This window comes from Pleurodeles waltl, chromosome 4_1, assembly GCF_031143425.1.
Source record: "Pleurodeles waltl isolate 20211129_DDA chromosome 4_1, aPleWal1.hap1.20221129, whole genome shotgun sequence".
Lineage (NCBI taxonomy): Eukaryota > Metazoa > Chordata > Amphibia > Caudata > Salamandridae > Pleurodeles > Pleurodeles waltl.
This window is the reverse complement of record NC_090442.1, coordinates 423493333-423565421: the sequence shown is the minus strand read 5'-3', so window position 1 is coordinate 423565421 and position 72089 is coordinate 423493333.

The following is a 72089-nucleotide window of genomic DNA, read 5'->3' as shown; positions in this document are numbered from 1 at the left end:
ACGTGATTCAGTGGGTGGTGTTCTGTTGACGTGGCGGTGGAGGTTGAGCAACCTCCACTTTCCCACCATCCGCCTGTTTGGCTGCTGGCGGCTTTCCGTACGAAAAAGGACGGTGGGCTGCCAGCGGTCATAATACGCGGCGCGGAAGACCACCACCACTGGCGGTCTTCAGCACGGCCGTACCTCGGCGGTCTTGCGAAAAGACCGCCGAGGTCGTAATGACCCCCTATATGTTATTCTCTCATTTTGTAATCTTTTGATTTAGACAGCAAGTTTCTCTTTAACAGAAATCTTTGAGCTACGCGAGCTCCAGGATGCTCCCTAGGGAGTGACAGTTGCACTATACAAATACAATTAGACATAGACATAAATTCATTTTTCGCTATTGCAAGAACTATCTTTTCCATAGGGTAACATGGGGTCTGCCTTGAGATATCTTTTAAATGTAATTTCCCATTGGGAGCAAATAGAGGTAAGGAATTTGGAGTCTCTGAACTCCCAATTTAAAAATACATCTTTTGGTGAAGTTGGTTTTTGAATTGTAAGTTTGAAAATGCCACTTTTAGAAAGTGTGTCTTTTCTTACTTAACCATTCGGTGCCTCTGCCTGTCTGCTGAATACATGTCTGGATCAGTATGACAGTTGGGCTGTTTGTGCATTCACTCTAGACAATCATACAGAGGGAGCTGAGGTGTGCCCTGCATATCCTTATGGCTCATCACCAGGCTGATGGGTCTACCTGAGCTAGAGTGGTGGGAGGAGCTGACACTTTCACCTTAATATGGCTGTACCTGTCCTTACACAAAGCAGTCACCAACCCCATGGAGTGTGCCTGGGGCCGGGACAGGGAAAAGCAGGGTCTTGTGCGCTACAAAGACTTCTCTTTGAAGTTTGCCTACTTCAAGGACAGAAATGGGTCTAAGTACTGGACCTCTGACAACACAGTTATCACACTTCCAGACTGAGGATATTCTGCCAAGAAGAAGAGCTGGATGTTGTAGGAGGGACTGCCTCTCTGCCTGTTGCTTTGTTGAGCTGGCCTGCTGCTTGTTGCTTCTGTCCTGGGAGTGAAAGGACTGGACTTTGCTTTCTACATCCTGCTTCCCAAGGTTCTCCAAGGGCTTGAACTGAGCTTGCATCCTGTTAAGAAGTCTCAGGGCCATCAAGGAATTCACCTACCAGTGCCTGGGGTCTCTTGCTGGGAGTCCTGACTCGTCAAGTGGTGCTGTAAGGAAATGCCTCCTTGGCATGGTTACCCCCTAACTTTTTGCCTTTGCTGATGCTAAGTTATAATTTGAAAGTGTGCTGGGACCCTGCTAATCATGCCCCAGCACCAGTGTTCTTTACCTAACCTGTGCCTTTGTCTCCACAATTGGCACAACTCTGGCACTCAGGTAAGTCCCTTGTAATTGGTATCCTTGGTACTAAGGGCCCTGATGCCAGGGAAGGTCTCTAAGGGCTGCAGCGTGTCTTATGCCACCCTAGGGACCCCTCACTCAGCACATGCACACTGCTTCACAGCTTGTGTGTGCTGGTGGGGAGAAAATGACTAAGTCGACATGGCACTCCCCTCAGAGTGTCAACCTCACACTGCCTGTGGCATAGGTAAGTCACCCCTCTAGCAGGCCTTACAGCCCTAAGGCAGGGTGCACTATACCACAGGTGAGGGCATTTGTGCATGAGCACTATGCCCCTACAGTGTCTAAGCAAAACCTTAGACATTGTAAGTGCAGGGTAGCCATAAGAGTATATGGTCTGGGAGTTTTTCAAACACGAACTCCACAGTTCCATAATGGCTACACTGAAAACTGGGAAGTTTGGTATCAAACTTCTCAGCACAATAAATGCACACTGATACCAGTGTGCAATTTATTGTAACATACACCCAGAGGGCATCTTAGAGATGCCCCCTGAAAACATACCCGACTTCTAGTGTAGGCTGACCAGTTCCTGCCAGCCTGCCACACACCAGACATGTTGCTGGCCACATGGGGAGAGTGCCTTTGTCACTCTGTGGCCAGGAACAAAGCCTTTACTGGGTGGAGGTGCTTCTCACCTCTACCTGCAGGAACTGTAACACCTGGCGGTGAGCCTCAAAGGCTCACCCCTTTTGTTACAGCGCCCCAGGGCATCCCAGCTAGTGGAGATGCCTGCCCCTCTGGCCACTGCCCCCACTTTTGGCGGCAAGGCTGGAGGAGATAATGAGAAAAACAAGGAGGAGTCACCAACCAGTCAGGACAGCCCCTAAGGTGTCCTGAGCTGAGGTGACCCCTGCCTTGAGAAATCCTCCATCTTGTGTTTGGAGGATTCCCCCAATAGGATTAGGGATGTGCCCCCCTCCCCACAGGGAGGAGGCACAAAGAGGGTGTAGCCACCCTCAAGGACAGTAGCCATTGGCTACTGCCCTCCCAGACCTAAACACACCCCTAAATTCAGTATTTAGGGGCTCCCCAGATCCCAGGAAATCAGATTCCTGCAACCTGAAGAATCAAGAAGGACTGCTGACCTACAAGCCTGCAGAGAAGGAGGAAGACGACAACTGCTTTGGCCCCAGCCCTACCGGCCTGTCTCCAGCTTCGAAAACCTGCAACCAGCGACGCATCCGACAGGGACCAGTGACCTCTGAAGCCTTAGAGGACTGCCCTGGACTAAAGGACCAAGAAACTCCTGTGAACAGCGGCCCTGTTCAAAACCTGCAACTTCTTTGCAACAAAGAAGCAACTTCCAAAGACTTCACGTTTCCCGCCAGAAGCGTGAGACTTCACACTCTGCACCCGACGCTCCCGGCTCGACCTGCAGAAAACCAACACCTCAGGGAGGATTCCCCGGCGACTGCAAGCCCGTGAGTAACCAGAGACGACCCCCTTGAGCCCCCACAGCGACGCCTGCAGAGAGAATCCAGAGGCTCCCCTGACCGCGACTGCCTGCAACAAGGGACCCGACGCCTGGAACCAACCCTGCACCCACAGCCCCCAGGACCTGAAGGAACCGAACTTCCGTGCAAGAGCGACCCCCAGGCGACCCTCTGCTTAGCCCAGGTGGTGGCTGTCCCGAGAAGCCCCCCCATGCCTGCCTGCAACGCTAGAGTGACCCCCGGGTCCCTCCATTGTTTCAATCTAAAACCCGACGCCTGCTTTGCACACTGCACCCGGCCGCCCCTGTGCCACCGAGGGTGTACTTTGTGTGCCTTCTTGTGTCCCCCCTGGTGCTCTACAAAACCCCCCTGGTCTGCCCCCGAGGACCCAAGAACTTACCTGCTGGCAGACTGGAACCAGAGCACCCTTGTTCCCCATAGGCACCTATGTGTTTTGGGCACCTCTTTGACCTCTGCACCTGACCGTCCCTGAGCTGTTGGTGTGGTAACTTTGGGGTTGCCTTGAACCCCCAACAGTGGGCTGCCTATGCCCCAAACTTGAGACTTGTAAGTGTTTTACTTACCTTCAAAACTAACCTTTACTTACCTCCCCCAGGAACTGTTGCTTTTTGCACGGTGCCCACTTGGAAAATAGCTTATTGCCATTTTTACAAAGACTGCACATGATATTGTTTTCATTCAAAGTTCCTAAATTATCTAAGTGAAGTGCCCTACATTTAAAGTATTAATTGTAAATCTTGAATCTCTGCTTCTTAAAATAAACTAAGAAAACTTATTTTTCAATATAAAAACCTATTGGCCTGGAGTAAGTCTTTGAGTGTGTGTTCCTCATTTATTGCCTGTGTGTGTACAACAAATGCTTAACACTACCCTCTGATTAGCCTACTGCTCGACCACACTACCACAAAACAGAGCATTAGAATTATCTGCTTTTGCCACTTACCTCAAAGGGGAACCCTTGGACTCTGTGCACACTATTTCTTACTTTGAAATATAACATACAAAGCCAACTTCCTACAGGTGCAAAATCCAGTTCCTGGGCCCTTGGAAGTGAGCTCTGGTACAACCAAGAAGAAACTAAGCACCTCGACTCCAGAGCGACTTCAGAACCGGCTGTTCTCTCTGACTCCGTGTCGTTGCCTGCACCAGTGCCGTAATCCCCACTGAGTGCAGCGACTGCGACCTGCAACACAGGCCCAACACTGCTGCAGTGCCACTGCAGTCCTGCCACAGAGTGAGTCCCGAGCAGCATGTCACAATTGTCAGTGACACCCAACTCTGACTTTACCGCAGCACCTGGGGGCCTGTGGTGTAATCGGGACACCAAGTTGATGCCTCGCATCTTGACCTGCTGGATTCATAGACCCTATCTTGTTGTAAGGAACCAACACCTCACCACCGATGCCACATCACCTTCCTTGCAACCGTAAGGAACCAACACCTGTCCTTCCCTGCCAAACAGTAAGGAATCAAAGCCTCACCTCCCTGGTAGCAGTAAGAAACTGACGCCGCACTGGCTCCAGCGATGCCTTACCGCCTCGACTCCGTGCAACATCTTGCATCCTGGGATCCATGCGACTCCGTGACCAGCCAGCACTCCCTCGTCAAGAGTGGCGTCAGTCTGTTGGAAGTGATACCATCAAGACGCTGTGATAGCCCCAAAGGGAGCTATTGTATTTCTAAGTGCTATACTAGGATTAAATCTTTGAAAATGTGTAGCTTTACTTGTGTATGTTGGATTTTTGTAGTTTTGGTCTTCTTTTACTCAGATAATTATTGTCTATTTTTCTAAACTGGGGTACTTTTGTGGTGTTTTCACTGTGTTGTTGTGTGTGTGTACAAATATTTTATACATTGCCTCTAAGATAAGCCTGACTGCTCTGTGCCAAGCAGAGGCTTACTTACAAGGAAGTGAGCAGAGATTATCTTAGCTGTGTGGCTCCCCTACCCTGACTAGAGTAAGGGTCCCTACTTGGACAGGGTGTAAACCACTGCCAACTAGAGACCCCGTCTCTCACAGAATGTTATTCCTTTCTAAAGGCTAGGTACCAGATTAGGTACTATTTATCAAAACTGATAAATTACAAAACCTTGTGTATCAGATTGTACCAGGTACATTAAATACCAACTGCTCCTCCAGATCACTAGTAATCAAACTCAAAACATCTAAAGAGAAATATCTGCAGTATTCAATTTTTAGAAGGTTACATCAAAGTGGAGGGATGGGGAGGGGCAGGTCAATTTTCTTTAAGCAAGAGTGCTCAGCTTGGCACTGCCCATCAGCTACACATAATCTAAATTCTGGCCTCTCATGTGTTCCTCCTAACATTGGTATACTTCACTCTGTAACCACTGCTAAAAATGGAGTTTGGGAGGGAGGTCTGAGATTCTGGGAGGACAGAGGGCATACAGGCTGGAGATTTCACGTGGTTACAATTGTTTAAATGATGGGATGTATAAGGTTCTGATGCAGGAAAGGCAGTGCACACTACTTCTGTTTATCAACCATTTTTTGTTCAATTGTTCTAATTTAGCCCCCATAATTGGCAAGATGTTCATTATTTGAGGAAATACAATGCTATGCCAGTATTGAGCAGCTCCTGAAGCAGTTGTATGTCGTGATTCGTGTGACTCACATAAGCATTCCTAATAAACATACTCACCGTGACATCTGCAAAAGAAAGTTATGTGTGCATTCCACAGGCTTAACATGTACCATTTATTCTCAATTCATTGCTGCTAAATATTTTCAGGAATTGGCTATTCAGAGGAAAGGAGTGTGAACCTAATTAAGAAAGCAAGACTTTTAATGTCTTTCCTGTCACTACCAAGAGGCACCCCAAGACCAGGGGTAGCACGTACAGTGACAGGTTTAGCAAATGGCATGCAGCTGTAGAATCTTATATTCCTGGTTAAGTCCAATGTGTGCGTTGTGGGGCTTCTAATGATCACGCGGATGCTCAGTGGGAAACAACCATTACGTAACACATAATATTACATAACAGAGGAAGGATTTTTTTTTGACAATGTGATGACACTGGTGCATTATGAAACACACTGCATCAATAAAAATGGTGCACGGATAGAAAGAGGAAGCAGCGAGGAGTTATAAAGATATTTCTCCTCGTTATGCCTCACTTTGACGCATTCCCAGGTTTAGCACTGATGGTAAATCTGGGAATGCGCCAAAATCCATGGGTGGATGCATGGGAACACCCACACTCCACCCATGGAACGCCTCCCTGGGGCAAAGAAACCAATGCAATAATTTGCACTTTGTTGCATTACTCTAGATTTATCAAGCCAGGCAAGGCCATGCAAGGTCGCTTTGCTTGGCTTGTGTTGCTCCTGTGCCCAATTGAGTGGAGCAAGGGCGACACAACTCCTACATAAATATGCCCTTCGTTTTTTATGCAAAGCCTGGTCTGGCTATCTTAGCAGACTGGGTTTTGTGTCAAAACGTGTGTGTGTGTACTGATCTCCCCCATAGTAATCCCTTGACGCAAAGTGAGTTTGGCGCTGTAAGCAAGATCACCTTTCCAGCACAAAACACCTTTTGCGCTGGATAGGATACAGCATGCATCACTTTGTGCCACCTTGTGTTGGTTTGCGATGAACCAGCGCTATAGCTAGGAAATCTGGACCTTGGTGGCGAGCTGCTTAATATATATGAAGCTAAGCTCTGCAGTTCATTTCCTATTGATCTTCAACAAGATCAGTGCTTTCCACTGGTTTAAATATAAACTGTCATCGTAATTATTGCGGTTGGCTGTCCGACTGATTCTCTGTATTTTATAATTCGTCTCACCGACACTTCAGCACTGGTTGCCACGCTGTCAAACACCAGTACAAAAAGCAACAAGAGGCATTTTGAGGGAACGATGCAATGGGGCAGCGGGGGAGTGCGCCCTACGTGGAAAGTGGGGTTTCCATGGGAGCGAGCGGGGCATGGACAGAGGTTCGCCAGCTTTCACTCTTTGCCTTCCCCCATTTTGGAAGCTCACCCGTTACAGCCAGTTGACCATGCCGTTCATGGTACAAATATGACCGTGTCACTTCAGTTATGTTATGCCTGACAAATCATGGATAATGTAAGCTTCCAATATTAATTGTCGTCAAAATTTCGCGTTCCGGCAATTTACGTTGATTTAGCCTAACGGTGTACAATAAATGTAACTACTTTATTGGCTAGTAAAACACCAAGTGAAGCGCTCGTTTGCCCTCTTGTGGTCATTGGAATACATACATGCAAGCCTTCAGGTGCACACAAGTGCGGAAATTAAACTTTAAAATAAATAAGAAAATTCCAAGATTGCGACACGACAGAGGGCAAAATAAAGCACAAAATTTAACTATGTAACCAACAGACCCCTTTAGCGGCAACAGGGGAATGTGGCGTAAGAACTGCTGACTTAGGAACTGGACACCCCAGTTGAAGTCTCAGCTTCAGCTCAAAGTCATGCGATTCTGAGCAAATCACTTAGGGGGTCATTCCAACCCTGGCGGTCGGTGTTAAAGTGGCGGCCAACCCGCCAACAGGCAGGCGGTGTAAAAAATGGAATTCTGACCCTGGCGGAAACCGCCAACAGAGACCGCCACTTTAACACTCCGACCGCCACGGCGGGACAAACAAACAGCGCGGCGGTCACCGCCAACAGACAGGCGGGAGCCAATGTACCGCCCACCCTATCACAACCCACCAATCCGCCACCTTTTCCGGGGCGGTAGCCCCGCCGATAAAAACACGGCAGAAACAGACATTACGAACGGAAAACGCTCACCTCTACACACTCCATGAGGAATCTGGACAGCATGGAACCCGAACTACACATCCTACCAGCTATTGTCTTCCTGCTCCTCTACCAGGAGCACGAACGCCGGCGCAGAAGACACCGGTGAGTACTGCACCTACGACACAGGGGAGGGGGGAGGCAAAAAATTACGGGCACACACATACGCGACACCCTCACCCTCACCCTCACCCACAACCACATACACATCAATGCAGAGCAACAACTCAGAGTGACACCCTCCAAACCCCCCGGAAGAATGCAAAGACAAAATAAAATGTTCATGAATCTTGAAGTATATTGAACGGCTAAGTTAAAAAATATATCCAACATCCATAACTAAATATACAAATGTAAATTGTCCTGTGCAAATTGGGTATCAGCCATTGTTTGTGGGCCAATGGGCCTAAACACATGGGCAAAGCCCACACACGATACCCGAATCCATTGGAGAGAACACTGCAGGGGCATCAGATAGCAAAACTACAGGCACCTCAGGGGGAAGGGAAGGGGGGGCACCTCAGCCAGATGAGTCCACGACGCCAGATCCACGAGGGGCCTCCGTGCCCACTGTTCAATCCTGGGGAGTGCAAAGCCACAGTCTCACAAGTCTCTACAGTGGGTGGATTGCCCACTGTGCCATCTTGGGGAGTGCAAAGCCACAGTCAATCAAGTGGATTACAGACTCCACTGGTTCTGGAGGAGGCATGGTGCCCAGAGTGCTTCGTGCAGCCCTGGCCGACACAGATCCTGCCCTGCCCCTTCTGCCAATGGGCCAGCGGTGCATGAGACTGCGGTGCCCTATCCAGCGGCGCTTGACTTGAAGGGCCCAGCGGAGCGGTGCAGAGACAGCGGGGCCCAGCGGAGCAGTGCTTGACTTGAAGGGCCCAGCGGAGCGGTGCTTGACTTGAAGGGCCCAGCGGAGCGGTGCAGAGACGGCGGTGCCCAGAGGAGCGGTGCTTGACTTGAAGGGCCCAGCGGAGCGGTGCAGAGATGGCGGTGCCCAGCGGAGCGGTGCTTGACTTGAAGAGCCCAGCGGAGAGGTGCAGAGACGGCGGTGCCCAGCGGAGCGGTGCTTGACTTGAAGGGCCCAGCGGAGCGGTGCAGAGACGGCGGGGCCCAGCGGAGCGGTGCTTGACTTGAAGGGCCCAGCGGAGTGGTGCTTGACTTGAAGGGCCCAGCGGAGCGGTGCAGAGACGGCGGGGCCCAGCGGAGCGGTGCTTGACTTGAAGGGCCCAGCGGAGCGGTGCTTGACTTGAAGGGCCCAGCGGAGCGGTGCTTGACTTGAAGGGCCCAGCGGAGCGGTGCAGAGACGGCGGGGCCCAGCGGAGCGGTGCTTGACTTGAAGGGCCCAGCGGAGCGGTGCTTGACTTGAAGGGCCCAGCGGAGCGGTGCAGAGACGGCGGTGCCCAGCGGAGCGGTGCTTGACTTGAAGGGCCCAGTGGAGCGGTGCAGAGACGGCGGTGCCCAGCGGAGCGGTGCTTGACTTGAAGGGCCCAGCGGAGCGGTGCTTGACTTGAAGGGCCCAGCGGAGCGGTGCTCGTCTTGAAGGGCCCTGTTCAGCGGTTCTTGAGATGGCGGTGCCCTGTTCAGCAGTGCTTGTCTTGAAGGGCCCTGTTCAGCGGTGCTTGTCTTGAAGGGCCCTGTTCAGCGGTTCTTGAGACGGCGGTGCCCTGTTCAGCGGTGCTTGACATGTGTCTCCAGGGCACCAGATCCGGCCATGACATGGATCTTACTCGCCTCCCGACATGTGGCTGCCGTGCCCTTCGTGCACATCCGTCTTCTCGCTTGCGGGGCCCTCCTGTGCTGCCGTCCCGGGCCCGTGGGTGTCCTCCTTCACCCCTGGAATGGGGCTGGTGGGGCCCTCCTGGGCAGCTCACCTGCTGCCGGACTTGTCGGGCGTGCTGCCCTTGCCACCCTTCTCTGCTCCTCTGTGGCCCTTTCCTCCCTTTGTCGGTGTTCCAGGTGGCACCCCACTTCCTGACGGTGCCAGGGTAGTGCCCTTGGAGACTGCTGTCTATGGCCTCTCGCGCCGGGCACTGGCTTTTTTGGTTTTCTTTCCAGGGGGTGGGCTGGCTGTATCTTTACTGCTAGCCGAAGTACCTGGCCTTGAAGGTGTTGGACTCCAAAATCCTTGGACTATTGTCCTTGTAGGTCCAGGTTTTGTGGTGGCTGAGGTGCTGGTTCGAGTCTTATGAGATGGAGGGGGTAGGTCAGGTGATGGAAAGAGGTTAATTTTGGACAGGAAAAACTTTTTAGGAGCAGTGGGAAGGATAGGTGTAGTGGGTATGGGAGTGGAGGAAGAGGATGTGGTTGTAGGTGAGTCAAGTCTGGTGTCTTTGGGTGCAGGTGCTTGTGCTGGAGGCTGTCGTGAGGTGGATGGCTGTTGGGTGGGTGGCTGCCTGAGTTTGTGTGGTTTGGAAGAGGGGGTGACAGACACACTGGGAGAGGACACAGGGGACGTGTAAATGGTAGTGGGGGTGGTGACTGCACGTGTGCGGAGTGTTCTGGTGGGTGTGCTGGTGATGGACGTAGTGGCTGATGATGTTGTGCATGCAAGTGTGACTGGAGACATCACAAGGAGGGAGGAGGGAGAAGAGGAGGAGGGGGACACAGAGGAGGCCGTGGCTGTTGGCATGTCTGCATGTGGCTGTTGCTTGGGTGAATGCTTGTGTGATGTGTGGTGCTTATGTCTGGATGAGCTTCCCTTGGGTGTTGAGGTGTGTGCAGGCTGGTCTGTAGGTGTGTCTGGGATAAGCAGAGGTACAGGGGAGTGGGAATGGGTTGAGGAAGTTGGAGGAGGGAGGCAGGAGACAGGCACAATGGCTGCCGTCAGTGCTGAGGCCAGAGCGTTGAACGATCGCTGATGGGCAGCCTGACCCGAATGAATGCCCTCCAGGTATGCATTACTCCGGTGCACCTCCCTTTCTACACCCTGGATGGCATTCAAACGGGTAGACTGCCCAACAATGAGCGTCCACAGGAGGTCAATGACCTCCTCACTGAGGGCAGCAGGGGTAACTGGGGCAGGGCCTGAGGTGCCTGGGGCGAAGGAGATGCCCACCTTCCTGGGTGAGCGGGCACGGGGCGAAGGCTGAGGGGCTGCTGGGAGGGCAGAGCTGGTGCGATGGGTGGCGGCTGTACCTGTTGTTGTGGTGGGCACGGATGTTGCCGCCACCACAAGGGAGCTCCCTTCCGAGGACGTGTCTGTGTCGCTGGTGTCACCACGTGTCCCCGCTGTGGAGCTCCCCTCACCCTCCGTCTCACTGGTGAACTCCGAGTCGGTTGCATGGCCCTCCATGGCTATGTGAGATGCAGCTCCCTCGTGCTCCGATGCCACTTCTCCTCCGCCTGATGATGCTAATGCACACATGAACAGGAAGACCACAAAAAAAAGGGGGGGTGAGAAATAAAGACATGTTGAGTGCATGCATTGGCGACACAGTTGGCGGAGAGGACAGACACAGAAGCCCCCTGCACTACGCCGCGCACTTGGGGTACACTACTCAATCCGTGGGACATGGCCTACAAGCCTATGGACGACAAATCCACACATAGGTGACACAGGGCCATGATTAGCTGTACTAGGCAACCTAGAGAGGTGGGGGACGGGGGCACAGGGCCATGCCTAACGGAGGGGCCTAGCCTACGGAAATCGCCCTGGCCTAGGGTTAGCCACAGCCCTCCTCCCCCACCCAGACACCTCCACTGCGCGCAAAGTCAGCAGAATGTATTTGTACTCACCCCCTTGTGTCTGCTGTGATGTCCTCACGCGCCCATCCAAATCGGGGTAGGCCACCACCAGGATCCGGGACATCAGGGGGGTCAATTGACGAGTGCCACCCCTCCTATGTTGGGAGGCCATCCCCAGCAGAGCCTCCGCGGTCTTCCTGCTCCCGCGGCAGATGTCCTCCCACCTCTTGCGGCAGTGGGTGCCCCGTCTGTTGTGGACCCCCAGGGTCCGGACGTCCTTGGCGATGGCACGCCAAATGTCGATTTTCTGATGGGCGCTGACCTATGTGACATGTACAGGGGGAGAAAAATAAACAATCATTTTCTGCATGCTCGATGTGAGTGGCCCCCCATCCCTATCCTTGCCATGTGGCACATGCTCTCATCTGTCGTTTGATGCATGCCTCATTCGCTCCCCTCCCCACCATCGTTCATTCACCCCACTCAACCCAGGCATTGGCCACAAAGCATGCTCCCAGTGTACTTACCTGTTGGTCTGGAGGACCGTAGAGTAGCGCATACTGGGGGAGGACCCCATCCACGAGTTTCTCCAATTCTTCAGAAGTGAAGGCAGGGGCCCTTTCCCCAGTCGCAGCAGCCATTGTCTCTTCCAGACCGAGGTCACAGCAGCACTTGCAGTATAGGTCCTCTCCTGTGGATGATCAGGTATCGAGTGATTAAGCAGTTAGAAAATGGCGGTCACGCCCGCGGCGGTGCGTACCGCAGCCGCCGGCGCACATCGTCATTGGCTCCTGAAACCCATAGGGTTCAATGTTAACCAATGCGGCTTTGCGCCACGGTCTTCGACCGCCTCCTCCCACGGTGTGCTACGCCAGCGCATTGACCTCACATCCCACTGTCGCACTTCACAGGTCAGGCAGCCGCCATTTCAAGGGCCCACATGGCTTAAAATCTACTGCGTCACACATACCTAGGCCTTGAATCAACACTCATACAAGCCATTCAATGCATTGAGAATCGTGTACTGTGCAAGCTGTGGGAACGTACCTGTGGGTAGATTGACTCTGTGCTCCATGTTGTCCTTCCTAGGCACCGTCCGCTGGGACTTGCGAGGAGATGGAGAAATCTTCCCGTGTACAGACCGCTGGTGGACCTGTCGACAATGGAAGAAAGACATGTCATACTGACATACAGGCTTGACAGAGCCACTATACAGGAACTGTGTGCCCAACTGGAGCCAGACCTGATGTCACCCATCCACCAACCCACAGGGATTCGCCCTCTAGTGCAGGTTCTGTCAGTACTCCATTTCTTGGCAAGTGGGTCATTCCAAACTACAGTGGCCATTTCATCAGGGATGTCACAGCCTATGTTTTCCAAGGTGTTGTCCAGAGTGTTGTCTGCCCTGTTGAAATACATGAGGAGCTACATTGTTTTCCCTGAGGTGGGCGATTTGGCTACGGTGAAGGGTGATTTCTATGCGCTTGGACATATTCCCAACATCATTGGTGCAATTGATGGTACACATGTTGCTTTGGTCCCCCCCAGCACGAGTGAACAGGTGTACAGGAACAGAAAAAGTTATCATTCCATGAATGTCCAGGTGGTCTGTTTGGCTGACCAGTACATCTCCCATGTAAATGCCAAGTTCCCTGGGTCAGTGCATGACGCGTACATCATGCGAAATAGCAGCATCCCTTACCTGATGGAACTACTTCAGAGACACCGTATGTGGCTAATTGGTGACTCTGGTTACCCTAACCTGTCATGGCTACTGACCCCAGTGAGGAATCCCAGGACAAGGGCAGAGGAACGGTAAAATGAGGCCCATGGGCGTACTAGGAGGGTGATCGAGCGGACCTTCGGCCTCCTGAAGGCCAGGTTTAGGTGCCTCCATATGACAGGTGGATCCCTAATGTACTCACCAAAGAAGGTGTGCCATATCATCGTGGCCTGCTGTATGCTTCACAACCTGGATTTGCGCCACCAGGTGCCTTTCCTGCAGGAGGATGGTCCAGATGGTGGTGTTGTGGCAGCTGTGGAGCCTGCGGAGAGTGAAGAGGAGGAAGACAAAGAGGACGACACAGACAACAGGGACAGAGTAATACAGCAGTATTTTCAATAACATACAGGTAAGAATCAACACCGGAATTGAATTTACATTTACTTAAAGTCTCCTGCCTCTCTACTGTCTGAGTTTCCACCCAGTGTATGTTCACTGAGTTGTGTCTTTCCCTTCCAATTTCAGAGATGTGGGCCCCACTGCGTGACCTCTGCTTTGTTTCCCCATGGACTACAGCTGTGTGACAGTGGTATGTTGTCATCACAATGTAACTGGACATTTTGGCACGGTTCTGTGTAATACATTTGCTCAAAAATACAGGCAGACTCCAGATTATTTTTGTGCAATAAGTGTGTTTATTAAAGTGTAAAATTTAGGGAAATGGTTGCAATTCGGTGATGGGTGATGGTGGAGGAATGTCCATGGCAGAGTCTAGATTTTCAGTCTCACAGGTGCATTGTCCATATGCCTGTGGAAGGTGGAGCAGGGGTAGTTTAAGGTTGGACAGGGTGACAATGTGGGACAGTGGGACGACAATCAGGGGGTATCCTTTCCTGGCGGGGGTCTTGGCATCCTACTCTGCCTTCTTCCTAGATCTCAGGCACCGCTTGCGGGGTGGTTCTCCTTCTGCAGGGGGTGGGGTTCTGGTGGCCTGTTCTTGTGTCGGGGCCTCCTGTCCACTAGCGCCGGCAGAGGTGGTAGCCTGTTCTTGGTCCATGCTAGTGACAGGGGCCCTTTGTGGTGCCACATGGTCCCGCAATGTGCTGGCAATCTGATTGAGAGCCAGAACGATGGTGCCCATTGCGGAACTGATGCTTCTGAGTTCTTCCCGGAACCCCATAAACTGTTCCTCCTGCAGTACCTGAAGCTCCTGGAACCTGGCCAGGACCGTTGCCATCATCTCCTGGGAGCGGTGGTATGCTCCCATGATGGAGGAGAGGGCCTCGTGGAGAGTGGGTTCCCTGGGCCTGTCCCCACCGTCGCACAGCAGCCCTCCCAGTTCCCCTGTTTCCCTGGGCCTCTGTCCCCTGGACCGTGTGCCCACTACCACTGCCCCCAGGTCCCTGTTGTTGTTGGGGTGGTGGATTAACCTGGGTGCCCTGTAGTGGTGGACACACCGCTGATTGACGTGTCCTGGAGACAGAGGTATGGGCCCGCTGGGTGGGGGCTGTGCTGGTGTTCCCAGAGGGGGGTAGGTCTGCTGTGGCCTGTGGCTGTCTGAGGGGAACCGACTGTCCCGAGGTCCCCGATGGGCCGGGCTGGTCATCTGGGTCCAGGGAGACAGAGCTGCTGTCATCACTGTGGGCCTCTTCTGGGGGTGGAATGGACATTTCTGGACCCTCCTGGGCGGTGTCGTGGCATTCGGGTCCTGCAGGGGTATAAGAGTATGGTTATTGCTTCTGTGTATGCCATAGCGTGCAATGGGTGGGTGCCCGTGTACCCCAGTGCTGGCATTCCCTTGTGGGGGCTGATGTGACGGTGGTTTGGGGGGGGGGGTATGTGCAGTGGGCATGCTTAGGTGATGGGTGTCCATGGTTTGTGGTCGCATGCAGGGCTTGGTGTTGGGATGGGTGGGTTGTGATGGTGAGACATTAGCAAGGAGGATGTGTGATGGGGGTGGGGGGAGGGCGGGGGTATGATTTGGCATGCCGGTGGGTGGGGGGGGATGAAGTAGTTGAGATTCAACTTACCAGAGTCCATTCCTCCGCCTACTCCTACGAGGCCCTCAGGATGCAGGATCGCCAAGACCTGTTCCTCCCATGTTGTAAATTCTGGGGGTTGAGGTGGGGGTCCGCCGCCAGTCCGCTGCACCGCGATGTTGTGCCTTGATACCATGGAACGCACCTTCCCCCGTAGGTCGTTCCACCGCTTCCTGATGTCGTCCTGATTTCGTGGATGCTGTCCCACAGCGTTGACCCTGTCCACCATTCTTTGCCATAGCTCCATCTTCCTGGCAATGGTGGTGTGCTGCACCGGTGCCCCGAAGAGCAGTGGCTCTACCCGAACTATTTCCTCCACCATGACCCTGAGTTCAGCGTCTGAAAACCTGGGGTGTCTTTGGGGTGCCTTGGGGTGGTGTGGATGAGGTGTGGGGTGGCGTTTGTGGTGATGAGTGTGGTGCGTGTGGTGGTGTGTGGTGTTTTGTGCGTGGATGTTGTGTGGGTGATGGTGTTGTGTGCCTCTGTGTTGTGGGATTGTCTATTCTGTGCTCTCTCTCTAGCCTTCGTCAATAATTTTGGGTCGTAGGGGTTTGTGGGTGATGTGGGTGTGTGTTTTATATTGTGTTGGGTGTCTGGGAGTGGTGTTAGTATGTGTATCAGGTGTGTGTGTTTCAAAATGACCAACGTGGCAGTGTTTTGGAGCTGTGTGTGTATTTTGACCGCGGCGGTGTGTACCGCCAATGGAATACCGCGGTTGAAAGACCGCCGCGTGGATTCGTGCGTCGGAATGGCATGGGCGTATTTCTGTTGGCGTGACGGTGGAGGTTTGGTCATCGCCAGTTTTTCGCTGCCCGTTGGTGTGGCAGACTTTTGTGGATGTCGGGTTTTTGGCGGTTTGCCTGTTGCGGGTCAGAATGGAAGTGGCGGTTTCCCGCGGCAGCGGCGGTGTTATGGCGGTCTTCTGACCGACAGTAAGCGCCTTTTACCGCCGAGGTCAGAATGACCACCTTAATCTCCCCGTGCCTAGGAATAAATTAATGTGACCTTCTGCAGTGTAACTGGTGATCATGTAAGGCGATTCGAAACCCTCTTTCGAGTTTGCGCTATAGAAAACTGCCAATAAAAAAAAAGTTTGACAAAGAAAACCAGCCAATCTAGCCATTGAAAAGATTGCCTATTGGTTTTAAAATTCTAGGCTTTCTGAGGAACTGTTCGCTGAACACGCTCCCCGATGATCGCAAATTAACAAACACGATTAGTAAACAATACACTGTGATATTGCAATTCGTTAATACGTTTTGGGTTTTAGTGCAGGATTTATCAAGCATACCTGAGTTCTTCAATTTAATTCTTATTGCTACTGTTCTTTGGGAGAGACAACATAATATTTTTGCAACATCTACTGCAATTAAAATGACGCTTTTCAAGACATGCCTCACTTTGCATTTACCTGTCACTTGCTCGGGATACTATGTTTGCATAAATGAGTTCACAATTATTTTATAGAGCAGTACACTTTCTAATAATGCACAGTCAAGAAATGGCAACTGTCGTGAGAAGCAAAGGAAAACTGTTTCAACTCTGTGGGAACTCTGGCCTGTCTCCAGTAGTCCCCATAGCGAGGAACCTGTTCTGGGTAAGAAAGAAGGAAACTTCCCTCTGCCACTTAAGCAGAACAAAGCGATGGAAGATATTGAGCCATAGCGTTGAGCTTGAGGGCCATAGTTATCATTTTTTTCACGCAACACAATGCAGCAAATTTTGCAAGCAAGAAAAAGTAATCAGTGGTATATACAATTAAACAAAAACTGGAAGATATCACATACTCCTATTGATAGAATGAAAAAAAAAATCCCCTGAGTTCAGAGGTGTTGTCACCAGACCAAGCTGAGCACTGCCTTGATATTACAGATTCCACATGACGATCAGGCTGTATGTTTTGCATGCTTTGCAGCAGGTCAACATTTAACAACTGGCATGCAATACAATACATTATGAGTTAGATAATACACGCCCTACATAATATGTAATTGTTTCCTTACAGAAAATGGAACATGTGCACTGGAGAGTAACCGAAATCCCAATCGTGGAGTGAGCACTTTGGATGTAGAATCTCCTACTGAATAGAGCTTCAAGGGGTCTCACCACTGTTAAGGTTGCACGCAACGACTAAGGCAAGAAGGAGGCAGGATCACATATATAGATAAACACAAAGTACGTCCATACAAATGCAGGGCATTTGCGGAGGGTGGCTCCAAGTCATCCTTGCACCGACCCATGGTGGAAGTGCTGGGGCTTCCCCTGTGGCCCAGCCTACAATAAGGCCCCCCCCACAGGGATGGTAGCAGAAGCCCTTCCGCAGCCACACCTGCCCCTCCCCTAGCGTACTGATGATGTCAGCACGCACACCACACATCAGCATCAGCAGAGCAGGCCAGAGTTGCTGGAAGTGATGACGCAGAAAAAGAGGGTCCAACATATATTCACATATTGTATAATCAAAATCATATAATGTAGTGTGATTTTAGTAAAGAAAATAATGTACAAGGGAAATTGTGCCCTCGGGGTAGTTCGCCATCATTGTAAACGAGCTTTATTAATCATGAAGAATTGAAAATTGTAGTAATCTGTCATAATTGCAAATGTATGCCATGATTTCTTATTTGAAACTGTTTTGCTTAGCTTAAATTTAGTAGAGGCTTTGGCCTAGTTGCCTGGTTTCAAATTCTAACTGCGTGGCTTTTCCTTGAACTAATGAAACATATATTCTTGCTTGAAGTTGTATTTTTCCAGCAGAGATGACTAATACACTTATCTCCAAGGTTTCGTACTAGGCCGGTTTCATCACCTTTGATACAAGGTCAGTCTCTGCAGGTGCGGACAATGAAGGTACAGATAGTAAAAATAATTGGCAAACCATGTTACAACTTGTGTTCCAAGGCTCCAAGGACAATGTATGCATAAATGAGCGCTAGTAAAAAGACAATTTTCATTGGACAATTTGAAGCCAACCTATGAACCATCCAATGGAAGACCCTGCAGAATTTGGAATGTTTCTTACTTAAACCCACTGGACAAAGAGAAGTCAGCCATTTTCCTTGATGCCAATTTGAAGCCAGATGCCAGACTCCATTTTGGACGACACCCTGATGCCCTTTTCTCTATCTGAGAGAAAGAGACTTTAAGAATTCTCACCCTAGAGACTTTAACTTTGATTTGCCCCGTCTTGCCCATGAAGTAACTTTGCCCCATTCTCCTTGCCGCTGCAAGGAAGCTTGCCCTTAACTTTGCCCCTTTGAAACTTGCCCCATGCTGATCGAACCGGTACCTGAGGGACGAAGACTTTTCTTAAATGCTGATTGAATTTGGTAAATATGAAAGGATAATTGTATTATGCATTGTGTTTTTCCTTTTAGGTACCAACTGCTATTTTGATAGTGCCCAAGCTAGAAGTTTTCCAAATTTGTGTTTACTAAATTTGTTTTGCATGAAGCCCCACATGCCAATGCTAATTAGAGGTTAGTTGAGGTATTCATTCGATGTACCATGCTAATTTGAAATCTTGTTATGCTGACCAATGTATGAAATTAGTCAAATACAGTTAGTCATATTAGTGATTTGTATTGCCATAACTGAGTGTATCATTATCCAGATTTTGCGTAGATTGCGTTTCTTCCGCCGCTATGGACAGCTAGTAATGTTCATATACATATATCATTTGGTTTTGAGACTCATACACATTGTGCTAGCTTTGTTAATATAGGGAAATAAATTCACTAACTTTTAATAAACTGGTGTGGTTATTCATGGATGAAAGGTCATGGTGCGCCGAAATATCAACTATTGATCTATTAATTGAGTATTGATTACCGATTACAATAGTTATTGATTATTGATCTAAGTGACCCGACTATTCTAGGATGAAGAGAGCCCGACTCGGCTAAAAGATTCACCGACCTCCATCGTGTCCAGGTACAGGTAATTTATAAGGGCTGGACGCGTTATCAGAAGCCATTAGCTTCCAGCACCGGCCAGGGAAGGATGTAAGTGTTCCTCCTGGGAGAGTAGGGGGCTGCAAAGAAGCACCGTCGGGAAAGGAAAGAGTTTTTCCTTTCCCCTGGTGCCTCTTTGAGATGTATTCCTGCTGCACGATCTAGCATGGGATTGCTATTGTGCATCAGGAATACACACTAGGCCACCAGGGATTTTTCTTTGTGTTGTTTGTTTGCTTTGGGTAGTGGCCCCTTGGATAAGGGTTACTCCCCTTTAGAGGATATATATTTTGGCCATTTCTGCCCCCCCCTTGGGGGCAGATCAGACATATTTTTATACTGATCTGCCCCCAAGGTGGGGGGGCAGAAGCCACTAGGGAGGTATTCATTTGGCCATGTTGGGGAGTGGCCCTTGGGCAAGGGTCGCTCCCCCTGAGGGGGCACATATTTTGTCAGTTTCTGCCCAGCTTGGGTGAAAATCTGCAAAGATTTTTAGGGTCCTCTGCCCCCAAGGGGGGCACAAAGCCACTAGAAGCCAAGGTTATTTTTATTTATATATCTGGTATCGGCCTCTTAGGCAAGGGTCGCTCCCTTTTATTGAGGCATGTGTTTTAGCCACCAAAAATGGTGTCCTTTAATGAAACACCCACTAAGAGGTCCGCTCTGTAATCAGATACCAATTGTGAAATATTTTCAAGCCCATTGGCCCCAAAGGGGGCAGGAAATCATTAGACTCCAGGGTAAGTTTGTGTGTGTGCGTGAACTGGAGTTAGGCTGATGGTTTGCTTGTACTGGCGTTTGGCTGGCTGTGTGTGTACTGGCATTTTCCCAGAGGCGTGTATGACTTGTGCTTGGCTGGCAGTGTATGTTGGCTAGCGCTTGGCTGGCGGCGTGTGTAGACTTCTGCTTGCCTTGCGTTGTGTGTAGACTGGTGCTTTGCTGGTGGTGTGTGTAGACTAGCACTTGGATGGCGATGCATAGACTTCATAGTACTTCATAATGTTAAGTGTTGTATTTCTTGTAATCATTTGCATTTGATATTGTAATCTTTTATTTCTCCTTTTTATTCTAGTGTAAAGCTTTTGTTTTCCTTTGCTGTGACTCATGCTTGCAGTTTCAACACTGGTAGATCTGCAGTTTGTGTAGTTGCAAGTGTTTGGTAAGAAAAACATTTTTGCACTGCTTACTCCAAACCATCATTGCCCTGCATGACTGTGTATTTTGTAAATGGTGTAATAATGCAGTATATTTAGCCTCTGTTTTATTGTGTTTGAAATTCTCCTTGGATTGTGCATGATGTGTATTGTGTTGTTTTGTGTGTAATTTTCTTTTTTCCACTGGGATATCGGTGCTTGCTGTGTCTGTGCAGAGTAGGTGCAGGTGATCCTGAGTCTAGCTGTCTTTGGCACGGGAGTGGTTTCATAATCGAGTATATAGGTTTTTGTGTGCTTTGTACTGGTTGGCTTTTCCTTCCAGGTTAGTATAAGCAAGTACTTTTACTTTCTGTTGATAAAGCCACACTTTGTTTATTACTTATTTTACACAGTGCTGGTTATTGCTGCCATATGTCAAGTTACTTTTATCAGTAAGGAATATGGCTAGCTGCAAGTTTAGCTCTCAGCAGGTTGTTGGTATGCTTTTCGAATCGTCCTCTGACTCCGAATCTGAAACAGGGGAGGAAGTGCAAGATTCTGGAAGTTAATTTTCTGTCCAAGAGCAATCATCTGCTCTCAGTGCAGAGTGTTAGAAATGGGGTCTCTAGTTGGCAGAGGTAAACACCCTTGTCCAAGTAGGGACCACAATCCTAGAAATGGGGTCTTTGGTTGGCAGTCAGGTTACCCCCTGTCCAAGCAAGGACCCTCACTCTAGTCAGGGTAAGTCACAAACAATGCAAATTCTCCTGTGCACACCCTCTGGTAGCTTGGCACTGAGAAGTCAGGCTTAACTTAGAAGGCAATGTGTACAGTATTTGTACAATAAATCACACAGTAACACAGTGAAAACACCACAAAAATATACCACACAGGTTTAGAAAAATTAATGATGTTTATCTGAGTAAAAGAAGGTAAAAAACGATCAAGATTTAATAAACACCAGTTGAAATGTCACTCTTGCAAGCTTAAAAAGAGCCTTAAATCTTAGATATCAACAGTTATCTCTTGATTGCACATAATACCAGGTTTGCGTAAAAAATAACACCGCACAGAGACTGCAGAGGAGGAGATGCGTGGAAAAATATGGTGTGCGTCACATTTTCAGACACGACACAGACGATGCGTTGTTTCTTTCCACGTTGCGAGGCATTTGCGTGGTTTTCGGCGTGCAGTCTAAGTTCCTCACTGCGATGCAGGGATCTTTTTGATGCCCAGGGACGAGGCGGGGAAATCCTGGGTGCACTGGAAGAAGGCACAGGGGTTGTATTGATCCGGGAGGGCGATGCATCGAATTTTCTGTTGCACGGCAGGTGCTGCATCAATTTTCCACTTGGGGAATCTTCTGTATCGTTCCAGTTCGGTAAGGCTGTGCGTCGACTTTCGGTGCACTAGGAGTTTCCTGAAGAGATGAAGTCTTTTTGACCCTGAGACTTCGGAAAACAGGAGACAAGCTCAATCCAAGCCCTTGGAGAGCACTTCTCAGCAAAGTCAGAGGGCAGCAGGGCAACAGCAGGGCAGTAGTCCTTCACAGAAAAGCAGTCCAAATAAATCCTTTAGGCAGCCAGGCAGTTCCTCTTGGCAGGTTGCAGGATCCAGGTACAGAAGTGTCTGAGTTGGTGGGGGTCAGCGACCCAGTTTATTCACCCAAAAATGCCTTTGAAGTGGGGCAGACTTCAAAGAGTGGTTCGAAGTGCACACGTTTCCCTTTCACTACGGGTCTGTCTGCCAGGGTCCCAGTAGGGGGTTTGACAGTCCATTGTGTGAGGGCAGGCCACTAGCCTTTGAAATGTAAGTGTCAGGCCATCCATCATTCCAGCCTAGGAAGACCCATTCAGAATGCATATGAGTACAGATGTGACTGAGATCCTGTGTTTGTGATTGTCTGGGTGAAATGAACAAGGAAGCTGACAACCAGCCCAGCCCAGACATTAATTGGAGACAGACTGTAAGGCACAGATGGTTTTTAAGTGCCAAGAAATGCTAACTTTCTATAACTGGCATTTCTAAAATTGTAATATAAAATCCAACCTCACCAATAAACAGGATTTTCTATTACCATTCTGGCCATACTTAATACAATCTGGTTACCCCTTTCTGATCATAAGCTACCATTCAACAGTACACAAGGGCAGTACTCATGCTAGCCTATGAAAGGAGCTGGTCTCACAGTAGTGGAAAATGAATTTAGGAGTTTTCCACTACCAGGACATATAAAACACATGTACATGTACTGCCTTTTACCTACATAGCACCCTGCCCTATGAGTTACCTTGGGCCTACCTTAGGGGTGACTTATATGTAGAAAAAGGGGAGTTTAAGACTTGGCAAGTACTTTTAAATGCCAATTCAAAGTGGCAGTGAAACTGCACACACAGGCCTTGCAATGGCAGGCCTGAGACATGGTTAGGGTGTTGCTTATGTGGGTGCCACAGTCAGTGCTGCAGGCCCACTAGTAGTATTTTTTATTTACAGGCTCTGGACACGTAGTACACTTTACTACGGACTTCCAAGTAAATCAAATATGCTAATTCGGAATGAACCAATGTTGCCATGTTTAAGGGAGAGAGCATGTGCACTTTAACACTGTTTAACAGTGGGAACGTGTGCAGAGTCCTAAAGCCAGCAAAAATGAGGTCAGAAAAAGAAGAGCAGGAAGGCAAAATGTTTTGGGGTGACCCTTCAGAGAGGCCATTTCCAACACAGAGGAAGTGCCTGTTTTAGAGGATTACACTGATGTGCTGATAGTGCAGCAAGAGGCATCTGGATTGCAGCCTGAGGCTGAAAGACTTCCTACTAGAAGAGCTGAACTCTGGGTTGCCCAAATATGGTACAGCTGGTATTGCCTGCCTTAACTGGTATCACAGGGTGTAGAGTGAATACTGAAAATATGTTGCCTATATTTTTCTTTCAGTTGTTCAAGGATGATGTACTTTTGGATGAGATTGTTAACCAGACTTATTTGTATTCTGAACCGATTTGAGGGACAAAAGTGCCCTGATCTAGAACTATCCGGTGGACTCCCACAAATCTGAATGAGTTGAAGATGTTCTTGAATGTACTTTTGGGTTTACCTTTGTTGATGGGCTGTAGGAAAGTGCCCCTTTTTGACATGGTCACCCAATGCCAGATCTCTTTCCCTAAAACTTGGCAATTGTTCCCCAATTGGCAATAACCTTGGTCTCCCTATAAATCCCCAGTAAATGGTACCCCTGGTACCTAGGGTCTGGGGACCAAAGGAGGGTCCCAAAGGGTTGCAGCATGTATTGTGCCAGCCTCAGGGACCCCTCACCTAGCAGATGTAGACTACCACTGCAGGCAGCATGTTTTGGTGCAGTAAAAAGTGAAAACATAACATGTCCCCTAAACACTGCATGCAATATATGTAAGTCACCCCTACAGCAGGCCTTACATCCCTACACAGGGTGCATTACATTGCATGTGGGGACATATCTGCATAAGCAGATGTGTTCCTGCTATGTCTTAGTTGATTCTTAGACATTGTGAGTGAACATGGAAGCCATTTGCAGTACATGTGCTGGACACTGGTCACTACGAGTTCCCCAGCTACATTATGGCTCCATTGAACGTAGGGATGTTTGGTTTCAAACATTTCATATTAATAAACCATCACTGATGCCTATGATGGATTTACTAATACATGTACCCAGAGGGCACCTAACAGGTACCCTCTAAAAACCTACCAACTACCCCTGTGTAGACTGACTAGTTTTAGCCAGCCTGCCACGACCAGACACAAGTGTGACCTCCTAGGGTGAGAGCCTTGCTCTTGGGTGGTCAACCACAAATCCTGCTCTGGGAAAGGTGTCTACACACCCTACCCAACAGGATGACATGTGAATATGCTTTCCAATGCAGGGGGCTTCAAAGAAGCCCACCTCCCTTCATATGCCAATCTGGTTTTACTCACAGGAGAGGTGCCGACCCTCCTGTCCCAGGGCCCATTTGGCACATAGACAGGAGGGAAGTTTAGTATTCATGAAAGTGAATCCACCCCTCAGATCAGTCCCACCCCTAAGGTGAGCTGCCTGATGTGGACACAACTTTTAGAAGTCTGCCATCTTGGTGATGCAGATTTAGGGATTGTGGAATAGGGTTCTGCCAACTTCGCGCAGGAAGTGATCAGATAAGGGGGTGTAGATACCCCAGGGGTAAATAGAACATTGACCACTACCCTCCACTTCCTAAAATGCCCCTATATGCAATATTTAGGGGAGGCCATGGCACCAGAAAATCTGATTCCTGCTGAGCTAAGAAGAAGGACACTGAAAAGCCATGAAAGCAAAGGAAGAAGCATCTGACCTAGACCCAGCCCTTCAGGCCTTTCTGTTGCTCCTGCCTAATTGTGCCAATATAGGCTTGTCCTGCAGCTGTTGTGCCAACAGAGCCTGGGAGAACGGCCTGTCTTCAACAAAGACCCAGGATCTCCTGTGTGAGCAGCAGAGCTGCTTCCCTGCATCTTGCAGGCACCACAAGACAAACTGAACTGCGAGGACTCCTGATCGCCTAAAACCCGACACCTGAAAGCACCACTGCACTCGTGCCTCACAGCCTGAGTTGAAGTGGACCAATGGTGCCAAGATGGTTCCCCAGTCCTCCAGAGATGAAGCCTACCTTGGACTTGCTCACTGTGGACCCCCAGCCATCGCCTGCAGCCGCTGCACGCTGGCCCCTCAACCACGAGTGCTCCAGTGGAGAAAACCTGATACCTCAAGAGACCTCTGCACCAGTTGCCTGTGGAGAAGAGGACCCAAGGTGTCCCCATATTCCTGGACATCCAAAAATTGGAACCCACTTGTTGGTTCCCCCTGACTGGATCCCCAATCCTCACCTACAGCACCTTTTCGACTGGACCGATCTGTCTTGACTAATATTGGGCACCCAATGCTGTACTACACCTCTGCACCCGGCTGCCCAGTTCTGCCCAGTGTGACCTGTTGGTGTCGCCATGACCCTTATCCAATACACACTTTAAGTCCAAGAGGTTGTTCCTGTAAGTACTGTACTTCACCGGTTTTGCTGTCTTTGTTTTTCCTCCATAGAATAACACTGCAGCTTCCAGAAATTGCACTGTCGACTTTTCAAAAGTATAAATAATTTTTTTTTGCAAAATGTACTTACCTGGACAAACTGCTTCTAGTGCCAAAATATTTATAAAGAAACTTGTTATTTTGTAAATTGGTGTGGATCTCCTTCTTGAGCTGTGTGTCTCATTTATTGACTATGTGTGTATTTACAGATGTGTCACACTCCTCTCTGATAAGCCTAAGGTTGCTTGACCACCCTACCCCCTAAAACAGCACATTGGGATTGCTAGAGCAAGGCCCTGTCCACTAGTGAGGGAACCCCTGGACTCTGCACAATATATCTCATTTTGATATATCATATAAAGAGCCAGCTTCCGACATGGGCTTGATAAGGAAGTCGCTGCTATCTTCATATAGGTCTACCAGTTCCTTGATTGCGATACCTACATTTCCTGCAAACATTAGTCGCGATTGGTATTTGCTTCTGCTTCAGATACTACATTTTGTCGATAATGCTTCAGCGTTGCCAAAAGATCACCCTGATTGAGACCATCTTTTTAAGACTCACCCTGTCCTTGATCACTTTGTAGATCGATTTTCAGAGATCTATGTCCCAGGGAAATAAATAGCGGTGGATGAGTTTTGGTCCTTTTCAAGGGCTGTTTGGGTTTTAGGCAGTACATTCCTAGCAAGAGGGCACGTTATTGAATTAAGATGTATATGCTGCCTGAGAGTGGTACTGGATTTGTCAATAATTTCAGGGTGTACACTGCTAGGGATCCCACTATTGACCCCATGGATGTCCGTCTACTTTTGGAGCTAGTGAGAAAATTGTGTGGGAACTTGGTACAGGACTTTTTAACAAAGGTCAACATTTTTACACGTAGATAAATTCTACAGTGGTGTGCAATTGTACAGGGCATTGTTTAAGTGGACACTGTTGCTTGTGGCATAATCCGCTCTAACCGCAAAGGTTACCCAAAAGACCTTGTTTGTAAAAAAAAACTTGAAAGGGGACAGTGATGTGCCTTGTATAGTGATAAACCTCTAGCTGTGATATTTGCAGACAGGAGTGATGTCTACATGCTGACTACCATCCATGATGAAAATACTTTACCTGTGTCTGTTTGGGGTCAGGTTACTGAACTGCGCAAACCTGTGTGTATTGTAGACTACAATAAGCATATGGGTGGTGTAGATAAAGTAGATCAGAGGTTGGGACTTTACACTGTGGTTCGTAGGGCTTACATTTGGTATAAGAAGATAGTTATCCATTTGTTCCATTCAACAACATTCATTGATTTTGTCATATTCAAGGATTGTTCTCTTGACTCAAAGATGACATTTGTTCAGTTTCAACAGTCTGTGATAGGCAGGAAAGTGTTCCTAGAGTTGGAGTGATGGAGGATGTGGCTAGATTAAAAGATCGCCACTTTCCTGATTACATTCCTCCCACGCACAAGAAAACCTGTCCCTGTAGGAGATGAGGAATCTGTATCCAAAGAGGCGGGTGGAAGGAGAATCGTACGTACTACCTCCAGTGTCCTTCTAATCCTGGGCTATGTGTGCCCACATGTTCTAAATTATACCACATGCAACAGAGTTATTAGGAGCAACCATTAGCATAAAAGTGGACTGGTCTGTATTGTTTTATATTTTTTGCTCATATTTCATGATTGGCATTAGTGTGATGCATTTACTTAGAGCTGTTGTGTTTATAGTTATAGTTTTGTATCTACTTCCAATTGGTTTCTGTTTTCTTTTTTGTTAAAAAATTTGATGGCTGTGTGCATGGGCAGGCCCTTGGCTGGGGGTGTGTGTGGACTAGCACTTGGCTGGAGGTGTACATGGACTGATGCTTGGCTGGCGGTGTGTTTGGACTGGTGAGTGGATGACAGTGTGCAGGCAATGACACTTGGCTGGAAGTGTTTGTGGACTGGCACTTGGCTGGCGGTGTGCCTGAGCAGGCGCTTGGCTGGTAGTGTGTGTGAGCTGGCACTTGGCTTGTGGTGTGTGTGAGCTGGCATTTGGCTGGTGGTGTGTGAGTAGTAACTTGCTGCTGGTCATTACACAAACTGCTAGCCACACGCCAGTCCACACACTCTGTCAGCCTCCAGCCGGTGTGATTGCTGTGTCAATCATGTGGGAGTATAGGAGTGATGGGCCCTTGAACGGTGCTGTCTGTTGAAGTGAGTGGTGTTATGTGCTGAGCGCGTGGCTGGCAGTGCGAATGGTATTGTGTGTGTCATGTATGAAAGCTGTGTGAATGGCCTGTAAAATGGTTGATGCTTTGACGCAGCTTTACAGATCACAAGCTGTCATTGGATCAATTTTGTAGCCTTTCAATAATTAACAGTGCATTTTATTTTTGTGAAATTGTTTGTTAATAAAATTTTACATTTTGAATCTTCACTAATCCTTGTGCCAAAACCAACCATTATGTGTATGTACTTGAGGAATAGATGGTTGTGCAATAATATTTGCCTTTTCTGTCTTTCTCGGCCAGCGTGTATATTGTCTCTACGTTGTCTGCTGATGTGAGTGCTGTAATGTTCTGGGCTTGCAGATGGTGGTTTGAATAGTCTTATGTGTGTCATGTATGAAAGGTGTGTGAATAGACTGTAAAGCAGTTGTTCCCTTGACGTGGCCTTACAGCTCAAGTGTTGTGAGTCATTGGTTCAGTCTTTTAACCTTTCAATTATTAACAGTGCATTTCATTTTTGTGAAATTTCTTGTTAATAAAATTTTACATTTTGAACCTTCACCCTCTGCCAAATCCAACCAGTATGTGTGTGTGCTTAAACAATAGATGTTTGTGAAGCAATATTTGTCTTTTCTGTTTTTCTCTGTTAGGATGTACATTGTCTCTACATCACCTGTTGATGTGAGCTTCATAATTTGCTGGGCCCGCAACTGTCAGTGTGAATGGTCTTGTGTGCGTCACGTCTGGAAGGTGTGTGAATGGCCTGTAAAGCAGTTGGTGCTTTCACGTGGCTTTACAGCTCTTGAGTTGTGAGTCATTGGTTCAGTTTTTTATCCTTTTAATTATTAACAGTGTATTTTTGTGAAATCTCTTGCTAATAAAATAAAAAAAATTTAACTTTCACTCAGCCCCGTGCCAAATCCAACCAATGTGTGTGTACTTGAGGAAAAGATGGTTGTGAAGTAATGTTTCTCTTTTCTGTTTTTCTCTGCCAGGGTGTACATTGTCTCTAAGAAAAGTCTACCAACTCTAGATATTTTCGTAAACTAGACACCCAGGGGAGTACAGGGTGATGTGCCTCTCGTGCATCCTAACAAGTTTCTTATCCACAATGCACTGCAACCTCAAGTTGTGACTAAAATCACACATTTTACTTGCATTTCTGTGCCATCTTCTACCAGAATCAGAAGGAAACCATAAAATTCCTACCACCTAGCACTTTCCTACTTGTCCCAATAAAAATGCTTCCCGATTTGTGTAGCTGGGTCTAATGCCCAGGACAGGAACTGAACAAACTGTCATTAATGGAAGCCCTCACAAAGGGACCCTTCCTCACTTTGGTTTGATTTGTTCTGTGAAGGCACTAGGCCCAGCCACACAAGTGAGGTATCATTTTTATTGAGAGACTTGGGCAAATGCCTGATGGAAGGACGTTTGTAGCTCCCCGTGGATTCTAGAACGTTCCATGACAGAAATGTGAGGAAAATTTGTTTTTTGTCAAAGTTTGAGGTTTGCAAGGGATTCTGGGTAACAAAACTTTTTCAGAGCCATGCAAGTCAGCCCACCCTTGATAACCCTAGGTGTCTAGTTTTCATAAATGTACATGTTGGCTAGGTTTCTAGGTGACAGCTGAGCTAGGGTCAAACATTTAGAGCTATCCCCATGGAAAAAGAGGGTCAGTTTTGGGTGGAAAAATGTGCTGCGTCCATGTTGTGTTATTGGGCCGTTTCCTGTTGCGGACACTAAGCCTAACCACACAAGTGAGGTACCATTTTTATTGGGAGGCTTGGGAAAATTCTGGATGAAAGGAAGTTTGTGGCTCCCCTCAGATTCTAAACTTTCCATCACAGAAATATGAGGAAAATGTATATTTTTTGTCAAAGTTTGAGGTTTGCAAGAGAATCTGTGTAACAAAACATGGTGAAAGCCACGCACGTCATCCCACCCTGGATACCCCTAGGTGTCTAGTTTAAAAAAAATGTACAGGATGACTAGGTTTCCCTAGGTGGCAGCTGAGCTAGGGCCTAAAATCTAGAGATACCCATATTGGAAAAAGAGGGTCAGTTTTGGGTGGAAATTGTGCTGCGTCCATGTTGTGTTTTGTGCCATTTCCTGTCGTGGATACTAGGTCTACCTACACAAGTCAGGTACTATTTCTATCAGGCGACTTGGGAGAATGTGAGATGCAAGGAAATTTGTGGCTCCCCATGGGTTCTAGAACTTTACATCAAAGACATGTGAGGAAAATGTATTTTTTTGTCAAACTTCGAGGTTTGCAAGGGATTCTGGGTAACAAAACGTGGTGAAAGCCAGGCAAGTCTGTCCACCCTGGACACCCCTGGGTGTCTAGTTTTCAAATATGTACAGGTTAGCTAGGTTTTCCTAGGTGGCAGCTGAGCTAGGTTTCCCTATGTGCCAGCTGAGCTAGGGGGCAAATCTAGAGCTGCCCATTTTAGAAAAAGAGGGTCAGTTTTGGGTGGAAAAATGGGCTGCATCCATGTTGCATTTTGGGCCATTTCCTATTGCAGGGACTATGTCTAACCACACAAGTTAGGTACTGTTTTTATCGAGACTTGGGCGAATGGCATGTAGAAGGAAGTTTATGGCTTCCTATGGATTTTAGAACTTTCCATCACAGAAATATGAGGAAAATGTGTTTTTTAGTCAAAGACTGAGGTTTACAAGGGATTCTGGGTAACCAAAAATTGTGACAGCCACACATGTCAGCCCACTCTCAATACCTCTAGGTTTCTGATTTACAAAAATGTACAGGTTCGCTAGGTTTCCCTAGGTGGCAGCCGAGCTAGGGTGCAAAATCTAGAGCTATCCACATTGGAAAACAAGGGTCAGTTTTGGGTGGAAAAATGCACTGCACCCAAGTTGCATTTTGGGCCATTTCCTGTCACAGGCACTAGGACTAACCACATAAGAGAGGTAGTATTTTTATTGGGAGACTTGTAGGAGCATAGGATAGTAAAACATTTGTTATTTCCAATTGGGTTTTGCTGCATATGTGCCTTTCAAATGTAAACCAATGTAAAAGAAAAATGCAATTTTGAAAAATACCCCCCCAAATCATTTGCTTGTACGGGTACCCACAATTTCAGAAATGTAGAAATAGCCACTGCTCCTAAACTATATATCTTGTGCCAATTTTACGTTTTCTTGATTGATACCCATTTTTACATACGTTTTCTTGATTGATACCCATTTTTCACTCTGCCTTATTTGCTATAAGAGTTGGTCCATACTAGGTACTCAATGAAAAACCATTCTACCATGCAGCTTAACTGTTTGCTCTCGGTACCTTGGGTTCTTGGAGAACCTACAAACCCTATATATCCCTGCAACCAGAAGAGACCAGCAGACGTAATGGTATTGTTTTTGCAAATCAACCATATTGTCAAAACGTTACAGATGAAAATGTTGCAGCAAATCCCCTTTTTATCCTACTCGTTTTCAATATTCCTTTATTTCATCAGTTATTTCCTTGGAAAGCCTTGAAAGATCTACACATATGGCCCCTTGTTGAATTCAGTAGTTTGTCTAGCTTTCAGAAATGAATAGCTTTTCTGGATCACGAATGGGTTTCACACTGGTTTCTGCCACAAATTGTAAGTAGGATGAGAACACATGAAATAGGGAAAATGGGCTACCTCTTAGTAAAATACCAAAACTGTGGAACAAATTTAGGTTTTTTGATTCAGTGATGCATGTTACCAAAAGCTGGAAAGATGGTGATCTTAGTACAGTAAACTGTTCATGGATGCCATTTTTAGGGGGAAAAACTGAAACTTTTATCTAGAGCACTTTTTCCCTACTCAAAATGTTGCTATATTTTGCCTATTTTCTCGATCCCCACAAACTCTGGGTATCTTCAGAATCCCCAGGATGTTCGATACAAAGGATGCAAATTAGGCATGGATACGTTATGTGAAAACAAAGTTATGGAGCCCAAAGCACAAACTACCCAAAATAGACAAAAAAGGGCTCAGCACATGAGCTCTGGAGGGGGTAAGGCCTAGAAGCGAAGGGGTTAACAGCAATGTAGCATAACAGATGACACTTGAATCATAATTTTCATAATGAGGTAGCAGCGGACTGGTTGGGACTAATTGCTACTATAAGGTGAGCTGCATGGGGGCATAGCTTGGTCAGCAAAATTGGGGGGGAGGGGGTCGTAAACGTCAGATTTCCCAAAAATAACCACTGATATTGCTTGGTAAAATACACTATAAGAAGCAGGACATGCAGGGTGGCTAGGAGGCATTGAAGAGACAGAGGAGTGCAGATAGTTAGGGGAATTTAAACTCACTAGTTTTCAAACTAACCGAGGATTAAGTCAGAAATGAGAGAGTGTGTGTGTGTTATTGTCAGTGTGGGCATGTAAAAATCCAGGGTCAAATCTGAAAGGCACCTCAGCATGCCCAACTGGCAGCACACGTACCCAACTATTTACTAAAGAATATATTTATAAGGGGGTGTAACAACCCCACCCACCCCCAAAGCTACGCCCCTGGTCAGTTGCAAAGAATAATGAGGCAGATGACCACAGTCGAGTAAAGGTGCTTATTTACCTTCCAGGTGAATTGACATTCAGCTGCCAGAATTGGGAAGAGCTAAGGCATCTTATCTCCTATCGAATAGAACTGCCCAGAATCTCTTCAATCCACAGGTTTGATGCACCCACTAAAAAAAAAAAGAAGGGAAAACCACATGCATAGACCATCATGTATGACTCACGCACAAGGATAACATGCAGACATACACACACAAACACACGATGGTGCACATTTTCCCCTTCAATCAATAAACAAGCAAGCACAACACACAGAATTCAAACAAAAACATGATCTCCCCAAATAGGCACATTCCAGGGCAACGATACCTCACGATTTCTGACAAGACACTTTTCACACGTCCTAGGAAAGTATTCCATATATTGCATTGGAATAATAAAATGAACCTTACTTAGAGGCTCATGCGTACATGAAAAATACGACCTAAACCATAGTGGTTACACTTTCCTTTTTCAAAATGCTGCAAGCTGCATGAAGAAACAATCTGTGAGTTCAACCATAATGTCCTCCTTCGGTTTAGTTCTGTGAAACGAGTTTCAGAACTCAGCAGTATCACCCCATGCTGTTTTGTCATTGCAAGATGAATATTTGTAAAATGTTTGTTCTGTGATCAGATGTCATCTCACCTCAAGAGCAATTTTAAAAAAACCTGTTTATTTAATACCTTGGGATTATTAAATAGAACAGCTTTGGTCAGAGTACACTTCTTACACTCTGACAGCTTTTTGATGAGCTATTGCCCTTTTATGCCTCTGGGTTTTTGAACTTTAAACGTAACAAGAGGAGGTACAGGATTTAAGAGCGTGAGCCAATTATAAAGGCGTCATGAACTAGGCTATTTGGATCCTGAGTAAATTGTGTATTTATAAAACGACCTGCCTATAGTTCGTTGTCAGAATTTTATATTTCTTAGATTACAATATGTTTTTGTGTTTGTAACTGAGACCATCTTTAGAGAATTAAGATAAAATATACTTTTCTGAAAAAACTGGTCACTGTCTTTTCTTTTGTTTTTTAAAGAAAGCTATTATTGATCTGAATGTAAGCAACATAAGTGTTGTTGTAAAATGAGTGGACTACACAAGTTTGAGAAAGTTCCTGAATGTCAAATGACTCTTAAAGCCATATGGCATTTATTAGATGCCTACAGTTCATTGCTGAAGTAATGAACGCATCTCACCAGTTTGTTGTGTGGATATTTTGTAAATCCTGTAAACAGATTAGTGAATTAAGGCCCAGATTTATACTTTTTGATGCAAAACTGCACTAACGCATCAAAAGGTTTAGCATCGGCTTGGGCCATTCCTCTGCGCCAGCCAGGCACCATACTTGAGAAATGGCGCAAGCCGGCACTAAGCTTGGGCTAGCATAAAAAAAAGACACAAGCCGGGTGGGGGTGGCGGTATGGGAAAATGAGGTTGTGCAACAGAAAATGAGGCTAGGCTGGTTAGCTGCACAAATAATGCAGCTAACCAGCCTAGCATAATTTCCTGATGCACAACCACCCAAAAATGGCTCCTGTCTCAGTAAACACAGGAGTCATGCCCACCACCTCACTAGCCAGCATGTAAGGGCCACTAATGGCACTTTTAAAAAAAACAAATACTTACCTTACTCACTTAGGATGGGGTCCCCCATCCTATGGTGTCTCTCTGGTGTGGGTGTTCCTGGGGCTTGGAGTGGGCACCTGTGGGCCCATTCCATGATGTTTGGACATGGAAATGGGTCCACAGATACCCTAATGCTTGGTCTTACTCAAGCGTTAAATAATAACTTTAAACAAGCTGAGCATCATTATTGGGGTCCGCCTCCCACTCAAGTGTCATTTTGGCACGGGGGATAAATATGGCGCTAAGGACTTAGTGCAATTTTTGGGATGGGAACACCTACCTTGCATCTCATTAACGCAAGGTGGGTTCACGTATCCAAAAAATGATGCAAACTCCAATATTTAGATGCTAGACTGGTCTAGCGTCAAAATATAAATATGGAGTTAACTGTGTGATGTTTTAGAGTAAAAGAAATTATGCTAAAGTGGCACAAACAAAGTATAAATATGCCCCCAAATATCTACTTCAATACCTGATTAGGCTTGGTGTTTTATTTATCCATGTAAAGTATCATCATTTGTTCATTGTTTTGTGTTGCAGAGTATTCTTATCTGAAAAAAACATTTGAACATTCAATGTCCGAACACCATGCTTATTTGCTTCTTATGGAAATGACTGCTAATAATTAGCATGCTGTTGCTGATAGTGTAGGCTTGTTAAGGTTTCCTGTCTACAAGCTTCTCAACCCCATGTTCATCACTATATAGGAAATTTACCTGCAAAGCAGGTCAGAAGGGACTAGACAGGCCATGGGAGCCAATGGACAGTGAACCGTTAACTGTGCCATATTCCTGTGCACTCAGCCTAGCTTTTGGTTGGATCGGAGTTTCTCTCTGCATCTCACTCATCATAATGCTCTTGATCTTTATCCTGTTCGAAGAAACTGTTGTAGTGAACCTCTAAATTTCTCTCTGACCTGATTATATTTGTTCCAGTGGGCTCTAATGCCACCATCAAGCATACACACAAAGATTCTGATTGCAAACACTCTTGTAACTAGGTAGCATGTCTCATCATGCCAAGTTAAGAACAAGTGTTAGAGAGCAAACATTATTAATAAAAATATATCACTAAAATAATGTGTAATAACTTTTTATTGAATGGCCTAAGTGAAAAACATGTTAGAAAAATAAACACGTGGCTTGAAAAAGTGCTTGCCATAGTGTCAGCCACAATGAAGTTCAATGTGAAATAATAAATGCTAATGAAAATGTATTTTGATTAATCATAATTACATGTATTGACAAACGAAAAGGAATAATATATACTAAAAAATGAATGGTTTGAAATTAAAAGAAATGTTTTATTCTTTGTGTTTAACGTTAGTTGACAGGCCCACATTTTAGTCATTTTCCAGAAGCACGGTGTTTAAAAGTTGTGCTAACTTTGCAAATAATGTTTCATCAAACATCCTGTGTGACTTGCACAGTGGACAATTCTGTCTTGTGCTTATGTTTCATTTCTTGTATTTTCTTGAGATAATGGCTGTATCTTTTAACAAAAGACCTGAGGTTTGTGCAGGAAGCAACATGTCATGTTTCTGTGTAGTTTAAAATGTAATTTTTGTATGCAAACTGCTGACCGGAGAGAAGAATGGAGTGACAACATGAACCAATCCTGGATAAAAGATTAGGGAAGAGTTTTCAACCCACCTCTTAGTTTTGTCCAATAGAAGCTTGGTTAGTAACGTTTGGGACTTTATTATAGAAAAGTTCTAGGTGATGTAAGTTAGTTCTGCATTTTTAGAGATTCTGTTCAGGTCCGCTATTCAGCTCTTGCCCATGATTCTAGAAGTTCAGATACATTCAGCCCAAAAACATTACTGAACTGTTTCCCCTTTATGTCCTGATGCTGATTAAAGAAGACCTGATGTTCCTGCGCTCTGCTGATAAATATACTGCTGACCCATTTAGGAGAGGTATAATCAATGTGCATTTGTTTTCTGTTAGAAAATCCAACCGCTTATTTTGGTTAGCGCCATAGTTAGATGTTTTCCAAATTAATTTTTGTCTTGTTTTTATTTTTGCATGAAGACCACACATGCATTTCAAATTAGGGTGACAGCTAGGAATGTCTGACCTAATATTTGATTTTGCATGTATATTAATTGATTGTGATTAATTCAACTGCACAAACTAGATGTATACTGTTTCTATTATTAACTTAATTCTGTTGCTATTCTTTGTTGTTCTTTTGGAGTGTTTAATAGTAAATACATTGGCAAGATTGAGATTCTTCAGACGCTTTGGACAGCCTGTGTTATTGCTGTATTTCTATCATTTGGTCTTGCACATCATTTACGTGACTTTAGCATTGTTAATTTGAGTGCAATAAATGTCAAAACTTTACTAAACTGGTGTGGTGATTCATGACTACATAGGTCATGGTGTGTATGAATTACTGGCTTCATATTGAATGTGTTGATTATTTGATATTATATTTGATGGTTATTGTCTTATATTGTCTGATGACTTACACTCCTATCTGGATGATTTTACACTCCTATCTGAGTCAAAAGGTTTGAGTGGACCTCTATAGGTAGTAGATGTCACTGCCCTATTACGTGTCACCTTAGCCTATTATAGAAGATCACACGCCCACGGAATTTGGTAGCAGAGCATGGTTCAGTCACAATAAGAGGGATTCATCTGATGATTACGTCTCAATTTGAGAGATTTGGTGTTGCCAATGCTTGATTACAATTCAGATTTTCGGGGGCGAGGGGTGGCTTTGCCATTGCTTGTATAAAATTCAGATTTTGGGAAATTGGGTTTTGCTAATTCTTTTTTAATTTAAGGCCCTTGTTATGAATACGGCGGGAAAGACCGCACAACCGGCGGTGGCGGTAACTAGTGCCAACAGGCTGGAAGTCTGGACCGCCAAATAATGAAGCACATGAAAACAGGCAGCCTGCAAACCTCTCACCGCCAGCAGAGGAGTGCAGACAACGATGGAAGAGGCCACCCACAGGCCGACGGAAAGGCCCTACCCACCCAAAAAATAATGAAGCACAAGACCTCCATCAGTTCCACTGCGGGAACCACTGCCACGCAAAGCCTGGCAGAAAAAAAACAAATAAAAGGAAACACTCACCGTAGGCACACACAACACGCCAAAGCAGACATGGAGAGAGAATTGGAAATCATGCCAGTGCTGCTCCTTGCCATATACCTCCGCGACCGTGACCGCCAATGACAACGGTAAGTACCGCAACCTAACAAACATGGGAAGAAAGGGCATAGTTACATACCCACCCACTCCACCCACCCACAACGCACCCACAACTCCTCGCAACATCACAAGCCATACACACCTGAGCAAGAGGTACTTACCCAACACAAGGCCAAGACAACCTGCCCAAAGTACACATATTTGCACAACACCCCCCCACAATGAAATGATGAACCACTTATGCAGAGTGTGCCAACAACAACACTGGGCACACAAACTTTATTTCAGAAGTAGTAAGAGCTGATTGTCCAAATAAGGCCATTGGCCAGTCCAACACAAAAAGGCTGATGGGCCCAAATGGCCCGAACTTGACTCCCACATGTGCACATGGTACTCTACCATAAAGGGACATCAATGGGGCAGCCAGGCACCTCGGGGAACAGGGGCAAGGGGTGGAGACTTACGTCTGGGAGGGGGGGCTTGGGCTTATGTTTGGGAGGTGGAGGGGGTTTGGTTTAGCCCTGGAAGGTGGGGGAGCGGGCTTGGACCAGGGTGTGGCAGATGGACCAGGGCCAGCACGTGGCTTCTTGCTCACTGGGGAAGGGGCACAGGAATGGGAGGGGTGGCAGGGGAGGACTTGGACGTGGAAGGAATGAACAGGGCAAGGAGGTGGGCACATTTAGGGAGGAGACAGGGTGGGCCAGTGGGTTCGAAAAGGTCAACACGGGACAGGAAAAGTTTTTTAGGGGCAGTCGGGGTGGACATTGAGGAAGGTGTGGGAGTTGAGGTAGAGGGAGTGGTTGCAACAGGTGTAGGTGTGCGTGAAGTGGATGCAGGTGCCTGTACAGAACGCTGAGGTGAGGTGGATGTGTGTTGGGTGGGTGTCTGGAAATGTTTGAGTGTCTTGGGAGGAGGGGGGTGCCAGTGTAAATGGATGTTGTCTGGGTGTCTGCAAGTTTGGTGAGTGTGCTGCAAGTGTCACTCAAAGTCTTTGTGGTGAGTGCAGGTGTGGTGTCTGGGGTGCATGACTGGATGTCTGATGTTGTGGTGACTGCAAGAATGGGGTCAGCAACAGTGAATGAGGGTGCAGTGCTTGTGAGTGTGCATGTAGAGGTGACAGACAGGGATTTGGGAAAGGTGGACACAGTGGGGGAAGTGGATGTTGTCGTGTGTGCCTTTGTATGTTGGCTGTGTGTATGCCTGTGGTGGGAAGTGTGGTGCTTGTGTTTCTCTGTATGTTTTGTGTGTGTTGAGGTGTGTGCATGGCTGTCTGAATGTGTGCTTGGGATGGGTGAAGGGAGTGGGGTGCTGGAAGGGGTAGAGGTGGTTGGGGGGGACGGAAAGACCAGGGACACTGGCTGCCGTAAAAGAGGAGGCCAGAACCTGAAAAGATCTCTGTAGGCCAGGCATGGCACCATGATTGCCTTCCAGGTATGAATTGCATTGCTGCATCTGGGATGCTAGCCCCTGGATGGCATTCACGATGATTGTCTGCCCTACAGAGATGGTCCTCAGGAGGTCAATAGCCTTCTCAGTGAGGGCAGCAGGGCTGACTGGGGCCGGTCCACTGGGGCAAAGGAGACGCCCACCCTTCTGGGTGAGCGGGTACAGGCAACTGGGTGGGAAGCACCTGAGAGGGCGGTGATGGTATGGGGGTGGCGGAAGATGTCAAAGATTGGGTGTGCCCAGTAGGGTCCGCCACCACCAGGGAGCTCCCATCGGAGGAGGTATCAGAGTCATTAGCTCCAGTAGTAGTAGCCTCCCCCGTGGTACTCCCCTCGCCCTCCAACCCACTGGTGCCCTTGGCGTCCTTAGACTGCTGCATCCCCACTCTCCAGGTGCCACCGCTCCCTCGCCAGATGATGTTGATATACACAGACAACACAAGAGTACAGGGGTGGGGAAAAAACAGGAGAGAAATATGTTAACACCTGAATGGATGTACATATTTGGTTCACTCATACTCCCACCCAGCTAATACACCAACACGCATCACCTACAGCTATAGTCATGCCTTTGCCCCTGACTAGTTGCCACAACCCTAGCATACAACCATCTCCCACATTACAGCATGACCTGAGGAACTGCAGACCTGCCCCTAATCATCTAATTGCCCATGAGGGCCGTATTGCTATAAGACACTAGTCAGAGTCCCTGCCACTAGACAGCAGACATACTACAGCACCCTCAGACATCCATCAAGGAGGCTGAAATTGGTTTTGGTACTCACCCCCTTGTGTCTGCTGTGCAGCCTTCAAGCGCCCATCTAAGTCTGGATATGCCACCCCCAGAATGCGGCGCATTAGGAGGGTCAGGGCCCGACGAGCACCCCTTCCTCGTTGGGAGGACTTCCCTAGCTGGGCCTCCCAGGTCTTCCGGGCCCAGCGCTGCAGGACCTCCCACCACTTCCTGCAGTGGGTGCTCTGCCGGTTGTAGACTCCCAGGGTCCATACCTCCCTGGTGATGGCCTTCCAGAGTCCCCTCTTCTGATGGGTGTTGACCAGTAGGGAACACACAGAAAAGTAACACAGAGGTCAGACAATGCCCATTTGATACCGCTGGCTATACATCCCCTATGGGACGGACACTTAACAACATCAATCCACCACCTCACTCACGCTGATTGTCAAACATTCAATGCCAGTGCTGTTACAAATCGTGCACACATGCATACAGGCGTCCACCACCATCACACACATCCATGCACCCCATCCGCCTACTCACCTGCACCTCTGGTCGCCCATATAACTTGGCGTACAGGGGTAGGACCCCATCCACCAGCTTCTCCAGCTCCTCCGTGGTGAAGGCCGGGGCCCTTTCCCCTGTGACTCATGCCATTTGAGTAACCAGAGTCAGCACACTCAGTGGAGTACTTCCTTGCACGGAATCCGGGAGGCAAGTGAACCTGGGGTGACGAAATGGTGTACGCTTCCCGGCGGTGTGCACCGTCACCGGCGATCATGATAGGCCCATATTCCCCATTGACAACCATGTTAACCAATGAATGGGTGCACGGCGGTGAACACCGCCTCACGCCATTACAACAACCGCTAGCAGTATGATGTCACTTCCACTGCTACGTATCTGGATGGCAGGGGGCTGCCATTTTGCAAGTACTACGCAGATATTTCCTGGTCATGGGCACCATGCAGGCCCTATGGATCCCAGCTCTCATTCACATGCCCAAATGACTATTTACTTCCCACAACAGTCCAGGTGTATCAGTTAAAACATGTCACCCATGTTGTACATCCTACAATGCTTATGTGTAACCTACATGTTGGACAGCAGTGTTATATACACAACAGGTTGTGCAAATGAACGTGTGTCCTTCACATGTGTTCTCCACTCCTCCTAGGTACAGACCCATGGGGCGAGGGAGGGCCACATCTGTGTACAGACCTCTTGTTGATTTGGAGACCATGGTGGAACGTCACATCATTATCAAATACAGACTCACTCGTGCTACTATCCATGAACTTTGTGCATTACTGGATCCTGTACTGAGACCGGGAAATCGGAATCAGCATGCCATCCCTACTGAAGCGCAAGTGCTCTCTGTACTCCATTTCCTGGCCACGGGCTCATTTCAGGTGACAGTGGGCATGAGTGCATGGTTCTCACAGCCAATGTTTAGCCTTATCCTGTCCAAATTCCTGGATGCATTTGTACATTACCTTGAAGTTTCCCCAAAGTGCTGAACTCCCTGCCATCAATTCAGACTTTTATGCCTTTGCCAACATTCCCCATGTGATAGGTGCCATCGATAGCACCCACATAGTTCTCTTCCCCCCAAGAGTAAGTGAACAGGTGTACAGAAACAGGAAGAACGTCCACTCAATGAACATAAAATTGGTGTGCACTGCAGACCAATAAATTTCACATGTGAATGCCATGCTCCCTGGATCAGTCCATGATTCCTTTATCCTGAGGAACAGCAGTGTGCCACACATGATGGATCAACTACAAGGGGACAGAGATGGCTCATAGGTGAGGGTGTTTTACACTTTTTCTGTACATAGCTGTCAGCCAGGCTGTCTGCAACTGATGGTAGTTTTTACAATCCTGTTTCGCCCACTTTTGCAGGTGATTCTGGCTACCCCAACATGCACTGGCTCCTGACACCAGTGAGGAATCCTAGGACAGATGCAGAGAGGAATTACAATGAGGCCCAAGGACGTACTAGAAGGGGGATAGAGCGCACTATAGGTCTCCTGAAGGCTAGATTCCGTTGCCTCCATCTCTCTTGGGGATCCCTGTGCTATGGCCCTGAAAGAATAGTGGTGGCCTGCTGCATGCTGCACAACGTGGCTGTGAGAAAATCTATCCCCCTACTGAAGGAGGAGGGTGCTGTATATCCAGACCTGCTTCCTTTGAGAGGGGATGTGAGTGATGGTGATGATGAAGAGGGGAAAGATGTTCACTCCAGGAACCAACTGATACAACTATTCTTCCAGTGACTATGAGGTATTGTTCATTGATGATGTTATTTGCACTGCATAAAGTCATTCTGACTTATTCACTATGGGGATGTGGGGTCTGTAGTCATTGACACTGTAACATGAATTTCAGGTGCCATGTGCCATGATGAGCAACATGGTGTACATTTCTGTTTAGTACACACAATGATGTGTGTGGGGTGCCATTACTGCAATGAAGGTATGATTTATAATTTAACTGGAAAATGTATTCACACTTACAATTGATTCAACATAATGACAGGGGACATAGAAATTGGTGTACATGTGTTTTAATTGTTGTCAGGGATGCATTGGTGCTCTTTACAGTGATAGGAAGTGGGCTGATGGTGAATGTCTATACTGGCTACATGGTCTCAGCGATTGGTGACAGTGGGCATAGGTCCATCTGTACTTTGCAAGTTGTTGAGTTGCTATTGGCCGGAGAGGTTGGTGGAACAGTGGCACAATTGGGAGACAGTTTGTGTCAATGTTATTTTTTTGAGGGTGTCTTGGTCTTGACAGGTGTTCCAGTGCCATATCTGGGTCTGAGGGACCGTTTGAGTGTCTGGTGCTGGGCTGTACGGTAGGGTTGCTAGTCTCCTGTGTGTCCTTAGACAGTGGCACCAGTCCAGTTGCTGCTTCTAATGTTGATGGCTGGTCTGTGTTGTGGTAGGGGCTTCCTGGTTTGTGGGGGTCTCAGGCTGGGTGGGTTGTGGTGCTGCAGCACCCCTGCAATAGTGGCCATGGTGGCATTCAGTTGTTTCCACTACTCCATAGTCTCTTGATGTTGGGCTATCTGCAGCCTTTGACTCTGCTCCAGGGTGGCCATGATCTGGCCCATCCTGTCTCGGGTGTGGTGGTGTGCTCCCAGTACCTCAGAGATCACCTCCTGGGCTGCAGCATCCATCCTTTGGTCTCCCCCCTGGGCCACTGATACCCTCCCACTGGGCTTAGACCCCAGTGCCTGTGTCCCCTGCATAGGTCTGGCAGTACCACTTGTACTGGGGCCATTGTCATCCTGTCTGTTGGTAGGTGGAGACTGTGGCCTCTGTGATTGTGTTCCACCAGTCTGTGGCCTGGATACACTGGTGTGGGGTCATTTGGCATGTGCAGATGTTGGTGGCTGGGTGGTAGGGGTGTCAGTGATGTCCTGGGTGGGGCTGCTGGAGGGTGACAGTCCAGGACTGTGCGACGGACCAGGGTATTCCTCAGTGTCCTCAGTTCCTTCTCCGGTGTCCTGAGTGGGGCCTGTGTCTCTATGTGGGGCGCTGACACTCCTTGTCCTTTCCGTCAGGGTGGCATGGGGGGTGGTGCTGTGGGGAGGTATGGACATGTATGTTACATTTACTAATTCGGATGAGGGTGCACAGCTCTGGACAATTTTGTGCAGGTTTTTCCCCTGTTGGGCCATACAGGGACCTTTTGTGGGGTTATCATTGCATTTTGCATGGGATGTGGTGGTGCATTGTGGGTGGTGTAGTGCCATTGTGATACCTTGCAGGGGTGGGTGGCTGTGCACAGGGAGAGGGATGTGGGCCTGTTAGTGGGTTTGTGGGCATGCAGGGTGACTGGAAGTAGTGATTGTGGACAGGGTCAGTAGTGATCCTGATGGTAGTTGGAGGGGTGGGGTGGTGCATGCGTTACAGGTGTAGTGGATATGAAGTAATTCTAGATGACTTACCCGAGTCCAGTGAGACCCTCAGGGTGCAGGATGGCCAGTACCTTTTCCTCCCAGTTGGAGTATTCAGGGGGGTGTAGGTGGGGGTCCTCCGCAGTCTTCTGTACCACAATGTGGTGCCTGGATCCCATGAACCTCACCTCCACGCGCAGGTCATTCTATCTCTTGCAGATGTCGTCGCTCATGCATGGATGGTTTCCCAATGCGTTGACCTTGTTCACTATTGTCTGTCATTACTCCATCTTCCTGATGATGGGTGTGTGCTGGACTGGGGCCCGAAGATTTGTGGCTCGACCTTGAGTATCTCATCCACCATTGTTCCTAGCTCCCTTTCTGTGAAGCGTGGGTGCTTAGGGGGTGCTATGGTGTGTGTTGTGGATGCTGTGTTGTGTGGCTATTGATGAGGGTGCTGTTGTATCTTTGGGTGAGTGAGTTGTGTGATGTTGGGTTCAGTGTCTGCGTGTAGTGTTGTCAGTCTGGCTTTTATTATTGGCGATGCAAAGGATTGTGGGGTGTGACTGTGCGTATTTTATAGGGTTGTGGATGTGTGTCAGGTGTGTGGGTTTCAAACTTGCCAATGTGTGCTTTTCTTGCTGTTGGGTCCCATTGCTGGCTGTGGCGGTCTGTACCGCCAATGGCCGTTCGGCATCCACTAACCGCCACAGTGATATGTGTATCATTATTTGGAGGGTGGGGGATTTGTGTCCTTGTCAGTGGCAGAGTGGGATGTGCAGCCTTTCCACCGACAAGGCCGTGGCGGTGGCTGGTGGTAGCAGAAATTGTGGCAGATTCTGTTTTTGACATCTTTATATGGCGGGTTTCTGTTCACTGCCAATGGCGGTCTTCTGTTCACTGTTGACACGGCGGTCGACGGTATTTACGGCCATGTTCATAATGACCCCCTTAATTTGGTATGTTCCCAGTGTTGTTTGAGTTCTGAGTAGGTTTGCATTTGCAATGCTTTGGCAAATCACAGGTGAATTGTGATGTATGAGGGAAGTAGGGAGCTTGTGTACTCCAATATAGTTGAGTAGGGAGTTTATGTACTCCAAAGGGTGGGTGTAGGGAAGTCGTTGTACGTGGTTGTTGATGTACGGATCCTGCATGGTCTAAGACTTCGGATTATTGTATAAGTGTATGAGACACTTGGTTGTTGTAACTTGTTTGCTGTGTTTGGTCAACTGGGTGTGGGTGACAAATAGTATCCTAGTGTGTTTGTTAAGGAAGTGTTAGTTTGACAGATACTTGGATTCCTGAGTGCACAGGGGTAGATCTGGTACTAGTCAAGGGTGAAGTTTGCAGGTCGAATTTTACTTGCGTTTCTGAGAAAGCCATAAGTCGAAGGAGTAGCTGTCAGCTCTAAAATCCCCAGTTGAAAATTCCGTAAGGCTTCTGAAGTGATTGAGCCCCTACCTGTAGTAAGCAGACACGTTGGTTTGTTGATTTTTCTTTAGTGCTCGCAATATTTTGCAACTAGTTTTTGTGTGAATTGATTTTGACGGATGAGCCACGAGTCTGTGTCAGTCGCTGTGTGAGTAAGTGTGACGTCATAGGGTCGGTGCTGGGTTTGGTCAGTTGGTGAGAGAAGCTGCGAACGAGTTGTACACACAACCGTGAACAGATATTGGTTGAAAGTAGCAAGCGAAAAGGATTTTGGGATTGAAATACTTCCTGTTTTGAATTTAATTCATACTTTTAAGTCAATTAAAGGTGAAAATGAAATTTTTCAAAGCGTTAAAGAGTGCATTAAGAGGATATGCTTTCATTCCAGTCAGAATTGGAGAAATTGACCCGTCAGAAGGTATACCTGCATACATAGTAATTGAAGAGAAAGGACATCAGCTTGTGTTTGGTTAAAACAGTGGTGCAAGATAAAAGAGAAGGAAGTGAGTTTAGTGTTTCCTGCTTATGGAAATTTTAATATGAGAATTTAAAAAATGTGAGAAGAATATGTATGAATTAAGGCCTCTTCCGAGACCAGCACAATGTGAAGCTTTAGCTATTTGGGAGTTAGTGGCCATACAACAAGAACAATTTAAATTTGAGAGACGAATGAGAAAAGCTGAGAAAACTTTGCTAGAAGCAAGATGGGACAATGAGTAGAAATTTTGGAGACCCGAAACCTTACAAGGTATTGGAATGTTTCCTGCAATATCACAACAGAAAGAGGATAGTGTTAGACCAAACATAAAGAAAAAGAATAAGGATCTTGAAGAAACTGAGTCAAAGTCAGATGAAGCTAAGAGATCGCTGACTTATGATTGTGACTCAGATGATGATGAATTTATAACACAATTATTGAGAAATCATCCCCTACCATATGCAGCACAAGAGGCAAGCCCAGGTACTAGTATTAGTCCAAGTGCACCAACTCCAGTTGTGGTAACATAAAGTCAGGTACAGGTTACAACTAATATTCCTGCTATTACAGTAACTTAGACTCCTGTGATTCAAACTGTAGCTCAGCCTGTAGTATATTCTGCAGTTCTTATTGTGAGTTCTGCACCAGGTATTAGAGTACCAGTAGCACCACAGATTTTCCAGAAACCAATGATGACTCAGGTGGAGTCAACACCTAATTCAATGACTCCTTTGCAAGCGGTTAGTCTAGCCCAGACAATGCCATGGTATACTCCAGTAACAGTATCGCAATCGAGTTCCTCAGTACTTACATGTCAGAGTTCTGGAGTAATTTACACGAGATATCAGAATGTTTCATTAAGCCCAAAAGCATTAACACTTCCTGTTACAATAAGTCCAGTTCTTCCATTGTATGCTCAGGGAAATGCTGAAAGCAATGTGCAGAATCTTTTTAAATAAAATTCAGAAATGGAGAAACTCAATGCTGCTGCAAGAGTTATGCCTTCAATTAATCAGACTTTTGACATTACATGTGCACTTATAGACTTAACGTATTCCAGGATTTCATAAAATTTGGAGAAATCAAATTTAATTCCAAATTCAATTTTGATGACACATGAGAGGGTGATGAGTCCGCCATGTAATACACCACAATGCGTGCCTAACGTGAATAATAATGCTTCTTTACAAGATTTGACAGCTCAGCAGTTAACAAATTGGTGAGAGAAAGTGAGTGGAGAGAAAGAGTTGCTGAAGTAGAAAAAATGGCGAATTTGGCAAGATTAAAATTAGAATGAAATGAAATGATTGAGGGGACACTTGAATTAACTGGAATTGATTCATATAATAAAGATGAGTTACGCTTCATGTGTAAAGATGTCACAAACAGACCAGGACTGGCATATCAGAAACTATCAGAGCTTGCAGAAAAATATGAAGTAGATATTGAAAAATTAAAACAATTGAAAAGGAGTTATAGGTTAGAATTTGATTCACAAGACATTGAGAACATGAGATCACCTGGAATGAAAATTCACATTAGAACATTAATTCAAAGTATTCAAACATGGGGAGCATTAGATAAATGGGAAGGCAGATGGGTAAAGAAAAGTGATCAGAAGAAAAGAGAGTCTGCAGATTCAAACTCTTCTGATACGCAGCAGACTGATAGTCCAGTAAAGATATTACAAATCAGAGAAATTCCTAGAGGGAATTATGTTCATGTCCCTTGGAGCGGGAGTGATATTTTGTTATTTACAAATGATTACCCGAGATTGAGAGAGAAACCAGTGGAATGTACCAGCAGACAGATAGGGTAGCGAAACTCGCAAAATGCCTGTGAGAGGATTTAAATTCTCTTTTAGAAATAGTGGTCCCAGCTGATTTATGGATTGAATGCAAAACGAGTGTTGATTGGCCGACAAGAGAGCCTCCACGAGATCCAGTTACAGGTGCACCATCACCTGAAGTAATGAAAAGTTATTCAAAAAGTGATTGAATTTTTCAAAACGACAATTTCCCCTAAAGATATTGATTGGCAGAGAATTAATAGGACAGCTCAGAAAGCAAAAGAGTCAATACATGCATATTATGAAAGGTTGTTGCAGGCATTCAAACATTACATCAAAGAGACAATTGAACCTAAAGATATGATTCATTTTGTGTTCAGAATTGTTGAAGGTTTGAGACCTGAAATTAGTAACATGCTTGAGAGTCATTTGATTTGCTGGCAAGCAAAACAGGTTGATGAAGTATTGAAGTTTGCTAAATATTGCAGTGACGAAATTGAAATGAAGCAGAAAAGATTAAAAGAAAAGGCAATGGTGATTCAGAATAGAGCAGCACACTCAGGGATGCAAGGATTTCTACTGCAAGAGGGAAACATGCATATGGTTCGGAGTCAGGGACAGGCTAGAGAAAGAGGATGTGGTGGTGTTGGAAATGGAAATGGAAATCGTATTGGTCTTGATTTGAATACTGATGTTAACCCTGGGGATATGCTGACAGTCTTGGACACTGGAAGCGTGAGTGTCCATTGATGGTGCAGGAAGGTGCTGAACAGATGAATGAACAAAATAATTTTCCAAATTTGAGAGGACTGAGAAATTAAAATCCTAATGTAAATGTTCAGAATATAAATAATCAAATGCAGATTCCTCAGCAAATGCAAATTCCTCAACAGCAGGTGCCACATTTTCAGCTACCACAACAGCAAATGCAAAAGCAGATGCAAATGACGCCACAGCACCAAATGCAAATACCTCAAACTCCAATGGCAAAGCAGCAGATAGTGGTTTCTCAGCAGAACATGAGTCAAAGGTTAAGTCAAAACAGTCACCACTTGTTACTCAATTCCCCCTACACAGTAAGGGTGAATTAAGTGATGAAATTGTAAGTGAGAGTTCGGATGAAGAAGAATGTGTACTAACAGATTCATTAGGGGTGAATCAGAGTGGTCCTTATGTAAATAGAACAGTAATAGGCCACAATGTCTCATTCCTGGTGGATACAGGAGCTACACGCTCTACTGTCAGAACTGCAGAAGTTCCTAATGTGCCACTTTCTGGGAAAACAGTACATGTTGTTGGAGTAGTGAATCAGCACTTGACAAATCCAATTACTGAGTCGATTCCTGTTCAAATTGGTACTTTTTAATGTATGCACAGATTTGTAGTCTGTGACCCAAGTCCAGTATGCCTATTGGAAAGAGATTTGTTGTGCAAAACAAGATGTTTGATTACTTGCACAAATTATGGAATTGCTATCCAAACAAATAGTGATGATGAGGAATCATCCAGACCAATTAACTGTAATATAGTTAATGAAGAGGTTTCCATTGATTACTCTTTATCCTGCATTTACAGTTTTGGACCTGCCAACTGATCTATGAGATACAGTTATTTCGAAGGTTTGGGATCTTTCTGGAAAAGATATTGGTCTAATTAAATGAGTTAAACCCGTCAAAGTCACAGAAAAACCTAATTAAGTTTTCCCGAAAACTCCTAAATATCACATGGCACTAGATATAATTGAAGGAGTTACTCCTGTAATTGCAGATTTTGTTAAGCAAGGAGTTTTGAAAGAAGTGCTAAGCAGCTCATGTAATTCACCTATTATGGCTTTAGGAAAACCTAGTGGGAAATTTAGCATCCAGGATTTGAGAACATTATTGACATAGAGGTCAAATGTTATCCAGTGGTACCCAATCCAGCAGTGATTTTGTTCCAAATTCCATGTGACACAGAATGGTTCACATTAGTGGAATTGTCACAAGCATTTTTCTCAGTACCTTTACATGAGGGTAGCAAGTTTCTCTTCTGTTTTAAATTCTGCAGTTGTGTTTATTCCTGGTGTAGGATCCCACAAGGCTTTTCCGAATCCCCCTCCATATTTAATCAAGTGTTGAAAAATAATTTGGAATCATTGTAAATGCCTTTCCAATCAACATTGGTTCAGTAGAATTGATGACTTACTGATTGCTTCAAAGACACAGGAAGCATGCAGGCAGGATACAATTGCCTTGTTAAATCATTTAAGTGAAAATTGACATGAAGGTGGTCATTACATCCTTGGCGGTCGGTGTTAAAGCGGCGGTAAAACCGCCAACAGGCCGGCGGTAAAAAAAATGGAATCACGACCGTGGTGGAAACCGCCAACATAGACAGCCACTTTAACACTCTGACTGCCACGGCGGTACAAACAAACACTGCGGCGGTAACCGCCAACAGACAGGCGGAGGACAATATACTGCCCACACTATTACAACCCACCAATCCGCCACCTTTTCCGGGGCGGATTCACCGTGAACAAAAACACAGCGGAAACAGGACTTCGAAGGGAAAACGCTCACCTCTAACACCCCACGAGGAACCAGGACGCTATAGAACCGGAACTTCTGATACTCCCAGCCTTTATCTTCCTGCTCCTCTACCAGGAGCACGAACGCCGGCGGCGAAGACCACAGTGAGTACTGCACCTACGACACGGGGGGAGGGAAAAAACAGTGACACACACATGCACCACACAACATCCCCAGCCCCACCCTTACCCACTACAACACACACACTAATACATGTTGATACATTACAGTTACACCCCCTAACCCGCCCTGGAAGAATGCAAGGACAAAAGGAAATGAGTTGAATAATTGTGATATATTCAATTACATAAATCAAAAATATTTACAAATATATACATTTATACTATATACAATTATATACACCAAGAACACAAGTCCAAGGGATTCCACCATCACAGTCCATGGATCACTGGACCCAAAAGGCGAGGCCCACACTCAATACCTGAACAAGATGGAGAGAACACTGCAGGGGCATCAGATAGAAATAAGACAGGCACCTCAGCCGGTTGAGTGCACGACCCCAGATCCACGAGGGGGCTCCATGCCCACTGTTCAATCCTGGGGAGTGCAAAGCCACAGTCTCTCAAGTCTCTACAGTCGGTGGTTTGCCCACTGATCAATCCTGGGGAGTGCAAAGCCACAGTCTCTCAAGTGGATGTAACTCTCCACTGGTTCTGGAGGGGGCTTTGTGCCCAGAATGCTTCATCCTGCCAAGGTCTGAGGTAGTGGATGTAACTCTCCACTGGTTCTGGAGGGGGCTTTGTGCCCAGAGTGCTTCATCCTGTCAAGGACTGAGGTAGTGGATGTAACTCTCCACTGGTTCTGGAGGGGGCTTTGTGCCCAGAGTGCTTCAACCTACCAAGGACTGAGGTAGTGGATGCCTTTCTCCAATGGTTCCGGAGGGGGCTTTGTGCCCAGAGTGCTTCATCCTGCCAAGGACTGAGGTAGTGGATATAACTCTCCACTGGTTCTGGAGGGGGCTTTGTGCCCAGAGTGCTTCATCATGCCCGTGGCGGCCTTAGTAGCGTCAGAATCATTGGCGCTCACTGGCCTGCGGTGCTGCTGGCGGCGGTGTCCTGGGCAGCGGTTCTGCTGGCGGCGGTCTTGTCCTGGCCTGCGGTGCTGCTGGCGGCGGTGTCCTGGGCAGTGGTTCTGCTGGTGGTGGTCTTGTCCTGGCCTGCGGTGCTGCTGGCGGCGGTGCCCTGGGCTGCGGTTCTGCTGGTGGTGGTCTTGTCCTGGCCTGCAGTGCTGCTGGTGGTCCTGTCTTGGGCAGCGGTTCAGCTGGTGGCGGTCTTTTCCTGGCCTGCGCTGCTGCTGGCGGTCCTGTCTTGGGCAGCGGGCTGATGCTGGTGGTCCTGTCTTGGGCAGAGGGGCTGCTGCTGGTGGTCCTGTCTTGGGCAGCGGGGCTGCTGCTGGCGGTCTTCTCCTGGGCAGCAGGGCTGCTGCTGGCGGTCTTCTCCTGGGCAGCGGGGCTGCTGGCGGTCTTGTCTTGGGCAGCGGGGCTGCTGCTGACAGTCCTGTCTTGGGCAGTGGGGCTGCTGCTGGCGGTCCTGTCTTGGGCAGCGGGGCTGCTGCTGGCGGTCTTCTCCTGGGCAGCGAGGCTGCTGGCGGTCTTGTCCGCCGTGCTGATCTTCCCAGACTTGCCGGTTTTAATGTGCCCCTTCCCCACCTTGGATGGTGTCACAGCTGTCTCCTCACTCCCAACTGTACCCCTGGGAGCGGCTTTGGTGGCTGATTTCTTTCCCCTCTCCCGCCGGGCACTGGCCAACTTTTTATACTTGACAGGTGGGGGACTGTCCGTGCTGTGGCTCATTGCCACACTGGCTGCCCTGCTGCCTGCTGCACTCCATAATCCGGTGACTACTAGCACCACTGGTCCTGCCGATGTTGTGGCTGAGGTGCTAGGTTGGGACCTGGAGAGTCGGGCCCTAGGAGACTTCAGGGGTGGGGGAGGTGAGGGAAAGAGGTCAAGGCTGGACAGGAAAAGTTTCTTAGGAACACTGGGACGGGTAGCTGGAGGGGGTTTTGGAGTGGAGGAAGAGGTTGTGGTTGTAGGAGGTGTACGTTTGGTGACTTTGGGTGAAGGTGCATGGGCTGTAGGCTGTCGTGAGGTGGATGGCTGTTGGGTGGGTGTGTAGCTGCGTTTTCGTACCTTGGGAGGTGGCCTCACAGACACACTGGGAGAGGACACAGGGGATGTGTGAATTGTAGTGGGGGTGGTGACTGCACGTGAGCGGGGTGCAGTGGTGGGTGTGCTGTTGATGGACGTAGTGGCTGAGGATGTAGTACATGCAGGTGTGAGTGGAGGCAAGACAGGGAGGGAAGAGGGAGACGAGGAGGAGGGGGACACAGTGGAGGCAGTGGATGTTGGTGTGTCTGCATGTGTGTGATGCTTGCGTGAGTGCCTGTGGGATGTGTGGTGCTTATGTTTGCCAGAGCTTCCCTTGTGTGTTGAGGTGTGTGCATGCTGGTCTGATGGTGTGCTTGGGATAGGCTGAGGTACAGGGGTGTGGGTCTAGGTGGAGGAAGTTGGAGGGGGGAGGCTAGAGACAGGGACAATGGCTACCATCAGTGCTGAGGCCAGAGTCTGAAAAGCTTGCTGAAGTGCTGCCTGACCAGAGTGAATGCCCTCCAGGTATGCATTGGTCTGTTGCAACTGCCTCTCTACACCCTGGATGGCATTCAAAATAGTAGACTGCCCAACAGTGAGGGACCTGAGGAGGTCAATGGCCTCCTCACTGAGGGCAGCAGAGGTGCCTGGGGCGAAGGTGATGCCCACCCTCCTGGGTGAGCGGGCACGGGGCAAATGCTGAGGGGTTGCTGGGAGGGCGGTGCTGGTAGGGGGGGTGGCGGCTGTACCTGTAGATGCGGGGGGCACAGATGGGGCCGCCACCGCAAGAGAGCTCCCACCAGAGGAGGAGTCCGTATCGCTGGTGTCAGCTCCTGTCCCCACCGCAGAGCTCCCCTTGCCCTCCGTCCCACTGGTGACTTCAGACTCCGTAGTGTCGCCCTCCAGGGCCAGGTGGGATGCAGCTCCCTCCTGCTCCGGTGCCACTGCTCCTCCGCCTGATGATGCTAATGCACACAAGAACAGGGAGACCACAAAAAGGGGGGGGGGAGACAGAAGAAAGACATGTTGAGTGCATGCAATACGCTACCGTTGGCGGACACGACAGACCCAGAAGCCACCTGCACTACGCCGCGCACTTGGAGTCCACTATTCAATCCCTGGGACATGGCTTACAAGGCTATGGCCGATTTCTGCACACATGGATGTCACAGGAGCCTGACTAGGTGTAGTTGGCACTGTACACAGGTGGGGTGGGGTGCCACAGGGCCAGCCTGAAGAAGAGAGCTTAACTACTAAACTCGCCCTGGCCTAGGGGAACCCACAGCCCACCTTCCCCACCCAGACACCTCCAATGCACGCTGAATCAGCAGAATGAGAGTGTACTCACCCCCTTGTTGCTGCTGTGATGCCCTCAAGCGCCCATCCAACTCCAGGTACGCCACCGTCAGGATCCTGAACATCAGGGGGGTCATGGTGCGACGGGCACCCCTCCCACGTTGGGAGGCCATCCCCAGCTGGGCCTCTGCCGTCTTCTTGCTCCAGCGGTGGGTGCTCCTTCTGTGGTAGACCCCCAGGGTCCAGACTTCCTTGTCGATGGCACGCCAAATGTCCTTCTTCTGGTGGGCGCTGACCTACAGGAATTGTAAAGGGAAAAAAGAGAAGTAATTACCAACTGCACCGTGACAGTCATTGGCCCGCATCCCTACCCTTGCCATGACGCACATGCACTCACCGTCGTTTCATGCACGCCTCATTCTCACCCCCCCTATCTTTCATCCACCCCACTCCACACAGGCATTGCCCATACAGCATGCTCCCAGTGTACTTACCTGTTTGTCTGGAGGACCGTAGAGTAGCGTGTACTGGGGGAGGACCCCATCCACAAGTTTCTCCAACTCTTCCGTGCTGAAGGCAGGGGCCCTTTCCCCAGACCCACAAGCCATTGTCTCTTCCAGACTGAGGTCACAGCAGCACTTGCAGTGTAGGTCCTCTCCTGTCAAAGATCAGGTATCGAGTGATTGAACAGATAGAAAATGGTGGTCACGTCTGCGGCGGTGCGTAATGTCACCGCCGGCGTACATCGTCATTGGCTCCTGGGACCCATAGGGTCCAATGTTAACCAATGCAGAATTGCTCCGCAGTCTTCGACCGCCTACCGGGACGGTGTACAACGCCAGCACAGTTACCTCATATCCCATTGTCCCACCTTACAGGTCAGGCAGCCGCCATTTCATAGGCTCACATGGCATTATTTTTGACTGCGTCACACATACCTAGGCCTTGCCTAAACACTCATACAGGCAAATGTCGAATTGCTAATATTTTCAGAGTAAGCTGTGTTTACGTACCTCAGAGTTGGTTGACTCTCTGCTCGCTCTTCTCCCCCATAGACACCATCCGCTGGGGCATGTGAGGAGATGGCGGCATCCTCCGGTGTACAGACCGCTGGTGGACCTGTCGACAATGGAGGAGCGACATGTGATCATCACCTACAGGCTTGATCGTGCCACAATCCTAGAACTGTGTGCCCGGTTGGAGCCAGACCTGATGTCAGCTATCCGCCATCCCACAGGAATCCCCCCTCAAGTGCAGCTGCTGTTGGTACTCCATTTCCTAGCAAGTGGGTCTTTTCAAACTACAGTGGCCAGAGCATCAGGGATGTCCCAGCCTATGTTTTCTAACGTGTTGTCCTGAGTGTTGTCTGCCCTGCTGAAACACATGCGGAGCTACATCGTTTTCCCTCAGGTGGAGGATTTGCCTACAGTGAAAGGTGATTTCTATGCCCTGGGACATATCCCCAACATCTTAGGTGCCATTGATGGGACACATGTGGCCTTGGTACCCCCCCGCAGGAGTGAACAGGTGTACAGAAACCGTAAGAGTTACCATTCCATGAATGTGCAGATGGTGTGTTTGGCAGACCAGTACATCTCCCATGTTAATGCAAAATTCCCTGGCTCAGTGCATGACGCTTACATCCTGCGGAATAGCAGAATCCCTTATGTGATGGGGCAACTCCAGAGGCACCGGGTGTGGCTATTAGGTGAGCACATGGACCCAATACAGTGGGAATAGTTGTCTGGGTCTGGGGATGTCCCTATGAGTTAGTGTGTGTCTAACAGTTGTCCCTCGACATTTGCAGGTGACTCTGGTTACCCCAACCTGTCATGGCTACTGACTCCAGTGAGGAATCCCGGGACAAGTGCAGAAGAACGCTACAATGAGGCCCATGAGCGAACTAGGAGGATTATAGAGCGGACCTTCGGCCTCCTGAAGGCCAGATTTCCGGTGCCTGCATATGACTCGTGGTTCCCTATTCTACTCACCAAAGAAGTTATGCCAGATCATCGTGGCCTGCTGTATGCTTCACAACTTGGCTTTGCGACGACAGGTGCCTTTTCTGCAGGAGGATGGTCCAGATGGAGGTGTTGTGGCAGATGTGGAGCCTGTGGACAGTGAAGACGAGGAAGCAGAAGAAGAGGACATCGACAACAGGAACACGGTGATCCTGCAATACTTCCAGTGAGACACAGGTAAGAAGACAACACTGCCTGCTACATCTAATTTAAATCTACTACCTCTCTACTGTCTGTCATGTTCACTCAGTGTATGGTCACTCAGTTGTCACTTTCCCTTACGATTTGACAGAAGTGGGTCCCACTGTGTGACATCTGCTTTGTTTCCTCATGGACTTGAGCTGTGTGACATAGGTATGTTGACATTACAATTAAAAGAGCATTTTGTCACTGTAATTGCTAATACACTATTTCAAAATCACAGACAGACTCCTGATTGCTTTGTGCTTCTGTCTACTAGCGCCGGCGGAGGTGGTGGGAAGTTCATCATCCAGGCTAGTGTCAGGGGCCCCTTGTTGTGCCACAGTGTCCCTCCTGGTGTTGATGAGCTCCTACAGCACCCCTACAATGGTGGCCAGGGTGGAATTGATGGATTTGAGTTCCTCCCTGAAGCCCAAATACTGTTCCTCCTGCAGCTGCTGGGTCTCCTGAAACTTGGCCAGTACCGTTGCCATCGTCTCCTGGGAATGGTGGTAGGCTCCCATGATGTTGGAGAGGGCCTCGTGGAGAGTGGGTTCCCTGGGTCTGTCCTCCCCCTGTCACACAGCAGCCCTCCCAGTTCCCCTGTGTTCCTGGGCCTCTGTCCCCTGAACCGTGTGCCCACTGCCACTGCCCCCAGGTCCCTGTTGTTGTTGGGGTGGTGGGTTAGCCTGGGTTCCCCGTAGTGGTGGACACACTGCTAATTGACGTGTCCTGGGGACAGAGGTATGGGCCCGCTGGGTGAGTGCTGTGCTGGTGTTTCCAGAGGGGGGAAGGTCTGTAGTGGCTTGTGCCAGTGTTAGGGGAACCGACTGTCCCGAGGTCCCAGATGGGCCGGGCTGGTCATCTAGATCCAGTTGGACAGAGCTTCTGTCATCACTTTGGGCCTCTTCTGTGGGTGGAGTGGACATGTCTGGACCCTCTTGTCCGGTGACGTTGGGTAGGGGTCCTGCAGGGGTGTGAAGGCATGATTATTGCATCTGTGTGTGCCATGGTGTGCAATGGGTGGGTGACCGTGTACCCCAGTGCTTGCATTCCTGTGTAGGACCTTGTGTGATGATGGTTTAGTGGGGTGTATGGGTATGTGCAGTGGTCATGCTTTGGTGATGGGTGTCCATGCTTTGGTGTTGCATGAAGGGCTTGGGTTTGGGATGTGTGGTTTGTGATATTGGGACATGTGTGAGGAGTTGGAGTGATGGGGGTGAGGGCGAGGGTGGGGGTATGTGATGGCATGCAGGTAGGGTGGGGGATGTAATAGTTAAGATTTGACTTACCAGAGTCCATTCCTCCAGCTACTCCTGCAAGGCCCTCAGGATGCAGTATAGCCAAGATCTGCTCCTCCCATGTTGTTAGTTGTGGGAGAGGAGGTGGTGGTCTGCCGCCAGTCCTCTGTACCGCGATGTGGTGTCTTGAGACCACGGAACGCACCTTCCCCCGTAGGTCGTTCCACCTCTTCCTGATGTAATCCTGTGTTCTTGGATGCTGTCCCACTGTGTTGACCCTGTCTACGATTCTGCGCCATAGCTCCATCTTCCTACTATGGAGGTGTGCTGCACCTGTGATCCGAATAGCTGTGGCTCTACCCGGATGATTTCCTCCACCATGACCCAGAGCTCTTCCTCAGAGAACCTGGGGTGTCTTTGCGGGGCCATGGGGTGGTGTGGGTGATGTGTGGGGTGGTGTGTGTTGTGATGTGTGAGGTGATATTTAGAGGTGTGTTGTGAGAGGTGCGTGGATGTTATGTGAGTGATAACGTTGAGTGCCTGTGGATGCTAGTGTTGTTGATGGTGGTGCCTCTCTCTGGCCTTCAGTTGCATTTGTGGTCGTAGGGGTATGTGGGTGATGTGGGTGTGTGTTTTATAGTGGTGTGAGTGTGTGGGTGTGGTGTGTGTATGTGTATCAGGTGTGTTTATTTTGAATTGTCCAATGTGGATGTGTTTTGTAAAAGTGTGTGTATTTTGAGCGTGGCGGTGTGTACCGCCAATGGAATACCACGGTTGAAAGACCGCCGCGTGGATTCGTGGGTCGTGATTGTGTGGGCATATTCCTGTTGGCGTGACGGTGTCGGTTTTGTTATCGCCAGTTTATCACTGACCTTTGGTGTGGCGGACTTGTGTGGGTGTCTAAATTTTGGTGGATTCCGGCCTTTGGGTCATAATGACCCTGGTAGTATTCTGCGGCGGTGTGTTGGTGGTCTTCTGCACGGCGATAAGCGGCTTTTACCGCCAATGTTGTAATGACCCCCAAAGTGTCCCAAACAAAATTACAGTACTGTCCAAAAGAAGTAAAGTACTTGGGACATCAAATAGAGAAAGGCGCAAGGAAGGTGTCCAGAGACAGAGTTACAGCTATTTTACAAAGGGTTACAGCTATTTTATAGCTATTTTACAAATGAATCCTGTTACTCAAAGAGATGTCAGGATGTTTTTGGGAATGGTGAGTCACTGCCACTTGTGGATTCCCATTTTTTCTGTTATTTCCAAGCCATCACAGAGATTGACCCATAAAAACATTACTGATCATGTGCCCATCGATGAAGCTTGTATGAAAGCTTTTAATGAGTTGAGAGAAAGTATGTGTAGAGCACCAACTCTGGGAATGACTGACTACATAAAACCATTTTTACTGTTTTGTCATGAACGTGATTGTTGTACTCTTTCTGTCCTGACACAGGTATATGGTGAAGTAAATCGCCCTGTAGCACATTTAATAGCTACTTTGGATCCCGTTGCTGCAGCTTTGCCCAGCTGTTTCAAATGTGGCTGCAGCTGGAGTGACATTGCTCAAAGTGAGAGCATTGTGATGGGACATCCTTTAACTGTACTGGTCCCTCACTCAGTTGAGGTCCTGCTTACTGGGACCAAAACTCAATACCTGACAAATGCTTGTTTGACAAAGTACGAGTTGTTGATTTTAGATTCCCTGAATATTACCCTCAAAAGGTGTAATGCCCTTAACATTGCTACCCTGCTGCCTGTAGACATTGGTGAATTTGAACATGTTAATGAAGTGAAACATGACTGTCTAGAGGTTACTGCACTGTGCACCAAACCTAGATCTGATATTCAGGACACAGAATTATGGAAAATGATCAAATACATTTTTGTTGATGGTTCCTGTCTAAGAGACAATGTGGGTACATTGAGATCTTGTTATGCTGTATGCACCATCTCTGGCATACTCAAAGCCTCATGGTTTAAAGGAGTATTTTCTGAAAATTGGCTGAACTGGTGGCTCTTACAAGAGCATGCTGTATTTCTGCACAGCTTAAAATTACAATTTGTACAGACAGCCAGTATGGATTTGGTGTTGTGCACGACTTTGGGCAGTTGTGATCCCAGAGAAGTTTCATGACCACTTCTGACTCACCTATTAGAAAGGGTGACAGAATTAATGATTTACTACAAGCATTGAGACTACCTGAAAAAATAGCTGTAATGAAATGTAGTGCTCATCAGAAGATTGGTGATTTAATCCTCATGGGTAACTCCTATGCAGATTAGATCGCAAGATTCTGTGCATTTAGCTGTGCCACTTTCAATGAAGACTGGAAAAATGCAAATGTACCAAATACTGATGAGACAAGTCAAAATTTTATGTTGACGGTAATTGACACTTGGGAAGAAATTAAAAGACTGCAAGATGAGGTTCCAGAAGTTGAAAAGAAAAACTGGATAACATTGGGTTGCATTCAAAGAGAAACTGATTAAATTTGGGTTTCAAATGAAGGCAAGGTGGTATTGCCAAACTGGCTTCTGACACAAATAGCTAGATATTATCATGGTCAAACTCACATTGGCAGAGATTAAATGATTCAAACATTTAAGCAATCCTGGTTTATTCCAAAGTTTAGACAGGTTGCAGGAACAATCTGTTACATAAGCATTACATGGCAGCAAATGAACATCGGAAAGAGAACTGTTGTCAATTTGAGTCACATTGGAAGAGCAGGTGGTCCCTTTAACAGAATGCAGTGGGATTTCATTGAGATGCCTGTGTGTGTGGTGATTTGAGATATGTGTTGGTGATTGTCTGTATATTTAGTCACTGGATTGAAGCTTACCCTACACGTAGAAATAATAGCCTCACAGTAAGCTGTTACTTAGAGAGTTGATACCTAGATTTGGTTTTCCGGCCTCTTTAGAATCAGACAGAGAAAGTCACTTCAATAACAAGGTGATTAAATTAATTAATTCAGCCTTAAACATTGAGCAGAAGCTGCATTGTCGCTACCATCCTGAAGCTTCTGGATTAGTAGAACAAGTGAATGGAACTCTGAAAGCTCGATTGGCAAAAATGTGTGCATCCACAAATCTGAAATGGACTGATGTTTTACCTTTAGATTTGATGAGCATGCGAAGTACATCTCACAGAAAGACTGGTCTCTACCCACATGAAATCTCGATGGGCAGAGCAATGAAATTGCCAGCTGTAAATGGACTTGTAAACATAACAGATGACATGGTGCTGGATTACTGCAATGGTCTAACTGATGTGGTTCGCTCTTTGTCTCACCAGGTGGAAGCAACAGCCGTGCCACCATCCCAAGACCAGTTTCACAGTCTTCGGGCTGGTGATTGGGTGGTGATCAGGAAGCACATGCAGAAGAGTTGCTTGGAGCCTATGTGGAAGGGACCATACCAGGTTATCCTGGTAACGATGACTGCCGTGAAGTGTGCTGGAGTTCCGAAGTGGGTCCATGCGAGCAAGACTCACAAAGTGTCATGTCCTCTGGAAGAAGATCCAGTGTTGCCGATTGTAGGAGGCTGGACTGGCTTGTAGTGAGTACCAAGGGGTACTTGCACCTTGCACCAGGCCCAGTTATCCCTTATTAGTGTATAGGGTGTCTAGCAGCTTAGGCTGATAGATAATGGTAGCTTAGCAGAGCAGCTTAGGCTGAACTAGGAGACGTGTGAAGCTACTACAGTACCACTTAGTGTCATATGCACAATATCATAAGAAAACACAATACACAGTTATACTAAAAATAAAGGTACTTTATTTTTATGACAATATGCCAAAGTATCTTAGAGTGTACCCTCAGTGAGAGGATAGGAAATATACACAAGATATATATACACAATAGCAAAAATATGCAGTATAGTCTTAGAAAACAGTGCAAACAATGTATAGTTACAATAGGATGCAATGGGGAAACATAGGGATAGGGGCAACACAAACCATATACTCCAGAAGTGGAATGCGAACCACGAATGGACCCCAAACCTATGTGACCTTGTAGAGGGTCGCTGGGACTATTAGAAAATAGTGAGAGTTAGAAAAATAACCCTCCCCAAGACCCTGAAAAGTGAGTGCTAAGTGCACTAAAGTTCCCCTAAGGACAAAATAGTCGTGTTAGAGGAATAATGCAGGAAAGACACAAACCAGCAATGCAACAACTGTGGATTTCCAATCTAGGGTACCTGTGGAACAAGGGGACCAAGTCCAAAAGTCACAAGCACGTCGGAGATGGGCAGATGCCCAGGAAATGCCAGCTGCGGGTGCAAAGAAGCTTTGACTGGACAGAAGAAGCTGAGGTTTCTGCAGGAACGAAAAGGGCTAGAGACTTCCCCTTTGGTGGACGGATCCCTCTTGCCTTGGAGAGTCGTGCAGAAGTGTTTTCCCGCCGGAAGGACGCCAACAAGCCTTGCTACACGCAAATCGTACGTTTGGCGTTTTTGGACGCTGCTGGGGCCCAGGAGGGACCAGGAGGTCGCAAATTGGACCTGCAGAGAGAGGGGACGTCGAGCAAGACAAAGAGCCCTCACTGAAGCAGGTAGCACCCGGAGAAGTGCCAGAAACAGGCACTACGAGGATGCGTGAAATGGTGCTCACCGAAGTTGCACAAAGGAGTCCCACGTCGCCGAAGACCAACTTAGAAAGTCGTGCAATGCAGGTTAGAGTGCCGTGGACCCAGGCTTGGCTGTGCACAAAGGATTTCCGCCGGAAGTGCACAGGGGCCGGAGTAGCTGCAAAGTCGCGGTTCCCAGCAATGCAGCCCAGCGAGGTGAGGCAAGGACTTACCTCCACCAAACTTGGGCTGAAGAGTCACTGGACTGTGGGGGTCACTTGGACAGCGTCGCTGGATTCGAGGGACCTCGCTCGTCGTGCTGAGAGGAGACCCAAGGGACCGGTAATGCAGCTTTTTGGTGCCTGCGGTTGCAGGGGGACGATTCCGTCGACCCACGGGAGATTTCTTCGGAGCTTCTGGTGCAGAGAGGAGGCAGGCTACCCCCACAGCATGCACAAGCAGGAAAACAGTCGAGAAGGTGGCAGGATCAGCGTTACAGAGTTGCAGTAGTCGTCTTTGCTACTATGTTGCAGGTTTGCAGGCTTCCAGCGCGGTCAGCGGTCGTTTCCTTATCAGAAGGTGAAGAGGGAGATGCAGAGGAACTCGGCTGAGCTCATGCATTCGTTATCTACAGTTTCCCCAGAGACAGAGACCCTAAATAGCCAGAAAAGAGGGTTTGGCTACCTAGGAGAGAGGAAAGGCTACTAACACCTGAAGGAGCCTATCAGCAGGAGTCTCTGACGTCACCTGGTGGCACTGGCCACTCAGAGCAGTCCAGTGTGCCAGCAGCACCTCTGTTTCCAAGATGGCAGAGGTCTGGAGCACACTGGAGGAGCTCTGGACACCTCCCAGGGGAGGTGCAGGTCAGGGGAGTGGTCACTCCCCTTTCCTTTGTCCAGTTTCGCGCCAGAGCAGGGGCTAAGGGGTCCCTGAACCGGTGTAGACTGGCTTATGCAGAATTGGGCACATCTGTGCCCAACAAAGCATTTCCAGAGGCTGGGGGAGGCTACTCCTCCCCTGCCTTCACACCATTTTCCAAAGGGAGAGGGTGTCACACCCTCTCTCAGAGGAAGTTCTTTGTTCTGCCATCCTGGGCCAGGCCTGGCTGGACCCCAGGAGGGCAGCTGCCTGTCTGAGGGGTTGGCAGCAGCAGCAGCTGCAGTGAAACCCCAGGAAGGGCAGTCTGGCAGTACCAGGGTCTGTGCTACAGACCACTGGGATCATGGAATTGTACCAACAATGCCAGGATAGCATAGAGGGGGCAATTCCATGATCATAGACATGTTACATGGCCATATTCGGAGTTACCATGGTGAAGCTACATATAGGTAGTGACCTATATGTAGTGCACGCGTGTAATGGTGTCCCCGCACTCACAAAGTTCAGTGAATTGGCTCTGAACAATGTGGGGGCACCTTGGCTAGTGCCAGGGTGCCCTCACACTAAGTAACTTTGCACCTAACCTTTACCAGGTAAAGGTTAGACATATAGGTGAATTATAAGTTACTTAAGTGCAGTGTAAAATGGCTGTGAAATAACGTGGACGTTATTTCACTCAGGCTGCAGTGGCAGGCCTGTGTAAGAATTGTCAGAGCTCCCTATGGGTGGCAAAAGAAATGCTGCAGCCCATAGGGATCTCCTGGAACCCCAATACCCTGGGTACCTCAGTACCATATACTAGGGAATTATAAGGGTGTTCCAGTAAGCCAATGTAAATTGGTAAAAATGGTCACTAGCCTGTCAGTGACAATTTGGAAAGAAATGAGCGAGCATAACCACTGAGGTTCTGATTAGCAGAGCCTCAGTGAGACAGTTAGTCACTACACAGGTAACACATTCAGGCACACTTATGAGCACTGGGGCCCTGGGTTACCAGGGTCCCAGTGACACATACAACTAAAACAACATATATACAGTGAAAAATGGGGGTAACATGCCAGGCAAGATGGTACTTTCCTACACAACCCCCCCCCAAACGAAGGACAATAAGACTAGCCATTACCTGATGAGTCTTCATTGTCTAAGTGGAAATATCTGGAGAATCCATCTGCATTGGAGTGGCTACTCCCAGGTCTATGTTCCACTGTATAGTCCATTCCCTGAAGGGATATGGACCACCTCAACAATTTTGGATTTTCACCTTTCATTTGTTTTAGCCAAAGTAGAGGTTTGTGGTCTGTCTGAACAATGAAGTGAGTGCCAAACAGGTATGGCCTCAACTTCTTCAGAGCCCAGACCACAGCAAAGGCCTCCCTCTCAATGGCAGACCAACGCTTTTCTCTAGGGGTCAACCTTCTACTAATAAAAGCAACAGGTTGATCCTGGCCCTCAGAATTAAGTTGTGATAGGACTGCCCCTACTCCTAATTCAGATGCATCAGTTTGGACATAGAATTTTTTAGAGTAACAAGGGCTTTTCAGGACAGGTGCAGAGCACATGGCCTGCTTCAGCTCCTCAAAAGCTTTCTGACAGTTTGCTGTCCATAATACCTTTTTAGGCATTTTCTTGGAAGTGAGGTCATTAAGAGGGGCTGCAATGGAGCCATAGTTCTTAATGAACCTCCTGTAATACCCAGTGAGGCCTAGGAAGGCTCTCACCTGAGTCTAAGTGGTAGGGGGAACCCAATCAATAATTGTTTGGATTTTCCCCTGAAGTGGTGCAATCTGTTCCCCACCAACAAGGTGTCCCAGATAAACCACCTTACCGTGCCCTATCTGGCACCTTGAAGCCTTGATAGTGAGGCCTGCCTTTTGCAGGGCCTCCAAAACTTTCCATAGGTGGACCAGGTGATCATCCCAGCTGGAGCTAAAGACAGCTTTATCGTCCAAATATGCTGCACTGAAAGCTTCCAGCCCTTGCAGGACTGTGTTCACCAACCTCTGAAAAGTGGCAGGTGCATTTTTCAAACCAAAAGGCATTACAGTAAACTGGTAATGTCCTCCAATGGTAGAAAATGCAGTCTTAGGTTTAGCATCTTCTGACAATTTGATCTGCCAATACCCTGCAGTCAAATCAAAAGTGCTTAGATACTTGGCAGATGCCAGTGTATCTATGAGCTCATCTGCCCTGGGTATAGGGTGAGCATCAGTTTTGGTTACCAAGTTGAGACCTCTATAGTCTACACAAAACTGCATTTCTTTCTTTCCATCTTTAGAATTGGGTTTTGGTAACAGTACCACAGGAGAAGCCCATGGACTGTCAGAGTGCTCAACAACTCCTAGTTCCAACATTTTCTGAACTTCTTGCTTTATGCAGTCCCTGACATGGTCAGGCTGCCTATAGATCTTACTTTTGACAGGTAAACTGTCTCCAGTATCTATAGTGTGCTCACACCAAGAAGTGGTGCCTGGCACAGTAGAGAAGAGTTCTGAAAATTGTCCTAGGAGATTTATGCAATTGTCTTTCTGCTCAGCAGTAAGACAATCAGCCAAAACTACACCTTCCACAAGAGCATCTTGATCTGTGGAAGAGAAGAGATCAGGTAGAGGATCACTGTCTTCTTCCTGTCCCTCATCTGTTGCCATGAGCAGGGTGAGATCAGCCCTGTCATAGTAGGGTTTCAGGCGGTTGACATGGAGCACCCTAAGGGGACTCCTGGCAGTGCCTAAGTCAACCAAGTAGGTGACTTCACCCTTCTTTTCAACAATTGTGTGGGGTCCACTCCATTTATCTTGGAGTGCTCTTGGGGCCACAGGCTCCAAGACCCACACTTTCTGCCCTGGTTGGTACTGAACCAAAACAGCCTTCTGATCATGCCATTGCTTCTGGAGCTCTTGGCTGGCCTGAAGGTTTTTACTGGCCTTTTTCATGTACTCAGCCATCCTTGATCTGAGGCCAAGTACATAGTCCACAATATCCTGCTTAGGAGCTTTTAAAGGTTGTTCCCAACCCTCCTTTACAAGTGTGAGTGGACCCCTAACAGGGTGACCAAAAAGAAGTTCAAAGGGGCTGAAGCCCACTCCTTTCTGGGGTACCTCCCTGTAGGCAAAAAGGAGGCATGGTAGAAGGATATCCCATCTCCTGCGGAGTTTTTCAGGGAGTCCCATAATCATGCCTTTGAGAGTTTTATTAAACCTCTCCACCAGTCCATTTGTTTGTGGATGATAGGGTTTTGTGAACTTGTAAGTTACACCACACTCCTTCCACATGGCCTTTAAGTATGCAGACATGAAATTGCTTCCCCTGTCTGATACTACTTCCTTTGGGAAGCTCACCCTGGAAAATATTCCCAGGAGGGCCTTTGCCACTGCAGGTGCTGTAGTGGTCCTTAAAGGAATAGCTTCAGGATATCTTGTGGCATGGTCCACTACCACTAAGATAAACCTATTGCCTGAAGCAGTAGGAGGGTCAAGGGGGCCAACTATGTCAACCCCTACCCTTTCAAAGGGAACCCCAACCACAGGCAGTGGGATAAGGGGTGCCTTTGGAGTGCCACCTGTCTTGCCACTGGCTTGACAGGTTTCACAGGACTTACAAAATTATTTTGTGTCCTCAGACATCCTAGGCCAATGAAACAATGGAACCAATCTGTCCCAAGTTTTCATTTGACCCAGGTGCCCAGCTAGGGGAATGTCATGTGCCAGTGTTAGGAGGAACTTTCTGTACTCCTGAGGAATCACTAATCTCCTGGCAGCTCCAGGTTTAGGATCCCTATGCTCAGTGTACAAGAGGTTGTCCTCCCAGTAAACTCTGTGAGAGTCACTGACATCCCCATTAGCTTGTTTGACAGCTTGCTGTCTGAGACCCTCTAATGTGGGACAGGTTTGCTGTGCCACACTCAGCTCCTCTCTGGCAGGCCCCCCTTCACCCAAAAGCTCAGCAGTGTCTGCTTCCAGCTCCTCTGGTGTAGGTTCTGCACAGGGAGGGAATTCTTCTTCCTCAGAAGTAGAATCCACTGTAGAGGGAGGGATAGTAGGAAGTGATTTGCTTCTACTAGCCCTAGCTTTAGGGAGCACTTGGTCCATTGTTCCAGGATCCAAGCTTCCCTGTCCTTTTTGCTTTTTGGCCTGAGCCCTTGTCAAAGCAAAAATATGCCCTGGGATGCCCAGCATTGCTGCATGGGCCTCCAACTCCACATCTGACCAAGCTGATGTCTCCAAATCATTCCCTAATAGACAGTCTACAGGTAAATCTGAAGCTACCACAACTTTCTTTGGACCAGTTACCCCCCCCCCAGTTGAGATTTACAACAGCCATGGGGTGGCTTTGTGTTATGTTGTGAGCATCGGTTACTTGGTACTGGTGTCCAAGTATGTGTTGTTCAGGGTGCACCAGTTTCTCAATCACCATTGTGACACTGGCACCTGTGTCCCTGTAGGCCTGGACCTCAACACCATTTATTAGGGTTAGTTGCTTGTACTTCTCCAAGTTATGGGGGCAAGCAACCAAAGTGGCTAAATCAATAGCCCCTTCAGAGACTAAAGTAGCCTCTGTGGTCTCCCTAATCAGACCAACCCCAACTAAATTACCAAAAGTGAGCCCAGCTACTCCCTTGGATTGGCTATTAGTAGGTTTGCTCCCACCACCACTGCTATTAGTAGGGACACTAGGTGTAGCAGTAGGGGTTGTAGTGGTAGGAGCTGTGGTGCCTTTCTTTGGACAACTGGGATCTGTTGTCCAATGGCCTTTTATTTTACATAAATAGCACCATGGTTTCTTTTCCTTGTTCTGATTAAAGGAGGATTTGGACCCACCACCCCCACCAGAGTGTTTTTGTGGGCCTGATGAAGACTAATTTTTAGATTTGTCCCCACCCTTGTCTGAAGACTTACCATCCTTCTTTTTGTTGCCATCTTTGTCACCCCCTGTATGAACTTTTCTGTTCACTCTTGTTCTGACCCATTTGTCTGCCTTCTTTCCCAATTCTTGGGGAGAGGTCAGATCAGAGTCCACCAAGTACTGGTGCAACAAATCAGACACACAATTATTAAGAATATGCTCTCTCAGGATTAAGTTATACAGGCTGTCATAATCAGTAACATTACTGCCATGTAACCACCCCTCCAAGGCCTTCACTGAATGGTCAATGAAATCAACCCAGTCTTGTGAAGACTCCTTTTTGGTCTCTCTGAACTTTATCCTGTACTGTTCAGTGGTTAAGCCATAACCATCCAGGAGTGCATTCTTAAGAACTTGGAAATTATTGGCATCATTTTCTTTCACTGTAAGGAGCCTATCCCTACCTTTTCCACTAAATGATAGCCATAGGATAGCAGCCCACTGCCTTTGAGGGACATCCTGTACAACACAGGCCCTCTCAAGTGCAGCAAACCACTTGTTAATGTCATCCCCCTCCTTATAAGGGGGAACTATCTTGTGCAGATTCCTGGAATCATGCTCTTTTGCAGGATGACTATGGGGAATACTGCTGCTGCCACCATGGGTATCTAAACCCAACTTCTGTCTTTCCTTCTCTAATTCAAAAGACTGTCTATCCAAATCCAGCTGTTGCTTTTTAAGCTTCAGTCTGGTTTGTTCCACCCTCAACTTATTGAGTTCCCTCTCTAACATTCTGTCATCAGGGTTGGTGGGAGGGACATTTCTAGAAACAGAGCTATGATGGGAATGAACAGAAGGAGACCTGTCCCTTACAGAAGCCAACTTAACAGCTTGGTTTACAGAAACATTACTACCAGTATGGTGAGAGTAAATGCTTTTGCTATGATGTGAGACAACACTATTTCTTTGGCATGGCTCATCATCATTACCATCTATGCTAGATTGTCTAGTAATGGGCAGGCTAGAAAGTTTCTTTCCTGAATCTTTTCCTGGGGGAGTCCCTGAATCAGATTGGGAACTATTAGGTACTTTTTCAACAGGTGGGCCACCTCTGGCCTTATCCTGTTCTCTAAGCATGTTAATTAACAGTTCCAAGGCAGGATTCTTCCCTACACTCAAACCTCTCTCTATACAGAGACTCCTTGCTCTTTTCCAGCTAAGGTTGTCATATGCAAGTTTGGACAGATCAACACTTTGGCCTGTGCCAGACATTTTTTAGAGAGAGTTAAAGTGATAGAGAAAGAGACAAAAGTTTTCAGAACTTTTTGGAAAGACAGAAAAAAACTTTTTAAACTTTTAAGAACTTTTTGAAAGTTTAGGAGTACTTTTCAGCACTTAGAAAAGAGTGAAAAGAGGAAATGCAAAACTTTTGGGCTATGTGTATATACACTGACCTTGTTTTGTATATTTTTCTCTTATGAAAAGTACAATGACAAGAGTGGTAAGTAGTCTCAAGCACTTATCCCACCACTGCACAACCAATGTAGGAGGCTGGACTGGCTTGTAGTGAGTACCAAGGGGTACTTGCACCTTGCACCAGGCCCAGTTATCCCTTATTAGTGTATAGGGTGTCTAGCAGCTTAGGCTGATAGATAATGGTAGCTTAGCAGAGCAGCTTAGGCTGAACTAGGAGACGTGTGAAGCTACTACAGTACCACTTAGTGTCATATGCACAATATCATAAGAAAACACAATACACAGTTATACTAAAAATAAAGGTACTTTATTTTTATGACAATATGCCAAAGTATCTTAGAGTGTACCCTCAGTGAGAGGATAGGAAATATACACAAGATATATATACACAATAGCAAAAATATGCAGTATAGTCTTAGAAAACAGTGCAAACAATGTATAGTTACAATAGGATGCAATGGGGAAACATAGGGATAGGGGCAACACAAACCATATACTCCAGAAGTGGAATGCGAACCACGAATGGACCCCAAACCTATGTGACCTTGTAGAGGGTCGCTGGGACTATTAGAAAATAGTGAGAGTTAGAAAAATAACCCTCCCCAAGACCCTGAAAAGTGAGTGCTAAGTGCACTAAAGTTCCCCTAAGGACAAAATAGTCGTGTTAGAGGAATAATGCAGGAAAGACACAAACCAGCATTGCAACAACTGTGGATTTCCAATCTAGGGTACCTGTGGAACAAGGGGACCAAGTCCAAAAGTCACAAGCACGTCGGAGATGGGCAGATGCCCAGGAAATGCCAGCTGCGGGTGCAAAGAAGCTTCGACTGGACAGAAGAAGCTGAGGTTTCTGCAGGAACGAAAAGGGCTAGAGACTTCCCCTTTGGTGGACGGATCCCTCTCGCTTTGGAGAGTCGTGCAGAAGTGTTTTCCCGCCGGAAGGACGCCAACAAGCCTTGCTACACGCAAATCATGCGTTTGGCGTTTTTGGACGCTGCTGGGGCCCAGGAGGGACCAGGAGGTCGCAAATTGGACCTGCAGAGAGAGGGGACGTCGAGCAAGACAAAGAGCCCTCACTGAAGCAGGTAGCACCCAGAGAAGTGCCAGAAACAGGCACTACGAGGATGCGTGAAATGGTGCTCACCGAAGTTGCACAAAGGAGTCCCACGTCGCCGGAGACCAACTTAGAAAGTCGTGCAATGCAGGTTAGAGTGCCGTGGACCCAGGCTTGGCTGTGCACAAAGGATTTCCGCCGGAAGTGCACAGGGGCCGGAGTAGCTGCAAAGTCGCGGTTCCCAGTAATGCAGCCCAGCGAGGTGAGGCAAGGACTTACCTCCACCAAACTTGGGCTGAAGAGTCACTGGACTGTGGGGGTCACTTGGACAGCATCGCTGGATTCGAGGGACCTCGCTCGTCGTGCTGAGAGGAGACCCAAGGGACCGGTAATGCAGCTTTTTGGTGCCTGCGGTTGCAGGGGGACAATTCCGTCGACCCACGGGAGATTTCTTCGGAGCTTCTGGTGCAGAGAGGAGGCAGGCTACCCCCACAGCATGCACAAGCAGGAAAACAGTCGAGAAGGCGGCAGGATCAGCGTTACAGAGTTGCAGTAGTCGTCTTTGCTACTATGTTGCAGGTTTGCAGGCTTCCAGCGCGGTCAGCGGTCGTTTCCTTATCAGAAGGTGAAGAGGGAGATGCAGAGGAACTCGGCTGAGCTCATGCATTCGTTATCTACAGTTTCCCCAGAGACAGAGACCCTAAATAGCCAGAAAAGAGGGTTTGGCTACCTAGGAGAGAGGAAAGGCTACTAACACCTGAAGGAGCCTATCAGCAGGAGTCTCTGACGTCACCTGGTGGCACTGGCCACTCAGAGCAGTCCAGTGTGCCAGCAGCACCTCTGTTTCCAAGATGGCAGAGGTCTGGAGCACACTGGAGGAGCTCTGGACACCTCCCAGGGGAGGTGCAGGTCAGGGGAGTGGTCACTCCCCTTTCCTTTGTCCAGTTTCGCGCCAGAGCAGGGGCTAAGGGGTCCCTGAACCGGTGTAGACTGGCTTATGCAGAATTGGGCACATCTGTGCCCAACAAAGCATTTCCAGAGGCTGGGGGAGGCTACTCCTCCCCTGCCTTCACACCATTTTCCAAAGGGAGAGGGTGTCACACCCTCTCTCAGAGGAAGTTCTTTGTTCTGCCATCCTGGGCCAGGCCTGGCTGGACCCCAGGAGGGCAGCTGCCTGTCTGAGGGGTTGGCAGCAGCAGCAGCTGCAGTGAAACCCCAGGAAGGGCAGTCTGGCAGTACCAGGGTCTGTGCTACAGACCACTGGGATCATGGAATTGTACCAACAATGCCAGGATGGCATAGAGGGGGCAATTCCATGATCATAGACATGTTACATGGCCATATTCGGAGTTACCATGGTGAAGCTACATATAGGTAGTGACCTATATGTAGTGCACGCGTGTAATGGTGTCCCCGCACTCACAAAGTTCAGTGAATTGGCTCTGAACAATGTGGGGGCACCTTGGCTAGTGCCAGGGTGCCCTCACACTAAGTAACTTTGCACCTAACCTTTACCAGGTAAAGGTTAGACATATAGGTGACTTATAAGTTACTTAAGTGCAGTGTAAAATGGCTGTGAAATAACGTGGACGTTATTTCACTCAGGCTGCAGTGGCAGGCCTGTGTAAGAATTGTCAGAGCTCCCTATGGGTGGCAAAAGAAATGCTGCAGCCCATAGGGATCTCCTGGAACCCCAATACCCTGGGTACCTCAGTACCATATACTAGGGAATTATAAGGGTGTTCCAGTAAGCCAATGTAAATTGGTAAAAATGGTCACTAGCCTGTCAGTGACAATTTGGAAAGAAATGAGAGAGCATAACCACTTAGGTTCTGATTAGCAGAGCCTCAGTGAGACAGTTAGTCACTACACAGGTAACACATTCAGGCACACTTATGAGCACTGGGGCCCTGGGTTACCAGGGTCCCAGTGACACATACAACTAAAACAACATATATACAGTGAAAAATGGGGGTAACATGCCAGGCAAGATGGTACTTTCCTACACCGATAGCACCAGCAGAAATTATACAGTCTCAAGAAGAGCAAGTGACAAAGGCAGAACAAGGGACTGCAGCAGGAAGGAGAGTGCAAACTGGTGATGATCCAGGTACTCCTCTGAGAGATGAAATAGAGGACAATCCTGACACTCCTTGTTAGACCTGGCATCCTTGGAATACCCTCCCCTGTCTTTTTGCCTCTGCTTCGTATGTTTTTACTGTGTGCTGGACTTGGTTTTGCTGGTTTTTGGTACTCTGGGCACTTCTGACCAGTGCTAAAGTATAAGTGCTCTCTGAGTAAAGTGTATGTGAAATTGGTTTTTCCATGATTGGCATATTTAATTTACTAGTAAGTCCCTAGTAAAGTGCACTAGAGGTGCCCAGAGCCAGTAAATCAATTGCTGCTAGTGGGCCTGAAGCACTGGTTATGCCACCCACATACGTAGCCCTGTAAACATGGCTCAGACCTGCCACTGCAGTGTCTGTGTTTAGATTTTAAACTGCTGATTCGACCTGGCAGGTGTACCTACTTGTTGTACATGTAAGGTACCCCTAAGGGAGGCTCTAAGTAGCTCCTTGGAAGGGTGTAGTGTATGTTAAAGGTGGGACATGTACTGATGTGTTTTACATGTCCTGACGGTAACATACTGCCAAATTCGTTTTTCACCATTGCAAGGCCTATCTCTCTCATATGTTAACATGGGACTGCCTTTAAATATTTTTTAAGTGCAGTTTCCCATTGGGAGGAGATGGAGATGTGGAGTTTGGAGTCTCTGAACTTAAAATATAACAATACACCTTTTGGTAAAGTTGGTTTTTAGATTGTCAGTTTGAAAATGCCACTTTTAGAAAGTGGGCATTTTCTTGCTTAACCATTCTGTGCCTCTGCCTGCTTGTGTATTCCCTGACTGACAGTTGGGCTGTTTGTGAATCTCCATTAAACAGTGACACAAAGGGAGCTGGGGTGTAGCCTGCATATCCTGATGGGCCATCTGGCCTAGAGTGGAGGGAGGAGTGGTCACTTACACCTGAAAGGGCTATGCCTACCCTCACACAATGCAGTCTCCAACCCCCTGGTGTGGGTCTGGAGCCAGGCCTGGGCAAGGTGGGATCTTGTAAAGAACAAATACTTTCCTTTGAAGTTTGTCTACTTCAAAGGCAGAAAGGGGTATAAGTAGTGGAACCAAAACCTCAGATTTTCAGACTGCTTCTGAAACCAAGAGGAACCTCT